Source organism: Mesocricetus auratus, unplaced genomic scaffold (assembly GCF_017639785.1).
Source record: "Mesocricetus auratus isolate SY011 unplaced genomic scaffold, BCM_Maur_2.0 Super-Scaffold_100694, whole genome shotgun sequence".
In the NCBI taxonomy this organism is placed as follows: domain Eukaryota; kingdom Metazoa; phylum Chordata; class Mammalia; order Rodentia; family Cricetidae; genus Mesocricetus; species Mesocricetus auratus.
The window spans coordinates 4991481-5063569 of NW_024429268.1; the positions used below are offsets into that span (position 1 = coordinate 4991481).

At 41.9% G+C, this 72089-nt stretch overlaps 1 protein-coding gene and 1 long non-coding RNA gene across 3 annotated transcripts; both read right to left on the reverse strand.

Annotated features, from left to right (window-relative positions):
* Window positions 1-23187: 23187 nt before the first annotated feature.
* Window positions 23188-29159, reverse strand: LOC101840956 (prolactin induced protein). 2 transcript variants are annotated; one of them, XM_005083101.2, is made up of 4 exons: window positions 29006-29159; window positions 26627-26738; window positions 23706-23817; window positions 23188-23414 (listed from the first exon to the last, which is right to left on the reverse strand). In XM_005083101.2, exons 1-4 carry the CDS (start codon window positions 29089-29091, stop codon window positions 23290-23292), a joined length of 435 nt encoding a protein of 144 aa, XP_005083158.1. In that variant the 5' UTR covers window positions 29092-29159; the 3' UTR covers window positions 23188-23289. The 2 variants fall into 2 exon arrangements, with proteins under 2 accessions (XP_005083158.1, XP_040596375.1); XM_040740441.1 differs by having other exon boundaries at window positions 26627-26735; window positions 29006-29154.
* Window positions 29160-33413: 4254 nt separating this feature from the next.
* LOC121137763 lies at window positions 33414-36125 on the reverse strand. The gene is made up of 3 exons (XR_005875067.1): window positions 36059-36125; window positions 34020-34122; window positions 33414-33675 (listed from the first exon to the last, which is right to left on the reverse strand). It is a non-coding gene; the product is annotated as an uncharacterized LOC121137763 (long non-coding RNA).
* Between the last annotated feature and the right edge of the window lie 35964 nt (window positions 36126-72089).

The window sequence follows — 72089 nt, forward strand, 5'->3', positions numbered from 1 at the left end:
GGAGCCATGGCCTTGCTGGTACTTTGTACGTTTAAGCTATGCCCAGTGTAACACACTGTGTCCTTCTGCTGCCTGCAGACCAAGACAAAGAACTCTTAGCTCCTCCCACATGTGCCTGAATGCTGCTGTGCTTCTCCCTAATAAAATGCTGTCCTTTGTAAGAGTTTCTGTGGTCCTGGTGTCTCCTCATAGCAACCCCAACTGAGACAGCCTCTAATCATATCAGTACAGGACAAGGGGGGGAATTGGGTAAAGACAGCTGAAAATTAGTGGCCGTTTTAAGGGTAGTAAAGAAATTTAATACAGCAGAAACTTCCTAAATTATATGCAAATATGAAGGCTATAGCACACACACCCAAAAAAATAAAAGACCCAGAGACAGACACTGGGGTTCAAGCTTCACGCTGAAAATCAAAAAGGGAAAGTAGCCAGCCACTAGCCTTTCTCTACCTCAGCTCAGACCAAAGGGGCGATCCTCAGACTGCTTGCGACTTCACTGCTCCTCAGATTCACTCAGACTGCTATGCTCGCCTCAGTGTGACTAGACACTTCAATGTCTTCCTGTCCTTAATGTCACTGGAGAATGAATGCCAGCACTGAGACCCTGTTCTTGTCTTAAATACCTCTCATGAATCCTGGGATTAAAGGCCTGTGATCCCAAGTGCTGATATCATCTTTGTGTGAGCTGTTTCTCTTTAGGACTGGATATATTTCTTGTAGCTCATTGTGGCCTTGAACAGAGACCCTTCTACCTCTGCTCCCCAAGTAGTGGGATTAAAGGTGTGTACCACCACCGCCTGGCTTCTATAGCTTGTAGCTGACTTTGCTTCTTGAATCCTCAGGCAAATTTTAATAAGTCATAAATAATATATCACCACAGAAGGCAGTACAAATGAAACCAATTAATGTGGGAGACAGACTCCCAAAAGCTGTCTCTTGTTACCAACTAAGTACCAGGATTAGGCTACAGCTAATTGAGTTTTTGGTCAAAGCGGTCCCAAGTGAATTCCCAAATACCCAGGGTGTTGATGAGACTATAAGTTGTTGTACACAAACTGACAGCAAAGCCCCATTGCTGAAGATAACACTTACACAACTCATTGAACATGGAGAATCAGAGCTGGTGCCTACACAGAAACTTCATCCCTACATTCTAGTGCCTTTGGTACAGAAAGTTACTCTGCAGGCTACCAAAGCAGAAAGTAAACACCCACTCAGACACAAACCGTTTGTTCCACAATGGAGTCCTCCATGCAAAATATGCTAGTTCAATAGGGATACAAAGCTTGTGGGAGTAACCAACCAATATCTGATTTGACTTAAGTCTTGTCTACCAGATGAAAATCATACCTGATACTGCTTAGGTGACCAAGAGCCTGAGTCCAAATAGCTCAGGGACATACGGTAAAACCAAGTACTACTGTTCTAAAAAAAACAAAACTAAAATAAAAACATTCAAAACAAAAATGTAACAATAAAATAACTCCCACGAAAATATGCTTCCTTCATAAATCAACACTTTATTAGAGAAACTCACTTTTTATAAGTTGATTTTATATCTTCCTACTTTGCTTAAATTATTTATTAATCCTAAGCTTCACATAGTAATAATCATTTATTTTTATGAATTCATATTTTGAGCCACCTCTCTTGTATGTGCCTATATGTATATGTGTGCGTATGTTTATATATGGCATATTGCATATGTTTTTAATTTCTTCAGCATGTTCGTATGAATACATGCTAAACTCTGTGAAATGCTCTTATTATTGTATAACCGATCGGTGTGCTCTTCCTTGGGGAAGGCTGTTTCTCCTATTCTCAGCATTCCTCATTTGCCTTTAGCTCTTTGCTTAGGACAGAGGCCTGATGTGCTTTCCCATTCCACATTAGCATGTTGCCTTAGCTTTGGTTTCTAATGCAGTGTACACACCGTGACCACAAAAACTCTGAAGAAGGAAAAAAAAACATTTAGCTGGGGTGGCTTACATTTTCAGAGGTTTACTTCATTATTATCATGGTAAGATAAAGTGGCATGCAGGCAGATATGGTGCTGGAGAAGGAGCTGAGAGTCCTACATCTTGACGCATAGGCAACAGGAAGTGGTGTGTACTAGACTTAGCTTGACACGCTTGCTCCGCCAAGGTCACACCTACTTCAGCAAGTGATGCACTTCCTTCAACAAGGCTGCATCTCCTAATAGTGACATTCCCTAAGTGCTTATGGGGGCCAATAACAAACTACCACATTCTATCCCTGTGTCCCGTAAGCGTGTAACCATATCATAATGCAAAACAAACAACAAAAAAACCAAACACAACAACAATAACAAAAAACACTTCAAAAGTTTCCAGAGTCTATCCCAGTTTCAATGGCGTTTTAAAAGCCAAAGTTCTATAAAAATCAAAATAAAAAGCAGATCACATAGTTCTAACACATAATGATATACATTACCATTTCAAAATGTACAGCAGGGATGATAGTGAGGAAAGAAAGAGAAAAAAAAGAGGGAAAAGCAATGCAGGCTTTACCTTCACAGCTTTATGCAATGGCTTCTCTGGGCCTCCATTCAGGATGTCCCCGACACATGCCTACCCTCAGTGACTTTCCCTGATTCTCAAGCCAGAACCACATGACCAGCATGCCAAGGTACACTGCTTGCTGTGGCGAGAACATGCACCCCCTTTGTTAAATTACATCTTCACCAGCTTTCTGTTTTCCATCCTTTCCTTCATTGCCTAATCTTTGCTGTCCTGGAACTGGCTCTGTTGACCAGGCTGGCCTTAAACTCAGACATCAGGCAGACTCTGCCTTCCTGGTGCTGGGATTATAGGTGTGCGCCTCTAAATTTTTCTTTAATTCATTTTCACAAGTTGGAAATTTAGCTGGGTGGGCCCTTGCCCTGTGTTAAGAGAAGCTTTTTCTTTTGCTAGCCGCTTTGGTTTATCCCCCCGCCAGTCGCCTGGGCTCTGCCGCGCCAGCCTGGTTCTAGATCCGCATGAGTCCCAAATAAACACACAGGAGGCTATATTAATTATGAAGCTGTTGGCCTTGTTTGTCTCTTACTGGCTAGCTCTGCCTTAAGTAATTACCCCATAATTGTTAATCTAAGTATGTTTCTTACCGGAGAATAGTTCCCGGCGTCCTACCCCCATGGCGTCACATGTTGACTCTCTTGTGTTTCCCCTTCCCAGAATCCTCCTCGACTCCTAGCCCCACCTATCTAGATTCCTATAGGCTCAACAGTACTTTATTGACAAATAACAGGCAAATAACAGGACTTCCCCAACAGCCCTGAGTTTCCCACTCCCCCCTTTTTCCGATTTCTTCATCTATTTATCTCTTTGAACATAATACTTAGCTCCATTCTAGTTCCTGGTGATCCCTTTCTCCACAACTTGTACATTTTTTTTTGTATTTTTCTTCTTTCAGGTTGCTCCTTTTCATTATAAATCTTCTTCAGAGTTAGCATGAGAGTTTATATTAGGCTGCTTGGAGATTTCCTCTGCCAAGAGAATTAATCCAAAAATCTTCACTTCAGCCTAAGAAAACTTTTCAGGAAAGGAAAAAAAAATCTACATTCTTTGCCAAAATATCACAAGAAGGATTTCTAAGCAATATACTTTTTCGTCCATCAAGAATTCAGGACAAGTTTCAGTTGATCATGCCAGCCATCAACAGAGGATGCAATACAGTAATTGAGGCCGGGGAACATAATCAAATAACATGATAATGGAAAAGCTTGGGTGCCTCATTCAAACTCAGAAACTATTCTTCACCACAGTCTGGAGAAAACTACAGAGACAGCTGAAGCAAGTTCACGGAAACTCATGTACTCTAGACGTACAACTGCAGAACTTCCAGGGGAAAAGAAGTAGACCCTTGGAATATGGGAAACAGTTGTGAAGTTTGGACTAGGTGGCCTGGCACATGAACTAGCTTGTTGGAGCCCACTCCCTATAGTGGGATTCCACGCTCAACCTTAATGCACGGGAGAGGGCCCTGGCCCTGCCCCAACCTACTGTGCCAGACTATGCTGACTCCTCATGGGAACCCTTACCTGTGAGGAGGAATGGACTGTCTCTGTCGATTTCTCCGTGATGGTCTTGACCTCCCTCGCTCATGTGTTCCCTCCTGTCTCTCTTTGATTGGATTCCTGGAGCCTGGCCTGATTCTTGGTTGTAGATCTCTGTGTCTGGTTCCATCAGTTACTGGATGAAGGCTTTGTGATGATAGTTGGGGTATTCACCAATATGATTACAAGGGTAGGCCAATTCAGGTGTCCTCTCCACTATTGCTAGGAATCTTAGCTGGCGTCCTCCTTGTGGATTCTTGGGAGTTACCCTAGCACCGGGTTTCTCTCTAAGCCCATAGGGGCTCGTCTGTCAAGGTATCTCTTTCATTGTTCTCCCTCTGCATCCCTCCCTGCCTTGACATCTCATTCCCTCCTGTTCTCATCCCTCTTTCCCTCCCCCATATCACACCCACCCTCAGTGCACCCTGTAGATCTCACTAATTTTTCCTCCCAAGGTGATCCGCGTGCCCCTCATAGGGTCCCCCTTGTTACCTAGCTTCTCTGGAGCTGCGGATTGTAGTTTGGTTATCCTTTTCTTTACATCTAATATCCACTGATGGGGGAAGTCCTTCTGTGTACATGTTGTCTTATTGGTTAATAAATAAAGCACTGTTCACCAATAGGGAAGCAAGATAGGCGGGACCAGGAGTCAAGGGGTATTATGGGAAACAGAGGCATAGTAAGAGTAAGTCATGATATAGGACACCAGAGGAATAAGAGGTCTGGACCCTTTCTCTGGTAAGAGAAGACCACGTGAAAAGACTCAGATTAGCAGTTATAGGTTAATAATTAAGTCAGAGCTAGCTGATAAGAAACCATAGCAAACGGCCAACAGCTTCATAATTAATATAGTGTCCTGTGTGTTCATTTGGGACTGATGCAGCTCTGGGACCAGGCTGGTGGGAGGAATGCACATTACAATCCACTTACATGTGAATACATACCATGTTTGTCTTTCTGAGTCTGGGTTACCTCACTCAGGATGATTTTTTTTCTAGTTCCATTCATTTGCCTGAAATTTTCATGAGCTCATCATTTTTTTATAGTTGAGTAGTACTCCATTGTGTAAATGTACCATATTTTCCTTATCTATTCTTCGGGTGAGGAACATATAGGTTGTTTCCAGGTTCTTGATATTACAAATAATACTGTTATGAGCATTGTTGACTTTAGTGTCCTTGTGATATGAATGAGCGTCTTTTGGCTATATGCCAAAGAGTGGTATTGCTGGGCCCTGAGGTAGACTGATTCCCAGTTTTCTTAGAAACTGCCATACTGATTTCCAAAGCGATTGTACAAGTTTGCACTCCCACCAGCAATACAAGTTGTTCTCAGTATTTTTGATCTTAGCCAGTCTAGCAGGTGTAAGATAGTATCTCAGAGTCATTTCTTATTGCCTTTCCCTGGTGATTAAGGATGTTGAGCACTTCCTTAAATGTCTTTTGGACATTTGAGATTCTTCTGGTGAGAATTCTCTGTTTAGCTCTGTACCCCATTTTTCAGTTTATTTTTGTATTTTGATGTCTAGTCTCTTGAGACATTTATTCTCATGATGCCATTAATGACAAAAGCTCCACTTTCAACATGTTATAGTATATAGGAATCCATCTCATTTGAGTAATGGAGTTGTTTATATATTTTGGAGATCAGCCCTTTGTCAGATGTGTGGTTGGTGAAGATGTTTTCCCATTCTATGTGCTGTTGTTTTGTCTTATTGATAGCATCCTTTGCCTTACAGAAGTGTCTCAGTTTCTGGGGATCCTGTTTATTAATTGTTGCTTTCTGTGTCTGTGCTACTAGTGTTATATTTAGGAAACAGTCTCCTGTGACAATGAATTCAAGTTTACTTCCCACTTTCTCTTCTATCAGGTTCAACGTTGCTGGATTTATGTTGAGGTCCTTGATCCACTTGGATTTGAGTTTTGTGCATGATGACAGCTACAGCTATTGATCTATTTGCAGTTTTCTACATGTTGACATCTAGTTATGCAAGCACCATTTGTTAAATATGTTTTCCCTTTTCCACTGTACCATTTTGGCTTTTTGTCAAAAGTCATGTGTTCATAGGTGTGTGGATTGATGTCAGGGTTTTTTGATTTGATTCCATTTGATTCTCCTGTCTGTTTTCATGCCAATACCAAGTTGTTTTTATTACTGTAGCTCTATAGTAGAATTTGAAGTCAGGGATGCCTTCAGTGGTTCCTTTATCGTACAGGTTTGTTTTAGATATTCTGGGTCTTTTGTTTTTCCATATGAAGTTGAATATTGTTCTTTAAAGCTCTGTGAGTAATTGTGCTGGGATTTTGATGGGGTTGCATTAAATCTGTGGATTGCTTTGGGAGGATTGTCATTTTTATTATGTTGATCCTACCTAAGAGCATGGGAGATCTTTCCATTGTCTGATATCCTCTTCAGCTTCTTCCATAGGGACTTAAAGTTCTTGTCATACAGACAAGAACCAACCCTGCATCTCTGAGATGAAGTCTACTTCGTCATGGTGGATGTTTTTTTTAAAAATGTGTTCTTTCTTGGATTCAGTTTGCCAGTATTTTATTGGATATTTTTGCATCCACATTCATGAGGGAGATTGTTCTGTAGATCCCATTCTTTGTTGTATCTTTGTGTGGTTTGGGTATCAGGGTTACTGTAGTCTCATAAAAGAAGTTCAGCAATGTTCCTTCTGTTTCTACCATATGGAACAATTTGAGGAGAATTGGAGCTAGCTTTTCTTTGAAAATCTGATAGAATTTGTGCTGAAGCCATCTGGTCCTAGGCTTTATAGATCTATGTAAATTGTTTATCTAGGCTTGATTTTTTTGGTATGTAGAACCTATCTAGAAAACTGTCCATTTCTTCTAAATTTTCCAATGTTTTAGAGTATAGATTTTTGAAGCATGATCTGAAGATTCTCTGGATTTCCTCAGTGTCTGTTATTATGTCCCTCTTTTTATTTCTCATTTTGTTAATTTGGGTATTATCTCTTTGTCTTTTGGTTAGTTTGGATAAGGGTTTGTCTATCTTGTTGATTTTCTGAAAGAACCAATTTCATGTTTCATTGATTCTTTCTATTGTTCTCTTTGTTTCTATTTTATTGATTTCAGCCCTCAATTTGATTATTTCCTGTCATCTATTCCTCCTGGGTGAGTTTCCTTCTTTTTTCTCTAGAGCTTTCAATTCGATAGTGTAAGGTTTCTCCAGCTTCTTTATGTAGGCGTTTAGTGCTGTGAACGCTCCTGTTAGCACTGCTTTCATAGTGTCCCAGAAGTTTGGGTATGCTGTGTCTTCACTTTCACTGAATTCTAGGAAGTCTTTAATTTCTTTATTTCTTCCTTGACACAGGTATGACTCAGTTGGGCATTATTCAGTTTCCATGAGTTTGTAGGCTTTCTAGAATTTGTGTTGTTGTTGAATTCTAACTTTAAGCCATGGCGATCCCATAGGATACAGGAGTTATTTAAATTTTTTTTGCATTTATGGAGATTCACTTTGTAACTGAGTATGTGGTTAATTTTAGAGAAGGTTCCTTGGGGATACTGAGAAGTTTGCATGGAATGTTCTATAGATGTCTGTTAAGCTCATTTGAGTCATAACATCTGTTAGCTTTTGGTGGTGGTGATGTGTGTTTCCTTTCTTTAGGATTTTCCTGTGCTTTCCTGGGTACCTCTAACCTCCTTAGGTTGGACTTTTCCTTCTAGTGTTTTCTGTAGGGCTGGGTTTGTGGGTAGGCATTGCTTAAATCTGGTTTTGTCATGGAATGTCTTGTTTCCTCCATCTGTGGTGATTGAAAGTTTTGTTGGGTTGGAGTTCATGGTCTTGTAGAGTCTACATAATACCTGTATGGGAACCTCTGACTTTCAGCATCTCCATTGAGAAATTGTTTGTTATTCTGATGGATCTGCCTTTATGGGTCACTTAGCCTTTTTCCTATGCAGCTCTTAATATTCTTTCTTTATTCTGTATATTTTGTATTTTGATTATCATATGGCAAGAGGACTTTTTTTTCCCGGTACAGACTATTTGGTGTTCTGTTATGGGAACCTGTCTTTGTGGGCCTTAAGTCAGAACCATCCAACTTGCCCAGTTTGTACCTGAGAGGGGGAGTATGGTTTGAGAAAACACAGGTAAAGATGCAAAGAAGAAGACTACAGGCTACAGAAAAGACATGTAGGCCTCTGACTCAGCACATGACACAAAGAAACTCCAGACCTGCCCTTCCTCCCCCACTCCAGCCTCCTAGATTCTTGGTTCCTGGGAACTGTTTGGCCACAAAAGAAACTCTAGGGGAGACCAAACTCACCTGTAATCTCCAGGATACAGTTCTGAAAACTATTGGTCTTTATGGACAATAGGCCACCTGCAAGTAACAAGACAAAGCCATAGAAACCACAGAATATTCCCTCTCAGCTCTGACCAATAAGAATAATTGGTACACAGGTATTTCATGCCAAAATATGACTTTAAAAATTCCCCCAATCTTCCGGTGCTCTGCTCGCAGCTGCCTGAGGCCTGAAGACTGCACACAGGGGTGTGGGGGTGGGGTGTGGGGTGCTCATGGCATATCAGACCATCCAGAGTCTTCTAACTTAGTGGTGCTAGCCCCTACTCCACCCCATAGGAGGAAGTGAGCATGGAACTATTTCTGGTCTGCTTTCCAGTGTCCTGCTCAGAGCCTCCTGAAGTCTGGGAAGTGCCCCCAGAGGATTCCCTCCCAGAGGATCAGGCCATCCAGAGTCTGCCAATGTCTCAGTGATAATCCCACCTTCCACCCACGGGAATAGGAGAGCCATCAGAGTATTGGACCTGCTTGCACCCACCAGAAGAGGACCTTGTACCCATACCCATCAGGAGAGGGAGAGAGGCTACTGGTACCCACTGGAAGAAGGGATGGGAAGATGACAGTGTAAGAACACATTCAACAACAGAAAGATCAATATGACTTCGTCAGAGCCCTCTGCCCTCTGCTTGAAGTAAGTGTGGGCTCTGCTCAGGGCCCCAACTCCCTACATCCTCCTCCTTGGATCATCCTGGACTTGCTCTGCACCCAGAGTGGATCTGCCCTGACAGAAAGTACCACTCCTCAGTCTTGCCCCCTTCCTCCTGTAGTCTTGGCCCCTCTCTGACAGACTTTAGAGATCCCCCCCAAGGAGGGCCTCACCCTCCTTGGAATGATGTGGGGATTGGGTGGGGGGCTGGGGGCTGGTGGAGGGACAAGGGAGGAGGGGTGGGAGAGGGAGCTGGGATTGACACATGAAGCATTCATGTTTAAATAAAAACATTACAAAAATGGGGTACAGAACTAAATATGGAATTCTCAATAGAGGAGTCTGAAATTGCTGACAGACACTTAAGAAAGTGCTTAACATCCTTTGCCATCAGGGAAATGCAAATCATAACAACTCAGAGATACTATCTTACTCCTGTCAGAATGGCTAAAATCAAGAACATCAAGGACAGTTTATGCTGGAGAGGATGTGGAGAAAGGGGAACACTCCTCCACTGCTTGTGGGAGTGTCAACTCATACAGCCACTTTGGAAATCAGTATGGAGATTCCTCAGGAAAATGGGACTCATTCTACCACAAGATCCAGCAACTCCACTCTTAGGCATATACCCAAAAGATGCCCATTCATACAACAAGGATGTCTGTTCCACTATGTTCATAGCAGCATTATTTGTAATAGCCAGAACCTGGAAGCAACCTAGATGTCCCTCAACTGAAGAGTGGATAGAGAAAATGTGATACATTTACACAATGGAGTACTATTCAGCAGAAAAAAACAATGGAATCTTGAAATTCGCAGGTAAATGGATAGCACTGGAAGAAACCATCCTGAGTGAGGTAACCCAGTCCCAAAAAATAAACATGGTATGTACTCTCTCATATATGGATTTTAGACATGGAACAAAGGATTGCCAGCCTATAATGTCACTGCAAGAGAGTTCAGGAAACAGGGAGGACCCTATGAGAGATATGCATGGTACTCCAGAGAAGGGAAATTGGACAGGGTCTCCTGAGCAGATTGTGAGCATGGGGAGAGGGGAGAGGGAGCTGAGAGAAAGAGAGGGGGAGAAGAAGAGGGGAAAGGAGGTCAGGAGAGAGCAGGAAAGTTGAGTTGGGGGAAGAATAGAGGAGAGCAGGTTGAGAGATACCATAATACAGGGAGTCATTATAGGTTTGAGGAGAGATCTGGCACGAGTGAGATTTCCAGAGATCTACAAGAACACAATGCAGGAAATGAAAACCCTACACTGTATCATAAGCCGCGTGTTGCGTGTTATAAATGCAAATCTCAACAACAGTATAAACTGCTGCCCCTCAATTCCAGATGCGTGAGATAAAGCCTGTGTCGATCCCAGAAGTACTGCTGAGTAAGAGACAAGACAAAGCTCTGTTTTCTGGTGCAGCTGAGCCACTGGCTTGAAAATAATATTTGATAGTTCTCTTTCTTTTTTTCCCCCATTTAGATCAGTGTGGAATTAGTTTTAGGTTTTCTTTTTTGTTGTTGTTGTTCTTTCTCCTGTGGGTGCTCTTGGGAGACTTTGGTGAGGCTTATATCCACAATTCAGACTATGCTCCTTGTTGGCATTCAGGCATTTATGCTGGTCTGATCCCAGGGTCCTAACAGATTACGTCATCATCTGCTGCCATCAAGATCACTCCCTGTGTGTTTGTGCTTGTTAGTATTCAGGCATTTACACTGGCCAGCTCCCAGGGACCTGACAGACTATGACATCAGCTACAGCTGCTAAGCGATGTAGAGCTCTCTCTAGGCACATGTGCTACATCCCCTCCTACCCCTTGCCCTCTCTCCCTCTGCTCTTGCCCTCAGAAGCCCCTTCCATGCCCCCTCGCCTCCCCAATAAACCTCCCACGTGGGTTCTGTTGTATGCCGCGACTTTCTTTCCCTCAACCGCTAAACAACAACGGTCCTACCTTATAAATTCATGAAAATGCAACAATGCTAGCACATATCGTTCGCTGTGCATTGAGCAGATCTGTTTAAAATCAATAACAGTGCCCGGTTTTCAGAAGTAAATGTGTTCTGGATACGTCATAAGATAGGTGCTATTTACCTTAGTGTTTCATTGGCTTTCATTTTCAGACTCTCAGACGGTGGCAGAGTGGTCAGCACCCTAGAAGCCAGCCTGGGGATGAGGATCGAGACTGAGGATGGGGTGTCAGCCACATCATGACAGATGTGCAGGGACAGTTGCGTGCAGTAGTGTATGAATGCAAAGCTCCAGAAAACGTGAGTCGGAAGGGTAACTTAACCTCTTCTGAATGCAGGTATGTAACTTGGTTTGTATTGATGCTCATGAACACACATTTTAATTTTATGTGAAGTAGATATTGAACTCGGGCGGCATTCTCTGAGGGTCGTTCTGAGTGCTTAGCTTACTCTATGCTCGATGGAGCAAAACACAGTAGATTATTGATTTTTCTCTTTTCATGGAGGTGACAGGTAGGGGGTGATCTTCCACTCAGTTCTGGCAATAGTTCTAAATGTCTTAATCCAGACACTCTCAGGGAATGCACAGACTTTAGTTGCTTTACATTTGGGAGAATGAGGTCAACTGAGTCAGTGTCCTGAAGGCTGGAGTGTTCACATTTAAAAACCCAAACTAAGTATTAGAGCTCATATAGATGTTGCATGGTGCAGACAAAAATAATCACAACTTTGGCCTGTGTGACCTTCTGTTTTTTCCTTTTATTTATTTATTTGTCTAAATATAGCAGCTTTGGCATCAATTTGTTAGGTTTCCCTGTAGTACTGCTTTTTAACATCTGCAGTAGAGGAGCTATTTATTGGTGTCCTTCTATAGGCTTTGCATAATGTGTCCTATGGAACTTGGCAGTTTGGAGTGAGTTGTGGAGCCCTTACCGAGTGGGAGAGAATGCCATCTTTACATCCCTCCATTTTACATCTTGTGAGAACTGAGCAGGAAAAATATACCTTGCATGTTAAGAATTTTATTTGCAGTTAAGAAGAAGTTCCTGTTTGCCCTAGTAACTTCCTGTTTGGTTTGATCCATTTTCACCAGATGCGCTTGATAACACATGGGCAAGAGTTTATGTGGGCAGGAAATATGTCAGGATGTATGCTTGCCTCTGGTTAGACCTGATGGGAAATACATTTCATTAGCTGAAATAGTTCTGCACTATGATAGGGAACCAGACCTGCTTTATGTAGAACAAGGAGGCACTATAATGCTTAAAGAGAAAATTATCGTTTCTATATAAACCATTCAGGAACCATTAGAGATAGTCTGGTTGTAGTAGAAACAAAATATTAAAAAGGGAACCTGAAATAAAATATTTCTCTCCATCTTATTTTTCAAACAAGACTTGACACTGAACCTAGAGCTCCCTATTTCATCTAGCTAGACTGGCTGCCATCAGGTACCTGGACTCAGTCTTGTTAGGCCCCAGCCCCCAAGGGGTCTCTGTGAGTCACTGGTTAGTCAACAAGTCCATCCTGTTTTCTAGTCCTGACATCCTGCCCTGGCCTTGACCCTCTGAAATCAACATCTAGCAGAAGGAAAACACCTCTCTTCCACCTTGGGTTTTTCCACTGTGCTGTAAGCCTGTATATAAGACTGCTCCCTCCTTCAAGGGAGCTGTCTCTCACTCTTTTAACACTTGCAACACACTCTCTCTCTCTTTCTCTCGGCAATAAAGGCAACACATGCATTCTCTTAGTACAAACAAGTGGACGTCTGGTCTTTCTTTTCCTGATACCTTGGAGTTGCTTGTGGCATGGGCACCACAAGTCTGTCTTGTCCTTGAAAACTTTCCCAGTGCTCAGACTACAGGTACATTCGGACCCCTTTCAGGGCTTCCCAAGAACAGTGAAGATTCAAATCCAAGCCCACAAGCCCATGCTCTAAGTGAATGGAAGAAAAAGGAATAAAAAGGAAGGGTATGAATGCTCTTAGGTGTGTATGGTGGAGGAGAAAGTGTACTGCAGATAAAAGGGAGAGCATAGCCAGAGTGGGGAGGTCTGGGTGAGTCCAGAATAAACATGCTTCTGAGCTGGGCCATGTGAAGAGAGGAGAGGGGAGGGACAAAAGGGGAGGGGGGATAAGGAAAGAGGCAGCAAAGTAAACGGTAGATGAGAGGACCAAGTAACCAAAATGGTGATTATCTACGGAAGGGCGACTTGGGGAAGAGCAGCCTAGCCCCTGGGCTGGAGAAGTTTAGGGTATAGGGTTGGGTGTGCCAGCCATACCCTGTAACCTGTGGGCACTGGGGGATTTCTAGGGAACACATCCACATTGATGTGTTAAAAAGGCACCCAGCCTGTGTTCTAGGTTTAAGACCTAACAGTATTCTTACCCACTGAGCCACCTCCCCGAACCTGACTTACTTTTGGCTTTTAGTATTTGACTTGCATGCAGCACAGTTTTGCTTTTGAATTTTCCATTAGTCAAAATATTCCATAAGCATGTTGATTTGATACAGTTTCACTCGGAGCAAAATATAATCTCTTAAGTCTTTAGCAGTTTTTTATTTTTCAGGATTTCTTATTTATATCCAAAATCATTTAAACATTCTTTATATTTATTAATTATCTATTTTGAAAGAGTACTTTACCCTCTGAACTTTTTAGTAGGATGTTAAGTCAGAAGAACTAATGACTCTGGAACAAAAGTTTTTCTACCTTGGTACTGTTATGAGCTCCTGGCTGTCAGCAAGCATTATTTTGACACAGCATCATCTTCCTTGGATACATCCCTGTTTCTTGAGTCACAAATTTAGCCTTTGTTCTTTAAAGACTACTTTGATGTTGCACATTAAGATGTATGCCACTGTTGCTATTCTGAGAGGGCATATCTATCACACAGTGGTGATTTCTATGAGCGTAAATAGAATCCAAACAGATGTAAGGGGATGTGCTGCTGTCATTTACGAATATGTGGAGTTTATTTTTCAATTTGGGGCATTTATTAGTGCTTTTATTTTTGATTCAGAGATGAACCTCATCGCACACCTTTCTTCAAAATTGTCCCAATATATCCACTTTTCACAAATTAATTAGAATTAAGCTACCCTCTCCTCTTACTTTGCAGGTGATACAGCTTGTCAGGTCCTAGAGATGGACAGTGTGGCCCATTGAGTCATAGGTTTTACCCTTTAGTGCATTCATCTTTACTTGTAAGTGTCCATTGCAATGAGTCATTGGTTTGGTTTGAGGTCTCTGGCTTCTGCTTCACCACCACCAATCATGGACCATCTCCAGGGCTCCTCTAGGTTCACTCCCTTCATGTGTTCCAACAGTCCATAGATTCGGTGGATGTTAGGATGAGTCAACTCATAGCTCTAGTTCTGAGTCTGGGTGGTGGCTGGGTTGGTCAGCTTGCCAGAATCCCCTCATCATCACTACTTGGTTGAGCTATCCACCACAGCCCCGCCTAGCTCACCCCGTGCTGCCTGCAGCAAGGGTGGGGTCAGTTCTTCTGTTCTTAGGTCCCCAAATCCAGTGTCCCATGTTAGTTATCTTCATCTTCACTGTAGTTCATCATTGCATTTTCTTAATAAACCTCCATTTTAACTAATTCTGTCTTCCATTTTGGTGGATGATGTTTTCATTATTAGATTTTTCTGCTTGATTCTTAACTTGAGGTGACTCTGACATAAAACCAAAGGAATGCATATTGACCGTTAACTTGGGAAGTAGAGGTCATCTAGGCTTGACTTCTTTCACCCAGTAGAATAGTAAAATAGATATTTATGAATGTTTCCAGATTTCCCACATGGCTTTTGATTGGTCCTTGAATACTCACTGCAGAAGGAAAGTGATGACTAATAATTTCGGCTTAGGAAACTCACGTTGCCATGTCAATAGTTTCTGATTTATTCAGCATTCCTTACTCAACTCCCATCATTTTTATCTCTTGGAAATATGAAAATTCATTTTCTCTCTTAGTCGACATCACAGTTCATTTTTAAGCTTATTTTCTTTTTCCTATATTCTGATGATAGCTTGTTTATTCTAAACCCACACCTGATTTCTTTAAACATGTTATAGTCAAGTCTTATTTCTCATTGGCTCTTACCCTGAGCATAAGAATTTCTTTTGGTCATAGGACTTATTTTTAAAAATGTGATTTCTGTCTGCCTGCATCCCTTCCCTCAACCTTATCTCCTGGTCCTGTCCCCACCTGCCCCCAGTCCACCCATATAATCTGTTCTATTAGGGACATTTGAGAGGTGATATGGAAACCTAGAACAGTGGAAACATTATAAAATATGTGAACATGATCCTAATAAGGTTTCCTAATAATGGAAGATATGAAGTCCCAACGGGTCATCTCTTTCATGAAAGGAGGCTTCTAACGAAGACCTCGGGGTTCCAGCCTCAGTTTCTCCTCAGAGTCTAGGCTAGAGGCTTACAGCAGGTGGGTAGGGCTTGGTTGAAGGGCTCAGGCGTTATGCTGGCCTGCCCCTCTTACCTGGCAGAATGCACGCAGGCAGTCCTCTGGCCAGCCTAGGGTTCCATGAGAACTAGGCTCCTTGCAGGTGCAAAGGACCCCTGTAAGAGACAGACCCCCGCCCACTTACACCCTCTTCTTGCTTCACCTCTTGCTCTCTGCTCTCCTTTCATGCTTCCTCTCTTGCCCCTTGAGCCCACCCCCCACTCATTCCCTTTGTCCCTCTCTCTTCTCCCCCACTTGCTCTCCTGCCACTGTAATAAACTATGGTTAATGTACTCTCTATGGTTTGTGCTCTATCGGACCTTTTTCTAATTTTTAAACTTTTAGAAAAGAGCAACATTCAGCATTGTCTCTAAAGGTCTGAGGGTGAAGGGAAACAAACCAGATCACAACACATTTCCTCTCATGGCTCTTTATTCTTCAAAAAAAGGGGTTTGTCCCATACCACAAGGCTTCCAGTTTACATACCCAATACAGACACAACTAGCAATTCTCTGACAAAACAAAGATACTGGATGTACGTATCTTTCAGAACCAGGAAGGCAGATAAAATCTGGAGAGGAAGTGGGTGCCTCATGTCTCAGATGTGACTTGTGAAGCTGGTAAAACTCAAGAGGCATGGGAAGGGTTAAATGGAGTACTGGGCTTGTGATTGCTAAGAAGGGAGAAGGGTGTTAGTACATAAAACTACATTTATGTGATTAGTTAAACTAGAAGTCTGTGATTGATAAATGTAAAACAAGGAAGAAGCTCTAGATGTTTACAGTTAATAGATGTTGGGGAAAAAAGGAAGACACACTGTATGCATTGGGTTTTCCTTTTGCTTTCGAGGTAGCTGGAAACATAGTGTCAAGGTAGCCATGGCAACTTGCATAAGCTGTGGAAGGAAAACAGATCCTTAATCTGTATTAGCATTTTCACCAAATGCTATTGAATATTTCCAGCTCTAGATCAAAGGGAGAGGCTGCTTGAGATCTGGAGGATGCAGCTTCCAGCTGAGTCAAGGGAGTTGGTACCAATGCTTCTTCCTGAATATTAGGAGTAAAGGCACAAATAGTTTCCTAGATTAAGGTCTTCTGTTAGTAGAATTGAGGGGGAGGTGAGTACAGAATATTGATATCTTGTTGAGGTAGACCAGTAGGCTGCACTCTCTTGAGTCTACTGTTAGAGGAATTGGTGTGCCCAGTCCTGCTTGTCAGTGGGGCAGACTTGGCAGTGTCTCCTACTCAGTGCCTGCCTTTTGAGGCTCTGAATGTGGTCCATTTGCAAGGCTCCTCTCCTTGTTGGATGTCCTGCCACAAGAGATCATTGTAGGGGGCTAGCTGGTAAGTTATGTACTTTGACTATGAGAACAAAGGTTTCTGTGACTGTGTGAATACTATCACACCAGGTCCCCACAGTGTGGGGGGAAGGTTATCCAGTTTACCAGTTGCCCAATAATTGATTAATACACTGCTGAAATTTTTTGCAGACAATCACACTATGGAAAAGGTGGAGAGCTATGGTTTCACAAAGGTTTTACAGGGATGACAGCTGACTCTTCAAAAGGCAGTTATCCCCTAGCTTTGCAGGATGGAGTTTTTCTCCAGTGCAGTTTGTTGGTGATTATTTCGATGGGCCAGCCTGGTGAGTTTACCGACTGAAATCTCCTTGTGTGATCTTGTGAACTGCAGCGGGTTTCCAGTACTAGTACTGGGTTACACTCAACTAAGTTGTTGGCCAAGGGGATCCATTGGAAATCTCCAAAGCCACCCAGACTGTTGCTAAAATACTGGGTTGCTCTCGGCCAACTGAGAGTGTTTCCCCATTGCTGTGGACAATGCCCCTATAACTCACTGAACCTGGAGATATCAAGCCGGTGCCTACATAGTCTTCACTCCTACATTATAGTGTCTTTGGTGAAGGAAGGTACACTCTAGGCTACCAAAAGGGAAACGAAATCATCAACCCAGTCAGAAAACATTTACTTGCAAGACATGTTAGGGCAACAGTAGCATAGGACTTGTGGAAGTAGCCAACCAATGTCTGATTCATCGTGGGCCCAGTCCGTGAGATGGAACCATATCCGACAATGCTTGAGTGACTGAGAACCAGAGGTTAGATAGTCCATAGACCCAGGGTAAAGCCAAACACTACTGGTCTGGAAAAAAAAAGTATCAATAAAATCACTTCTGAGGATAGTCTGCAATACTCACAGATTAGAATCTTATTCAGCCATCATCTGAGAAGTTTCCTCCTGCAGCTGATATGGGCACAGATGCAGAATGCCACAAGCCAGACATTACGCAGATGGAGTGAGTCTTTGGAACACTCAGCTCTTACTTGAATATCTCCACCAAACAACTCCTATCGGAGCTCAGGGCACCCAGAGGAAGATGAGGCAGAAAGAGCTAGATGGGGTGGGCAGGGGGTAGCACACTGGGAGAACAGGGCCCTCTGAATCAGCCAATCAAGGCTCATGTGAACTCATAGGAACTGAAGCAGTAAGCACAGGGCCTACATGGGTGTGTGTGAGTGTGTGAATGACTCAGTCTCATTTTCTTGTGCCTGTTCTTGGGGCTCTTTTCCTTCTGTTGGGTTGCCTTGTCCAACTTTGATATGATAGTCTTTGATTTATCTTATATTTTATTTTGCCACGTTTTTGTTGTTATCTCTTAGAAGCCTCTTCTCTTCCTAATGAAAGACAGGAAGGGATCTGGATGGGGGAAGACGGGTAGGAACCAGGAACTGGGATGAGTAGAGGGAGAGTAAACGACATTCAGATTATATTGCATGAGAAGAGAATCCCAGTTCAATAAAAGGGAGAAAGGTTCAAAGGAAAAAAGTAAAATCTTACAGAGTTTCTCTGTGATAGTGAAGCCACTTGATCCTGCACTGAAAATGTGTGGTTGGGGAGCGTAGGAAGCACAGGTTGAGACTAGCTCTGCAGATAAACTTCCCTCCCTACAAAAAACATCTATCAGTGTTGTTTATTTTAAACTTTATTTTTGTCCTCATGATTAGCCAGAGCATTAAGTGAGCCCCTGTTATGTTCCAAGTAACTTCTGTTTTGAACAACTAAAAGAAAACTCATTCTCCTCCTTGGGCTTCGTTTTAGGAACCCAGACGTAGTTTCTCATTTGGAACAAGTGTCCAAATGGAAAAGCTGCTTGGATGTACACACACCCAAGTGTCAGGAAGTGCTAGAAGTTAGATAAGTCTTACAAAGCAACTTGGCAATTGTCCAGGTAAATAAAATCTATACCATAAAAAGCTCATTTGTAGGATTGACAAGATGACACTAAGCCTGGTGACTTGAGTTTGATTTCTAGATCCCATAAATGTAAGCAAAGAACTGACTCCAGAAAATTGTCCTCCATCTTCCACAGATGTGTCTTGACACACACACACAAGGAGTAGTTAAATGAGTAAAATATTTAAAAAATCCACTTGTAGATTTTCGTCAGTGTCATTAGCAAATGTCATAAGAAAATTGTCTGGCAACTGGAACAAAAGTGTAGTCACATGTCCAACAGAAAAGACCCAAGGCAAACAGAGGTTGTGGCAGTTCATGCAAACATGCAAATAACTCTGCCTTAGATTGAGAAACAAGATGTCTTCCAGAGTTATTTGCTTCCCTCAAAAAGGAAAGACATTGGTAGCTATGAGTGCTCATCAGAATGATCTCAAATAACATATACAGTGGCACACCTCAGGGTCTTAAAAAACAAAAAAACAAACAAAAAACCAGAAGCTAAACTCCAAAGGTGGCAAAAGAAATAACAAAATTAAGACAGACATTAATAGAACATAGACTTAAAGAACAATAAAAAAACACAACAAAGTATTTTCTTTGGAAAACACTAAGTTGATAAACAACCAGATGAACTAACTGTAAGAGATGAGATCTAGATCACCAAAATTAGAGGTGAAATGCAGTGTTTTAACAAATGACTCCAGTCAAATTCAGAGACTCATTAGGGATTATTTTTTTAATATTTCTGGAAAGCTACAAGAAAGAACCAGATGTTAATTTTATTTGAGGAAGGAATCTCATATTCTCCTAGAGAATACCTTAGCATAGTTGGAGTACAAAATGGAAATGTCAAACCCATTCTGGCACATTTTAATACCAGTAATTTAAGGCAAAGGGCTTAAACTGATAGACTTATGGGAAACCTCAGCTACCTCCTAGATTACAGCTACCTCCTAGATTTTTTGTATTTTATATCTTATCATATAGTAGAAGGGTCCCTGATAGCATTTTCACATAAACTCTGTTTTGGTTAATCCTCCTCCCTGCGATTTTTGGTCCTTTCAGGTATGCGTATTTTATTAATAGTTTAAATGATGGCTACAGGTTATTTTTCCAAAATACTGTCTGCTTGCTCTTCTTATCTTACAACAATTCTTAACAGAAGCTTAACATTCCAATGAAACTTATTTTGGTTTTATTAAGTCTCATAAAAGCATGGCCTTAGCTAAAGTGTCCACACCCAAAAGATGTATATAGAACTGTTCTGTAATAATTTTATGCTCTGGTTTCTGATAAGATGGAACACTCCCCTTCCCCACCTACTTTTAGGAGGCGATAGCACCCCGCAGCTTATCCTCTGTATTTATTGAACATTCTGGATACTTAATGTAGTGTGCTCCAAGAGAGGCAATCAAGACTAAGATTTAAACGTGAATTCCCCTTCTGAAAATGTGGAGAACACCAGCTACAAAGTGTGATGTTGACCCCGTATAAGGCAATGAGTTGAGTTAGGGGTAAAGTAGGAGAGTCACCCACCACAGTGAAACTGCAGCACCATCCTGAGGGAAATATTTGGTAAACATTACCAAAGACAGTGCTACCCACTGCTCACTCCAGAGAAACAAGACTTTCTACGCTGAACAAGTGCAGAAGACTTGCAAGGGTTTTTAAGTGTTACTTTTCCCATTGACCAATTTCAGGCTGTGCTTCTGACGACTCTGTACTCTGGGCTAGAAATGATTTGGATAGTGGCAGGTGAGAATTGTTGGGCATAGCAGTGTAGACACTGGGGGATGTGCAAAGACAATGACAGGACCTCAAAGACTGATTTTTCCAGACATCTGCAGTTGTCAAACATGAAAAAAAATCTTCATTTCTATGACTTTGACTGTTCCAACATGTGGAGAAACATACAGGATTTATTTATTTTTTTGGGTTGACTTTTGTTATCTAGTCTAGTGCCTTCCAGGATTAAAAAAATCTTTTAGTTTTAAAAATTATAATATAATTACATCATTCCCCCATTCCATTTCATCCCTTTAAACCTTCCTATATATCCTTGAATTCATAGCTTTTTTTTCATTGTTGTTATGTGCATATATGTGTATTCATATATATTCTTTAATAAAGCTTGCTTAGTCTGTATAATGTTATTTGTATATATCTCTTCAGGACGACCATTTGGTATTGGGTAATCAGTTGGTGTGTGCTTGGAAACCCATGCTTCAGGATACAATATTAATTCATAGGTTGGTAAATTATCATGTGTTAGTAGTTTATCTGGCATAGGAAACAACAGGATAGACACCATAGATAGCTCTCCTGATACATGTAACAGAGTGGATTTTAGGTGTTTAATGGACTGGGGCATTACATTTTGTGAAACCTAAATCTAATAAAAGCATGGGAGTGCTAAGCAGACCCTGAATTTTGGAAGCAGTATTTATTGTTCTCAGGAACTTTGTATTTAACCATACTTATTTTATAGGTAGAAAAGTGCTCAAGATTGAGTGATGTTTAAAGAAGAAAAAAAAACATGGAGTAGGAGGTTCTTCAGAAGGCTCAAACTTTTACATAATCAGACCTGTATTTTTTTCAACATCATCTGGGAGATCTTTTGGATGAATAGGCATATATTCAATCACATCACAGATTAGTGATACTAGCTATAGTTTAGTAAAACCAGGAGAAGGTTGCAGATTTGACCAACAGGTTTCTGAAATGATGTCATCCCGTTTACATTAGAGAACTATTTTACACAAAGTAAGTTTGTTGCATGCTTGTGGACTCTATACATTTCCAATACCGAACACCGCAAGAAAACAAGGGGTCGTGTGCACACACCGCTTATCAAGAGCTTCAAAGGCAGGGCCACAAACTATAAATGTGATGGGAGGCACACTAATTTATCATCTAGCCGGGCGGTGGTGGCGCACGCCTTTAATCCCAGCACTCGGGAGGCAGAGGCAGGCGGATCTCTGTGAGTTCGAGGCCGGGCTGGACCGATAGCCTCCGAAACAATACAGAGAAACCCTGTCTCGTAAAAACCAAAAAAAAAATTATCATCTAGTGGAAATGGTGCAGTAGAGACTGGACTCAACCCGGGCTGTGTGTTTTAAGCTACAGAAAATTAAAGAAAACAAAGCTTGTCCACTCTGCAAAGAGAAATCGCTATAAAAGACAGTGCGCTACCTTCAGAAGGAAGTACGGGCTTTGGCACCCATATTTGACACACGGGATTCCGGATAGCATTTTAAAGAATCTCTTTTGAATAGCGTTCCTTCCCTCTCCTGGATATGGATCCCCATTTAGGATCACTGGCTGAGAGGATGCGATTTGATTCTCTTGTCTAGGTGTGCTTGATAGGTCTGGTTCTGGTTCTTCTTGTAGCAACCTCTCCATCCCTCCCACTTGTTCGTACCCAGCACCACAGAGCTTACCTGCAGAGCGTGTGCTGCCTTTTCATGCTGTGGGTCCTTGAGACCGGCCTTTCCAAAGTCTGCCGGCATTCGCTCCACTTACTTTGTGACACTTGTGTCCAGCAAAAGCAACAGTGGGCGGAGCCTCTCTCTTACAGAGGGAGCATCTCAGGGCTCTTTGCCTTCGTCCATAACCAGCCACATTTGCTATGCCTGAATTCCCCAGTCCAGAAGTCTATACAGTCATTCCTTCTCGTTTGTAACTGGCCGAGAAGAAGCAGCAGAATGGCACTCAGTGCGACCATCCCTAGTAAGGAAGGCAGACTGTCCCAGCTCCCAGGTGTCAAGTCACTCCCACCTCTTGGGATCTGAAGGTGGAGCTCCCGGAGGGCAATTGGAAGGGAGAAAAGCCAAGCAATAACACAGAGCTCGGTTCACTGCCCTGGCTCTCCCTCTTATTTGTTGAGCATTTGGACCACCATCGCAGTGACCTTTCTATTCTTTTGAGAGAGGCTCTCCTCGTTTCTTTTTTCCTTTAAAGGTTTGCTGTTGCTGTTGTGCATTTGCGTTTCTGTGCATGGGTGAGTGTGCTTGCTACTGTGCCACGGAATACTTATGAAGATAAAAGGACAATATCAAGTGTTGGTCCTTACCATCTACCCAGTTTAAGAATGCATCTGCAACTGTTCAACCCTGCATACTCCAAAAGCAGCTTGTCCAAGCGCTTCTGGGGAGAATGCCTCCTGTGTCACCATAGAGGCAGCGGGATCTCAAATGTGTGCCGCCACTTCTGGCTTTATATGGGTTCTTGGAATCCAAAGTAAGGTCCTCACACCTGCGTGGCAAGCACGGAAGACACTGAGGTAATACTCCAGCCCTTCCTTCCTTCTTTGTGTCAATGCATTGTAAGAACTCATAAAAATATCAGTAACGGCTGTTTGAAAGACTAATGTAAGGAATTTGGAGGTATTTTGCCGACATTGAGGATGGATTTTGGAGACAAGACACAATAGTACACGGAGAAGCTTCTAAGAATTTTATTTAACAGACTGTCGTGGATATTCCAGTCAATTTTACTTAGAGAAAAATTACATTGGTTTTGAAAGACACACAAGAGGCTTCCATTAGGTCACAACCACAGTACGGTAAGTATAATACAGGTCTCCTTTGATGGGCACCACTGCCTCATCGTTAGGGCAGATATTTTTGTCATCAGTAAGATGAACCAATACTTTAAAAGTGATAGTTTCTGGAAGAGATAAAAACAAAGGTCATCTCTCAGACACTTTGGGGTGCTCCTTTTTTTTTCCTGCTAGGACCAGGTAACTGCCTCCTAAGACTTGCTTTCCCCAAATCATTTGCAAATCAATAGCCTATCTAGTCTTTCTCAGGCAATGTTTTCTATAACTTTAGAACTCAGGAATTGTCCTCCTGGGCTTCCTTTCCACCCACCACCTTGCCCTTCTAGTCTTCCACCTGTAAGTTCTGTGGTCATATTTCTAAATGTTCCCTCTTTGGCAGGTAGTTTCCTCCTACTTACTGTTGACTGGGAAGTCCCAGTAGAGGTTTACTTGATCATTACAGACGCAGCGGGTTTGTTTAAAGTTGAAGCTACCTTCCATTTTTTCAGAACTTTCAAGGAAAGCTTTGGCCTGGTGGAGAGAGACGGCTCACAGTTAGTCCAGAAATGGGGAAGAAGAGGGCAATGCAAGAGAGGAAATAACATAGACTTTGCTTTCATCATTGTGTGATCATCCCACAGGTTAAGCTTTGCCAGACTTTTCCTCTTCACGTCCCCAGACTCATGCATGAAACGTCTGAGCATGGTATTCAGGAGGACGTAAGTGAATCCATCAGGAAAGGAGATTCATCCTACCGTGGTTATCTCCTGGGGTGGGGTGGAGATTCATCCTACTGTGGTTATCTCCTGGGGTAGGGTAGGGTGGGGTGGGGTGGGGTGGGGTGGGGTGAAGGCTTGCTTTTGGTACCAGCCAGAGTTCTAGGAAATGGCTTGTATGAATTTTTTACTCTGTGACCCGGTGAGATGGCAGCCCATCTGTTTAAATGTACACGCCAGGGCAAGGCTTTGTGAGAATGATGGCCAAACCCTAGCTGCAGCTACTTCTAACTCTATGGCAATTGAATTAATCTCTTGCTCCCACTTATTCCAACTGCAAATCCAAAAGTTACCCCTTCTGTCCGTGTCTGGCCACTGTTAGGTAAGCAAATAATTCTTGAGGCCAATTTCTTTGCTTTTAAAACCTGAGAGTGCTTGTCAATTTAAGACCTCAGACAACTGTATATATCAGCTCCTGGTTCTGGTGTCTAACCTAGGACTTTTGTCTTAGGGTTATGTCTACCCAGATGAACCTGTGACTATAATTCAGTCAGTGTGAAAAAAAAATGATGGGAAAAATGCCTTTAAATGAGATTTAACATTCTTCCTGTTATTAAAGTCATCAATGCAACACAATAAATTAGGAGTATGTATGATTTTTGCTACCACCAGAAAGCAGGCAATTCATATCAATTTTCAGATTCAGTTATCTTGAAATACTGCCGGCACTCATCTTTATCTTGAATTTATGGTCATTATCAGGGTGGTGGGATGCATAGCGGTGAAGACACCTGCCATATGCTCATCTCTGATGTTTGCTCAGACATCTGGCAGCTCCATACTGAATAATGATAATCCCCTAAACAATAATAGCACTGGAGTGCTACTCAGTATGGAATGTCTTAGAGAGTCCTGTTCTGGTATTGAGAGAAGACCTTGTTTCCTTTTTACTATATTTGCCATAAGATCTCTTCATGAGTTAGAATTTTTAAGAATTAAGTGATTGAAACAATAAATCAGAGTCCAGTGAATGTGCTACACATTACCTGTGGTATGATGTCAAAGGCCATTGTAGTACTTTCTTCCTCAAGCAGAACCAGCCACAACTATCACAGACAGTGTCTTCATAAATGACTTTAAATTTGCTTGCATTTCATGTGTGTTAGATTTGGGGGATCTCCCATTAGTAAACCCATAGACTACTGTAATTTTATCATCATTATTAAAAATGGTAGTTTCTCACATAGTGAAGTATACATTGATGCAGAAAAACATTGAGCTACCTTGAGCTCATAATGAGTTTGAGGCCAGCCAGAGCAAAATAATGAGGCTGCTCAAAACAAATCAACAAAGCTTTCTTTTACGCAAATCTTGATGGAAAAAAATTACTGTGTAAGGAGTTTTCACCCCTTATGCTTCTCCTTGGGTGGATTTTCTTTATATGATCGTCCTTTTATAGTAGAAGCATGATTCTTAAAATCAGACATTTATTTACTATAATATCACATGCCATTTTGTTGAGCTCAACACAATTATTACATTGACCCTTTAAGGGTGCAGGTAGCCTTCGATTGTTTGTCATCACAAGAAACTGTCTTTATCACAGAGATCTTTTCGTATTCCTTGTGTAAACATTTTGCTCAGCCTTATCTGTGGTTATGACTAACACAACACAAATTACAAAACTATGAATCTATCTCCATCCTACACCCACATTAGCAAGCAGAATTCATGTTATTGTCTTGCAAACAGACAAAAAAAGATAAATTAGTAGGATGTGTTTTCACTATGTCCAAGAATCTTTCTTTTTATCAGGATGAGGCTATTTCTAGGTTACATCTTAATGAATGGTCTTCTCTGGTACTATTTCGTTCCTTATTTGATCATTGTACTTGAGATCTCACTTGAATTAAGTTAGTCACACTCTAGGGAAGTGTAACACAATGTTGTGTTCCATCTTCGGGTTGTCCAGGGTATAGAGCTGGGAACCCCCTTCCGTATTAGCCTAGGATTTGATCAATATGGAATATGTGGCATCCACCTAAACAGCTGAGCAAAATTATGCCTTGTGATGAGTACTGTAATAGTTATGGACTCTTATTACTCTCTGAGAGCCAACACACTGGGAAAAGCTGAAGCATCTCAGCCTCTTGTCAGGTCAGGAGGCAGAGTAAGGGCAAGAGGGAAGCAGGCTGAGCTCTTGGGCTTTCTGAAGAACCAGATCCCCTGCGTTCTCGTCCTCCCTCTTCTCCAACTTATGGCTGTGGTTGCAGGAAGTTCGTATGAAAACCCTGCTCCCCAAACCCTTATCGAAATCGACTCATGCTTAGGACCCTGGAAGAAACACTACCCGTTTGTCACCTCTTTCTCACTCTTTTTCTTCCTGGACCCCTCTGGACCAGGGCACCATCAGCTGTAAAAATTGGGAAACATCATCTGCTGCAAGTTCTCAACATTATTCTGAGATTCTGGTAACAAAACATGTAGGAGTTTTTTGGTTTGTTTGTCTGTTTGTTTTTTATCAAGTTTATCATGCAGTATTGACACAAGAGATGAATTCAATCCCATTCACAACACAGGAGTCAGGTTTTGATTCGGAGTCACTGTCTAAAGTATCTACTTACCACAAAACATTCTCTATATTCTGTTTTTATTCCAAGTTTCACAGTAATCTCTTCATTTTTACTTGCATATCGTGGAACATCTAAATAAAATATAAGTTCCTTTCGACCACTTCTGGGGAGAGAAAAACAGAGTGCAGAGATCAGAAACCTGCACATGGGAAAAGCGCCAAGCTGTAAGGAGGCCCGGGGACAGAGCAGAGGAGGGAGAGGGATAGCTTGCAGTGCTCAACATCAGAATCCCCAGGAACCTGTGTGCATCGGCCCGTTTGCATGATTTCCTTTGTCTAACAGGGCAGCAGACATGCTGCTTAAAACGCAGTACCTTTTTCCCCTCCAGTTTCAAGTATCACAAAGTGGAAAGCCATCTTCTGTCTCATGCCATTTCCTAACAGCCTACAGCAGTAGCTCTCAACCTGTGGGCCACGATCCCTTTGGGGGGCGGTCACACAAGACCATCAGAAGCTCTAGTTATTTACACTGCAATTCATTACAACGGCAAAATGATGGTTATGAAGTATCAAAGGAAATAACTTAACGGTGGAGGGGTCACCACCACATGAGGGCGTCACCACCACATGAGGGACTATACAAAAGGGCTGCGGCTTTAGGATGGTTGAGAAGCGCCAGCCTACAGTTTGCCAGCTCCTTGTCTGCAGAATGAAATGGAAGAGTCCAGTCATCCTTAAAGGGAGAGACCTTTATATCCACATGTAAGCAACTCCACGCTGGAGGAGTTCATAGATCTGCAGTGAGGACCCTCCCTTAAGGTTCCTGGATACGGCCTAGGGATGCGAATATATTTAGGTCTACAGCAAATCTGTACAGATTGTAATTGTGAACACACCATGGCTGAGAAAAAGAGCCCAAGATGAAGGCAAGAGCCACGTCTTTCTCTTTAGTCAAGAAAGGCTGCCGTGGGCCAAGGGGGATTGTGTCTTCTTCACTAAGAAACCTGGCTGAGGTCTTTGGTGCCATGGGGGTAGGAAGGGATTCTTAGACAGTATGATTCATAGTTCCACTGCCCTACGGCAAAACATGTTACATTTTTATTCTTGTTACCGACTGTCTAGGACTCATTTCCTAGGAAAGATACATGAAGACCAAGTGTCTTCAAAATTTCCATTTTGTGCCTGAGCTTAAGGGTCAGTAGCCTGACCAGGTTAGCTATAGCAATTAACTATGCCAGTTTATTTTCAGAGGATAGGGATTCCATACAAGGTGGGCCTTCTATAATAAACATAGGAGAGTTGTTGGCTGGTTGTGATGGCCTAGTCACTTTAACTGTAAGGCTTATTTCAACACGAGTTTCCCTCTGGTCTGGGAAGAATGCCGTCCAAACTGCTCAGGGTGCTTGTATCAGATCCTTAAAACCTTGACATTTCCGCTAGGCTAAGACATTTGGCCGAGATTCCCAGAGCACCTGAAGGGTCATAATCCAGAAAGCGGCAGGCACCCTAGGCTGCTGCAAATGTTAAGATCTCTGGCTTGACTGGGTAACTCTGCTTCTCCACCCACCATAGCCTCTGGCTTCATTTCTTACTCCATTCCGCTCTTTCAGGTTTTTTGCTTTCTTGTAGTAGATCAGTATTTATCCCGGGTATACAAATTGACTTAGGACTCCCATCCAGCAATGTGAGATGCACTCTCACCCTGAGCTCTTGGGGGAGGGTTTAGGCCCTGCCCTGGACGAAATGACAGACTATGGACACCCCCATGGAGGGCCTCACCCTCCCTGGAGAAATGAGGGGATAACAGGGGGGGGTGAGGGCACGGGAGGAGGGGAGGGAAACGGAGAGGGACCTGGGATTGACATGTGAAGCAACCTTGTTTCTAATTTAAATTTAAAAATAAAATATATATCATGGACTTTCAGCATGATGGCTTCCAGGTCCCAGTGTGATTGTTACTAAAGGTCCTAGTGTTTGTCTTTTGGTTTTATGATAGGAATAACATCTATTTTGCCTGTTGGGCTAGCTCAACCTGAGACTATGGGGCAGTGATGAAAGCTCTCATTCTCAGTGACTCCTGCCAAAGACATCTGAAACTGTTGCTAGAACTGACAGACTTTTTTTTACCTTTTTAAGGTAAACAGAAAAAGTCTGAATAGTGGATCAGCGAGAGTAAGACTAATTGTTTATGGCAAACTCATGTACAGTGGGGATTTTATTTCTTAGGCAAGCCTACACATCCAGAGGAAAGGTGAAGGGAATGAATGAAGCCTACTAAGAGAATGGAACCTGCCATGAAGTCCAGGAGAGCTTCCAAAGTTACAGATCTTTGCAGTCTAAAACTCTACAGAAAAGGGCGTGCAGGTTTCCAGGACAGGAGGGAAACCCTCTCTATGGCTTTACTGCAGAAAAAAGGAAGGGTTTGACTCACGTGCTATCTTGAGCCTTGTTGATCCCTAGCTGCAGGCACAGGACCAAGAGGGTGGCAGCACCGAACATAAGTGAGAGACGGTGCATGGTGGAGAAATCAGGACACCAGAGCAGTAGGGTTGCTGGTGCTCAGCACAGGTTTTATATACTGACGGAGGAAGCAGAAAGGCTGGCAGGGAGGTCCATGAGGTGAATCACCTACCTAATCGGGATCCTTCCTTGTTGAAGAGAAGTTTGTTTTTTCTATGGAATAAATATCACCATTCAATTAAATTGTTAGAATATATGTAATTGAACTTCCTTGTTTTCTCAGTGTCAGAGATCTTTAAAGGTCATTTCTTGGCTTATGGACGTGTTTTTCTTCTTTCTCATTTAATTCTCTGTCCTGTTTCTTACCTTAAGACGCTGCTGGTTTGATCTTGGCAGGCAGTGGACATTCTGGGTAGCAGGTCCCAAGCCATAGATATAGAACACATTCACTCGATAATTTTGCACTTAATTAAAAGGAGCTGCCACTAAAAAGATTTCTTAGAGTTCTAATATGATCAGGCATAGTTATCCAGAAGCCATTACCAACGATATAGCTGTGAGAACCAAGGAAGGACTGAGCTCTCTGGATTATGGAGAAGTGTGACCACAGTACCTGGTGACATGATGATGTTTGCATCAGGAGTAATAGTAAGTTTTCCAGGTGCTCAAGGTGTCTAGGATAAGATAATGCCTTCATTGCACAGAAGTCATATACATAGTTACATCCCCAAATCCAGCCTTTCAGCATTAAAATGTCCGGTCATTTCCCACACTCGTTTCATGGTAGAACACGTGTAGGAAGACAATGGTAAGGACTCTGTTCCTTAAACCAGAGTCCAAAACTATATCACAGAGACATCCTGGCACATGATTTTCTCCCATGGAATGGAAGGAGACTTATTGCCAATTTTGCTATTGAGAAACCCTTCCTGGCAGGTAGTTTTAGTGGGCAAGTGTGAACTAAACTTGTCATGCTATAATCCACAAACAGCCCAATAGGTTTAAGAGACTAAGCAGATCTAACAAATAGATAAAACCCAGACTATAAATGACCCAGGAGGCTTCTATGTGAGATGTTCACTGACACAAAGGGATGGATGAAGGACTAAGAGGAAGTCTGTCTCAGGCTAAATTTACCCCCCCCAAAAAAACAAAACAAAACAAAAAAACCATTAAATCCAATAGGGCCATGATGGAACAGATAAAGAGTGACCCCCAAAAGGGAATTACAGAAGGCAGCACATATAAGAATAGGCACATGTATGACAATGGTCTAAACATCCTCTATGAAAACCCTCACTGCATCCTAGTAGCAATATGATGTAGTAGGTTCCCATGAGTCAACTGAAGCACAAGGAATGACACATTTCCAGAATAACTTTACCAGACCACAGCCAAGGAGCCAAGTTTGGGGTCAGGTTCTGTGCAGCTTGAAAGTTTTGACCTACAGAGGCAGGATGCATACTGACAAATGTAGAATAAAGAGGACATCGTTGAAGGAGGCACCAGCAAGTGAGTAGCCTTGAAGTTTCACATTAACCCAGAGTAAACACACATTGAGAAAGGTGTCAGATGGTGAACCCAGGAAGTCTGACTCTGCAGCTGGAGTGTTGACTCAGTACATTCATTGCCTGTCCATGAGAATGTGCTCCAGTGTTTGTTACTGGAAAAACTGGGCTTCTAAATCAACTCGTCTCGTGCCAGAGTCCATGTGCTTATAGTATTTGCCTATCCTGTTCTTGATGAATATATGTATATGTATATATTATGTAATTTGTTTATTTTCTCTCCTCCTCCCCTTCCTCTCTCCTTCCCTCCTTCCTTCCCTCCCTCTCCCCACCCTTCTCCCTCCCCTCCTCTCTCTGTCTATCCTGTGCACATGTGCCGTAATGTATATACGGCAGTTAGATGTCAATTTGTGAGTGGGAGTCTGTCCTTTCCTTCCATCATGAAGGTCCTGGGGATTGAGCTCAGGACCTCATGTTTGATAGCAAGACATTTTGAGCTGTCTCACCAGCCTTTGCAATAATATATAAGTTGAGAAAAAGGTAATTGTGTTTTCTGATGCTTGCTTATAGCCCCAGGATTTGAGAGGTGGAGGCAGATGAATAAAGATTTCAAGGTTATCTTTAGCTACGTAGTGACTTTAGGGCCATACTATGCTCCATGAGACCCTGTCTCAAAAACAAACAAACACACACACACAGAAATCCACACACACACACACACACACACACACACACACACACACACACAGAAATCCACACAAGGTCTTAATAACTTGTTCATATCATCCAGCCAAAAGTAGCAAAAGCTCTGTTGAAACCTGTGAGCCTGTGTAGAAGTAAACCCAGACAGACAAACTCATGACTATATTTCCCCTTAACTAGTGAGAATGTGAAGGTTACAAGACTTACTCTTAATTCACACTGAGGACGAAGCAAGATGAATATCACAGGAGGTTACTTTTGAAGTGTTGCAATGTGAATCAGAAGCAGTCTGAGAAACATGAATATGACTCTCTGTCTCTGTCTCTGTCTCTCTCTCTCTCTCTGTGCGTGTGTGTGTGTGTGTGTGTGTGTGTGTGTGTGTGTGCATGTGTGTGGTGTGTTCATGTGCGTACACAATGCGCTAGCTGGCTTCATGCATTAATCCTAAAATAGCAGTGACTTAACACAGTAGAAGTTCCATAAAAATCTCTTAAAAAGCACCCCGGCTTTAGAAACACTCACTGTAAGTCCTGTTTCTAAGGTCACTCAGGACATTAGAATCCTATTAAAAGGAGGAAGTGAGAACGGAGGAAAACAGAGGGTGTGTTATTTACTTTTACTTCTGTCCTCCTGGCAAAATCCTTGGTAAAATTAACTTGAGGAAGGCAAGGTTTATTCTGGCTCACAGTTTGGGCACACAGCGGTAAGGCATGGTGTCGGGCAGCTCTCACATGACATCTGCATTGGAGAGCCGAGATGAAGTCTGCTGCTCAGCTCACATGCTCATTTTTACTCAGCCTTGGGCCCCAGACCATGACATAGTACAACCTAGTTTCAGGGTGCTCACACTCCCCTCCACCAACCCAATATAGAAACTCCCTCTTAAACATTCGGAGAGGTCTGCCTCCTTAGTGATTCTTGATCCTGCCAAATCGATAGGGCAACATGAATCATTTCAGAGGGCAATTTTATGGTCAAGACTCCAAAGTGACATGCTGTTTACCCTTGTTTGTCCAGTGGACCTTGTGGGGTCCATGGTTACCTTGAACTGTGAGGCCGTGCTCTCAGGGTAAGGAAAAGAGCTTCAGAGGCGCTTCTATCGCACTACGCAAGTATAATACACACATCTTCATTTTCCGGAGACAACACCACAATGCCTCATCAATATGTTGTATTGTCAGCCCTTTTAGATGTGGTGTTTAATTTGTTCTCCTCACTCCATGTGTGTATGTATGTATGTACGTATGTATATGTGTATGCATGTATGTATATGTTTGTAGGCATGTAGAGAACAGAGGTAGACAGACACCCAATGTCTTCTTTAGTTGCCTCCTGATTTGTTTTTTGAGGCTGTGTCTCTCACTAAACGTTGAGCTCACTGACGTGGCTAGGCCGGCTGGCCAGAAAGTTCAAGAGATACATCTGTCTCTGAATTGCAAGCACAAGCACCACATTCAGCTTTTAGGTGGCTGCTATGGAGACGGATCAGGCCTTGGTGACAACATGGCAAACACTTCCCCTGCTGAGTCATCACCCAGCCCCTCTCAGTCTTCTCAGTCAAGCGTTTTTCCCTTAATTTATAGTGAGTTTGTCATGGTTTTATTTTTAGTTTTTGTGATTACTGATGGAACTTACTTGTTTCTTATCTCTATATTGTATATTCTCCTTTGTGAATAATCTTTGTTCGTCTTTTGCCATTAATACTAGGCTTCCTCTACCCATTCTTGGCACAAGTCATTCTGCACATTACTAATTCCGCCGCCTTCTTTTCTTCTGATGCTGACTCTTTGTGAACACAGTTCTTAGTTTTAATGTTCACATTCCTTTACCCTTTCCTTTATCATCTGTTTTCTACACTGACATCCACCATGTAAATTATACTCTTTTTAACAACTACAGTTTTGTAGTAATTATGACATCTGATACAAGATGCAGTAACCATTTCATGTTTTCTTTCTTTAAGATTCTCTCATGTTGATTTTTGTGTATCCCATGTATCTTTAAAAATAAGCTTATAAAATTTTGCAAAGAAAATGCTGATATTTTATCAGGACCACATCGACTTTGTAGAATGTTTATTGCTTTTTCTTTTATTTTTATTTTTTCTTCCTTTTTTTTTTGGTTTTTCTGGAGACAGTGTTTCTCTGTAGCTTTTGTAGACTGTCGTGGAACTCGTTCTGTAGACCAGGCTGGCCTTGAACTCATAGAGATCTGCCTGCCTCTGCCTCCCGAGTGCTGGGGTTAAAGGCTTGTGGTCCTACCGCCCAGCTGGTTCACTGCTTTTCTGAATGAGGCTACCAAGCCCTTCAAATTCCCCCTCTTCTGTACTTGACAATACAGCAACAAAGAGCGACGTCGGAAGTTGAGAGCAAACTGCCATCAGAGACTGAACCTGCTGACGCCTTGGCCTCAGACTTGTAAAGCTCTAAAGCTGGAAGAAAGCGGTGTGGAAGTTAGAGGACAACTTTTAGAAGCTGGTTGTCTTCTATCATGTTGGTCCCAAGGATTGAACTCTAGTTGCCAGGCTTAATGTGTGTGTGGAGTATTGGGATAGGTGACTGTGATCACAACCAATTGTATGCATGATGGAATGAATGGTCAAAGACAAAAGCAATGACAAAATGGAGGAAACGCCCACACATCTTATGAAGAAAATGGATTAAAGGCACAGTCCTGATTTTTTTTTCAGTTGCAACTAAACTAAAAATAATAGGAGGATGCTGTCTATTTCGGGTGGTTACAAACCTACGTACTGAAACTGATGTGATACTATACCTTGTGAACTACATGAGATTTGCTTGAGGAAGTAAACATCAGAGGGTACAGCTTGGGATTTGGTATGAAGTGGTTGAAGTTTCTGGAACCGGAAAGCTGAAACCTTAAAAGTGGAGAGGTGTGACACATTTTCTTAGTCTGGCTACTGATTGTTGCTTTAAACCCTTAAAGACTTGGGCAAACTTTTGCTTTTCTTTGTTCAATTTTTAAAAATTTCTTGGGGTTGTTTCTTTTTTATTTTTAAATGGATTTTTATTTAAATATAAAATGATCTTATTTTGCATACCAATCCCAGTTCCCTCTCCCTTCTGTCCTCCCATATCCCCCATCAACCCCCCCCATCTCACCTCCCATCTACTCCCCAGGGTGAATGAGGCTTCCCATGGGGGATAATCAAAGTCTGAAACTACATCCTTCCCTGAGTATCTAGGCTGAGAGAGTGGGAGTCCACTCCACATGCACTAGGGATAAATACTGGTTCCACTGCCAGAAGCCCCATAGACTGCCCAGGCCTCCCAACTGGCACCCACATTCAGGGGTTCTGGCTCAGTCCTATGCTGGTTCCCCAGCTGTCAGAATGGGGTCTGTGAACTTCGACTTGCTCAGGTCAGCTGTTTCTGTAGGTTTCCCCAGTGTGGTCTTGATCCTCTGTTCCTTACTCCTCCCTCTCTACTACTGGATTCCAGAAGCTTGGCTCAGGGCTTAGCTGTGGATCTCTGCTTCCATCAGCTACTGGATGAAGGCTCTAACGCCATCCTGGAGTCTTCAATTTTTTTGATGTGGGTTTTTTCCAAGTTTATAATGGAAGCTGATTTATCAAAACAATGGCATTTTTCTTAATCAAATATGTAGCTTTTTTCAATTAACATATTACTGCTAGGAATTCTTTGTGGCTCTCTAATCTAAGCTATGATTTTTATCTGAAAATCTCAAATCTTGGAAATTGCAGTGATATTTGAAACCACTGAGCTAGTAACGATAAAAGGAGCGCGTTGGCAGATTTCATTTAAGACCTTCACATGAAACTACTGCGGCCTTCTTCTTTGACTCCTGCCTAATATCTTTAATTAGGACTCAATGTGTTTGAGATGTTGAATGAGTATTTGTTTACACACACACACACACACACAGACACACTCACACATGCACGCGTGCTAGTGTGTGTGTGTGCCTGTGTGTGTGTGTGTGTGTGTGTGTGTGATTACATAACATAAAAACATAAAAATAATTCTTGTAGGGCAGTCCAGCCAGTAAACTGACAAATCTGATAGACGCTTGACGTACATAATTGCTTTGCATGTTTCTATGTAAATTTGGTCACCTTGTCTTTCTGATGAAACTGCCTGTAAAGAAATGTGACATACATACAAGTAACATTGTACAGACTGAGCAGGCTGTACTTATGTATTTAGTAATATACTCATACAAATTAATTGGAAAAGAGGCCGTTAATTTTAAAGTGAGCAAGAAGGTGTATATAGGAGAACAAAGGAAATTTTTTTGAAAAGAGATGTAAGATATGCATTTTGTCAAAATTTCTGCTAGTAAGCCAACTGTGTTGAAACAACTTTGAGTTTTCAGAGCAAGTGCTGGAATAGAGTTGAACGTATCTTGGAAGGGAATTACCTGACCACTACATAGCCAATATTGGAACAGCTACTCAGATTTTAGCTATATTGGCAGCAAAATCTCCAATTTTCACCCAACAAGTCTGGCATTTGAAGTTCAGCTAAGCCACATCTTCACCAACTCTTTACTGTGATAGTTTGTTTTCTTTGACATTTTTATTTTTCTTTTATTGAAAATAGATATTTTATCAAATAATATATCTTGATCATGGTTTCCCCTCCTACTCCTCCTAACCCTTCCCCACCTCTCTTCACATCTGGATCTATCCCCTTTCTGTCTCTCATTAGGAAACAATAAGCTTCTAAGGTATAATAGAATAAGATAAAATAAAAGATTGCATGTCAGAATTAGACAAAATAAACAAAAAGAAGGAAAAGGCACAAGGAAAACCATAAGAAACAGAGACCCACTTGTTTGTGTATTCAGGAAATCTGTAAACACACTAAACTTGAAGCCATAATGTATACACACAGGACCTGTAGGGTGAAAAGAAGAAGAAGAAGAAAAAATACATAAAATGAAATAAAACAAAAATAACACAGTATTTTTTTAAAAGGAAATATCCTGACACAACATTATGAGACAAGGAACTCCCAAAGATGCTGCTGAGTTCATCTTCTAGTGGTTTTATGTTGCTAGGCATGCAGCCTACTCTTACCGGTTTCTTTCACCAGTACAACTCCCTTGGAAGAAACTAAATTTTCCTATTCAAGTGGTTATCAATTGGAGATTGCTCCTGAGTTAGGGATCGGGGCATGTGTCTACTTCTTTCAGCTCTAGGACCAAATGCATTTGAATCTCATTTGTAGTTTTCCTTTGTATTTACTCAAAGATTGTTGATAGTAAGGCCATTTGTTAGTATTACTGCCCATTTGCATGTGCTTCATTATGGATTCAAGAATTTTTTAAATGCTACTGTATATTCTCCTTCATCCAAAACACATCCTGAGGAGATATCACTAGAAAGATGATTTCAGCCTCCATCCCAGCGATGCATCTAACAGTAGACAAGAGGGTCCTTGTGCATATCTCAAGACTCTGGAGTTGAGTATGGAACACCTCATGGACCAACGTGAAAGTGGCTGGTGGTGCTGTATTCTGAATGATGGAGGTGCACCACTGAGAAATTTGGGAGCAGAATGGTTTCACATGAACGGAGCCTGTCAACCTGCCAGGCTCAAGTTCCTGACCTGTTCCCCTACAAACTCCTGGCTTTCTGTTGAAGTGTTCTTTAAGAGCATAGCTAAAGAAGGTGGTCCAGAGGCAGTGTATCACTGGGGACGGGGTATTGAGAGTTATAGTCTTGCCCCACTTCTAACCTGGAGTGTCTCTGCTTCCTGGTCAGTACACATGACAAGAGCCCTTGTTGCAAGCTCCTGTCGCTTTCATATCTTTTATCACCATGATGGACTATATCCTGTGAACTGTACTCCAAAGTAAAGTTATGTTGCTCTGTCAGATATCTGTTCACAGTGATGAGAAAAATACATTGAGTTGGGGAGGCCAATATCTGTAAATGAGAACGTATGACATCAACCAGCCCCTGTGGTGCAGTAGCAGTTCTGCTAATTCGCAGGCCTCTGCTTGAGTGTTTCTAAGGCTGGAATGCCAGAGCAGGTATTTCTGACTCACTCCAATCCTGGCAGCTGAACATCATCCTTATAGACCTTATAAAACCTGGGACATTGCTTTGAGAACTTTCCCACTACAATTTCCAAACAGCACTACTGTTTAGTCGGCAGAGAGAGCCTTACATCTGTTTTTTTTTGTATTTCCATTTTTTATAATGTTAATTTTAAATAGCTTGTTTTACATGTCAATCCCAGTTCCCTCTCCCTCCCCTCCTCCCACACCCCTCCATCCCCCGATCCTCCTACCATATTGCCAATTCCTTCCACATAGGGGATATCTAGAGTCTGTCATTTGACTCAGGGTAGGGTCCAGGCACTCCCCCTAAGAGTCCAGGCTGAGAGAGCATCCCTCTTTGTGCTATGGACACACGATGTCTGTTAGTATTTGAGGGATAAACACTGATCCACTGCTCAGGACCCCATAGGTTGCCCAGGTCTCCTCCCTGACTCTCACATTCAGGGGGTCTGGATCAGTCCCATGCTGGCCTCCCAGTTGTCGGTCTGGAGTCCACGAGCTCTCCCCTGTTCAGATCAGCTGTTTCTGCTGGTTTTGCCAGCCCATTCTTTGCCAATTTGCTCATCGCTCTTCTCTGTCACTGGGTTCCTTGGGTTCTGTTCAGTATTTAACTGTGGGTGTTTGCCTCTGCTTACATCAGTCACTGGATGAAGGCTCCAGGATGGTTATAGACATCAAGTTCACTATCAGGAATGGGCATTCGAGATGGTCTCTACACTATTGCTTAGCTTGCCAATTGGTGTCATCCCTTTAGATCATTAGAGGTCACACTGGTGCCTGATCTGTCTTCTAACCTATGATTCCCTCTTCCCCCTATTCTACCCCCCCAGTCAACCTTCCTGTTCCCCCCTGACCTACTCTCTCTTCCTCTTCTCCCCCTCTCTATTTCCCAGCTCCCCCCACACCCCTCGGCGTGTTCCCCATCTGTTCAGAGGATCTTGCCTCATTTCTCTTCTCTTGGGTACCATGCATATCTTTTATGTTCTTTCCTGTTTCCCAGACTCTCTGACATTGGAAGTGCAGACTGGCACTCTCCTGATCCATGTCTAACATCCATATATGAGTGAGTACATACCATGTTTGTCTTTTTGTGACTGGGTTACCTCACTCAGGATGGTTTCTTCCAGTGCTATCCATTTACCTGCGAATTTCAAGATTCCATTGTTACCACATTTTCTCTATCCACTGTTCAGTTGAGGGGTATCTAGGTTGCTTCCAGGTTCTGGCTATTACAAATAATGCTGCTATGAACATAGTGGAGCAGATGCCCTTGTTGTATCAATTTGCCTCTTTTGGATATATGCCTAAGAGTGGAATTGTTGGGTCTTGTGGTAGATTGATTCCCATTTTCCTGAGGAATCTCCATACTGATTTCCAAAGTGGCTGTACGAATTGGCACTCCCACCAGCAGTGGAGGAGTGTCCCCCCCCCCCTCCACATCCTCTCCAGCATAAATTGCCTTCGGTGTTTTTGATTTTAGCCATTCTGACAAGAGTATCTCAAAGTTGTTTTGATTTGCATTTCCCTGATGGCTAAGGATGTTGAACACCTTCTTAAGTATCTCTTGGCCATTTTAGCCTCCTCTATTGAGAATTCTCTGTTTAGTTCTGTACCCCACCTTTTAATTGGATCCTTCAGCCTTACATCTTGTTTGATGAGAGGATGGGGCAGTATCTATCTTATCTGAAGAGAGCACTGACTGACTACATTCTGGTCAGTGTCCTCATATGACTCTGCATCATCTCAGGGCACAGGAAGTAACCTCACAACACTGGAGAATCTTACAGCACTGTTTCCACGTTGGAATTGCTCTCAGCGGGTCCATCCAGTATCCTTAGCTAGACTAGTCAGGAGAGTGGAATTTCCAATAAGGAATACCTGTGAAAGCCAGAATGGGAAGCTTCCATAAAATGCACAGTCACCCACGTGGGTAAACTAAGACCTTGCGTTCAGAGCAACCCTGAACAGAATGCAGAGAGTTGCAAGAAAATACAGACAGAAAATTAAACAAAGTCTGGAAAATGAAACTTTGTGACCAGAGCAAAAATTTTTTGACAAAGAGAAGCCAATAATACAAGCCCACGAGATAAAGAACACAGTGGCTGAGGCAAGCAGTTCAACTAGAAGCTTCAGTATTAGATTATGGTATGTAAAAATACCACTGAGCTCAAACACAAGTCACTTGAGTTATTATTGAAAGGACAGGAGTAAAAAATAAGAAAGCTTTTGAGAATTATCAAGATACCACCAAGATACCAAAGGGGAGGGGAAATTTCATTAAAAAATAGAGAACAGGAAAAGAAAAAAAATAAGGATGGGATGGTTGAAGTTTTCCTAAATTTAGTGAAAGGTAATAATAGATAGAGGAAGTTGTGAAGCCTTCATCCAAATTCAGTCCAAAGAGGAATTCACTAACCACGATCAACTGTAACAAATCAAAAATAAAGAATTCTGAAAGCAGCAAGAGATAAGAAACACCAAGTTTAAGGGAGGTCATATGCGAAGTAGCTCTTAGAAGACTTCATGCAGTTCAAGAGAGGTGAATTGAGTTCTGGAGGAAAAGAAATGGAAAAATCTTCAGACTAAGAGTCTTGGACAAATAGTTCTCCCGAACTCAGAGAGACATTGGTCATTTCCACCCACACCAGTACTCAAGAGGCCCAGGCAGGACGGTCGCCAAGAGTTGGAGACCAACTTAAGCTACAAAGTAAGAACTGTCTCAAAACAAACAAGTGAGATAAATGAGGGGGACATAACGGTTTCCCCAAGTGAAAACCAAAGAACTTCACTTGATTTTTTTGGTCTTACAGACATTTCTAAATGTGTTCTCTAAGCTGAAACCCAAAGCTGGTAGTGGATGAAATAAAAGAGGAAAGTTCCAAGGCCAGTGGTATCAATAATATATAACATATTGTAACACCCTGAGTGTGGTACAGAAGAGAGAATGTGATCTTCAGCATGAAGATTAATAAAAAAACACTATAAACAAATTACATAAAGATGTAAAAAGTTAAAAATAGCCATAAAATGGAGTGACCCTGCAGTTTCTCTACAAGTTGCAATAAACTTCAAATAGCTTGTTCTAATTATTAGTTGTTGGGGCTGAGAGAGGATGAGTGGTTAAGAGCATGTTTTGTTCTTGCATCAGACTGTGGTTTGGCTCCCAGAATCTATAAGGTGGTTCATAACTATGTGTTACTGTAGTCCTGGCGGATCTACCACCTTCTTCTGACCTCTGTGGGAACCAGGCATTCATGGGGTACACAGAGATAGATATAAAACACTGACATGCATAAAATAAAATAAATCTAGAAACAAGAGTATTAGTTGTTTTTATTAAAGCCTTTGAGGAATCAAAAAGCAAAAGACTGTACTACTTGCACAAAACAATAACAACAAAAAATTCAAACTGTTCCATCACAGAAAGCTGTCAGACAAGGGAAGAGGCGATCATATAATTATATTGTAAACTCAATTCGAAGAAATTTCAAAACGAAAGAAAAAATCCTAGGGTATCTATAAAGCAACCAGAAAACATGTCATAAAACGGTGGTAGATGTACTTACCTATCTGTAATTGCCATAAGTGGATTGTTATCCAGTCAAGAGATATAAAGTGATTGAATGGATTAGAAAAATTTAATACATGACTTTACACTGCTGTAAAAGTCTTAATAGTAGAAACCTAAAAGTAGAGAGATGGAAGACAGTCTACATAAAGGAAAACAAAAGAGAAGGGATAGTGAGACAACATGTAGAAAAAAAGACCTTGAAATTTAAAAATTGTAAAAGAAACGAGAGAAGTCCATTGCATGAGATAAAGGGATAAATTCATCTAGAAGCAACAGCAATTATAAATATATGTATTCAACATTGGTGCGCGCATGCACACACACACACACACACACACACACACACACACACACACACACACACATAATAAAAGCTACTTACTGATCTGAACGGTGAGAAAGAGTGAAACACAGTAACAGCCGAGAAGCATAATGCCCCACTTTGAGAGACAGACAGATCAACTGGTCAGAATCAATCAGAAAACATTAGGTTTGAGTTACGTGTCAGACCAACACAAAACACATTCTTTTCAAAAACACCATGTTCTCTAGGTGAGATCATTTGTTAGGACAGAAAATAGTTCTTAAAATAGTAACCATCATGGTTAAAGTCAATTGTCAATTCACTCTAGAATAACTTGGGAGATAAGTCTGTGGGCATGCTTTTGGGGGGATTATTTTGGTTGCCTTGACTGAGATGGGCTTCTGAGCTTTATAAAAGGGGAAAGTGAGTTGAGTGCAACCATTCAGTACTCTGCTTTCTAACTGTTTGTGTGATGTGACCAGTGGACTACAGCCTCTGCCATCTTGACTTCTCTGGCAGGATAGACTGCAATCTGGAACTGGGAGTCCAAAATAAACCCCTTCTCCCTCAAATTTCGTTCATTGGGGTATTTTATCACAATCACATAGAAAAATTAAGACAGACACCCGAGGTTGGGATTGTATCAAGGTTCTTCTTCAGTCACTGGAGCACAAGACTAAGACAGGAACAGCAGGAACAAAAATGGAAAAATTCTCAAATGCATGAAAATTAAACAGTTTTCTCCTAAACAACCAATAGGTCATGCAAACTGTATGGGAGGGACTAAAAAATATAAAACTTAAGACAGAACATATAAAAGCACCAAAAACAGTCCTCAGAGGAAAATTCATACCCGTAAACACACACCAAATAAATAAATAAATAAATTTATATATATAAATAAACCTCTAGTTAAACAATCTAACACTTGGCTTTAAAAAGCTAGGAATAAATATTAAGGTCAAGCTCAGCAGAAAGAAAGAATGAAGACCAGAGAGTAAACAAATACAACAAAAATGAGATAAAAAATAAGCAATAAAGATTTAGAAAGATAATCAAAATGAACAAACCCTTAGACTGGCAAGGAAAAGGAATACAACTAGGATTAGAAGAAGAAACACTTCAAAAGGAGAGACATCCAAAAGAGCCTAAGAAACTGATATCAATGATTGTGTATCACTGAACTGGATGCTCCTAAAGAAATAGGTTAACTCCTAGGTACATGGAATCTGCCAAGACTGAAGCACCTCACACCAACAATAACTGATGAAACTGAGTCAGTGACAAAATGCAGAGTGAAAGAAAGACCAGGGACTTAGCTTCAAATCAGAGTCCTGGTAGCAAAGACTCACTGTTTCCCCAAACTCTAAAAATTGGAGTGGAGAGAATGCATCAAGCTGGTCATTCTATCAAGTTAGAATTTCCCAAATGTAAAAGCCAGACAAGGACAATGAGAAAAGAGAATCTCTTTGATGAAAGCAGAAGCAAATATTTTTTAGCAAATTACCAGCAGGCTAATTTCAAGGATACAGCAAGTAGGTTATTGCAGGGTGAAGGTGCACTTATATCCTAATCTATAAAACATTGAAGCTCATCATAGTTTACCTTGAATGTATCATTAACATTAAGCTAAAGTTAGGTGGTACCATCATCCAACACAAAGCCCAGTAAGCGCTGAATATAGCAAGTAATCTATTGAGTGCCTGAATCCAAAAATACTGACAGCACAATCTACTAGAGATTATCTGTTGCTACATTTATGATCACTGCCTGGCATTTGGACAAAGAAGCATGTGAAGATCAAAATTCAAAATCTGGAGCATGGTTTCTGATGCACGCATATATATATATCTCATATTCTCATACAGTGACATACAGTAAATCACCAAAAGCGCTGGCCCATCTTGTCCTCATAATAGCCAGGTTGTGGAATCAAAGAAAGTTTCTGTTACATGGGAATGAGAACAGAACTGGGATATGTATGCACAATATACTCTCCGGCTTCTAAAATGACTGAATTGTCCTTCATGTCAGTGTGGATAAGCGCAAAGAATGCCGTGGAGAGCTAAGTTACTTACATAGGCACACAAGGGTAAACCCCACAGGATATGTCTGTGGAAAGAGGAATGACAGCTACCAGAGGCTGGAGTTGAGGCAGAGGGAGTTGCTTGTCGGATGGCACAATGTTTCGGTTATGCAGAAGGAATGAACTTTGGATTCTGTTGCACGGCAGAAGTGACTGTAGTTAACAATGAATGACAGCACATTTCATTTCGAAATAACCAAAAGGGTGGATTTCAAGTGTTTTTTTCCCACCTAGAACAATAAGCAGGGTGGTAATTATGCCAATTTGTATGACTAAATTATTTAAAATCATGTACGTACATCAAGACATAATAAATAAATGTTACTTTTCCCATGAACACATAAAATTAAGAAGAGCGCAGGTCTTGAAATCAGATAGATTTTCATTGAAAGCCTGGATTGTTCTCTGGTGGATAATATTGCACTCCTTTTATACCTCTTGAGATGGTGTCTCTTGGAGCTAAAGCTGTCCTTGACGCCTACCCTTCTGCCTTCATACCCCAAGTGGTGGGGCATGGTCATGTACTGCCCTGGATTTCTCTATGTTCATTTCCTTTCACACCAAGCATTCAAAAGTATTGCTCAGTCTTAGTACTATTTTTTTTAAAGCAGCATGACAATTCCTCCTATTGATGAACTATAATTTTCCCAAAAGAAGTATAGTTAAGGGAACTTTTTCTAATTGGGGACAGAAGAGTTATTATGTTGAATTAACTTTTAGAGTCTTTGTTAGCTTTGGGTATTTTGTCAAATATTTGACAGTGACTCAGCTGGGGAGGAATTTTTAAACCTGAATAATGTGGAGCTGTTACAAGGTAATAAAATTGGGAGTGCATGCTTACTTGTCAGAAAAGTTTTGTGTTTCCATGAACAGTTAGGACTTTTTTGTGTGTGGATTTCCTGGTGGTGGGAGATTAGGCCACCACTATTCACAGTGTGATTCATACAGGTTACTAAATTCCTATGCTGGCTGATTTTTGTCAACATAGACATATAAAGGTAGACATATCTTTTTATAAACCTAGACACATCTTCAAAGAGGTATGTCTTAATTGAAAAATAAAAGCCTCCATAAGATTGCCCTGTGGGGGTATTGTCTTGATTAATGATTGATGTGGGAGGGCTCATCCCAAAGAAGTCAGCTCCACCCCTGGGAAGGTAGTCTTGAGTTGTATAAGCAAATGCGGGTTCTCCATGGCTTCTGCATCACTTTCTGCCTCCAGGTTCCTGCCCTGGTTGAGTTCCTTCTCCAGTTTCCCTCAGTGACAGACAGCCTGGAAGTGCAAGATGAAATAAACCTTTCCTCCTCAAGCTGCTTTTGGACATAGTGTTTATCACAGCAATAGAAACCTAACTAAGACAGTTCACCAGAGAAGTTGGTTAAATCCAGGCACTGTTTGACTTTGACATTGTAGGACAGTCCACGTCCAGATCTATGTTAGAAATTCGTTCTGTCCAAGCCCACAGGTTTAGAATGTCACCATCCCTCATTGAACACTGAATATTTTGAACGGTCAAATGTCACACTTTGACTCAGGATGATTTTAAGTCTCTGTGACCTGTTATTAAAATAGTTAATGATTTCTTCTCTAATAATGTTTCTATTGCATTGATGATGCAGGAGCTAGTTAGAATTGGTACAGCCTAAGTGTCACAACTTTGCAAACATACAGTGTCTGTGACCAACGCGTTTGTCCCTCCTTTTGAATCACTATGTTTAGACATGTCATTTTGCAACATTCAAGTGTCTTTTAAGCTTCATCACTTCCAAAGACAGAGTGCTCAAAGTTGAAGTCACTATAGATATTTTCTATAGGTATATTTTATATCAGTCAATCTTCAGAAAGTTTAGAATTTTGGGCTGCTTGAGAAGACACAGCTCTTCACACCAAGTTGTACTAAGGTGGCTTCTTCACGGAAGAACCACACTTTACAGGTACATTATCTGTGAGAATAGGAATCAGGTGACAGGACCCCCAAGCAACAACAACAAGACTGTACAGCCAAGGAGAAAGAAGTTCCACTGGCTTGGGACCAGAAGAAATAAAGTTTGACCAACTCTGAAGCCAGAGTAGAAGAAGCTTGTAAATGTGGTATTGGGCTTGTATCCAAATCCAAATCAAAGAATGCTGGATGCTGTCCTTGCAGGCGTAGACTCGAGAGTTTAATGAAATGAAGTAGAAGCTTAATGTTTTTAAAAAAGCTTCACAGTAGATTCTAATGGATCAATCATCTAATGATTATAATGGTCGTTCTAAGGGGTTTAGAGAGTGTTACTGAACGTTGAAATTCTTATTTGTAAGTTTCCTTTCTTTCTCCTTTTTTAAAATACTTTTTTCTTTCTCTCTTTATTGCTTCAGTTTCTTACCTTTGTATTTGAGGACCATATACAAGGCAGCTGTACTTTTGGTACTGCTACAGACACAAGGTTCTTTTGTCTTTTGTCCCCAGTAAAGCTCTTATATTCTGAGTCATTTGCTCTTAGCACTGACACCTGTTTCCTGGCCACCACCACTACCAGGGCTCCCTCTGGGCTCCCCCACCAGAGCTTGCATTATTTATTCCATTTCCCAGAGTTATGTGGCATATATTTTAATTTCTTTTAATCCATTACCTCTGCAGAGATGAACCAAGAAATGTGGACGTTCAATATCTCCTGGGATATTTTCATGACTGCCCTTACATATATGATGCTTTTTGGTAGCCACCACTTTGAAACCAAAGCAAAAACAAACTAACTAACTAACTAATTAGCTACCTTGTGGGTTGTACAATAGAAGCTCATTCAAAGTACTCAGTAACTTCTTTATAGAAGTGAGTGTTAAAATAATTGGACTATAGCTCAGCATTTCTAATAATAGAAGAGAAATGTTCACATAGCTCAGCAACATTGTAGTGATTTGGGTTTTACCTCTTTTCCTGCCATTTACTCTATTGAGCCTCCTTTCTTCCCTTTGCCTCTTCCTCCTTCTTCCTTTTTTTCCCCTTCTCTTTTTCTGTCTCCCTCTTCCTTTTCTGAAAGGGTCTTGTGTACCCCAATTCAGTTTCAAAGTCGTCACGTAGCCAAGGATGACCTTGAGCTCACGGTCCTCTTGTCCCCACCTTGAAGTTCTCGGATTATAAGCACGTACTAGCATTTATTATTTATTTGTTTGCTGTGCCTATCCCTCCAACAGGATGTAAGTTTAGTGGGAGGGGAATTTCATCTCCTGCTCATCAGGAAGGCACACAACATTAACTGTAAGATAGCAGTCAATCAACAAACATTTACTGACAGTAATAAAATGAGTAACCATCTTCCAGAATCAAAATATCTCAAGGGGTTGGCGAGATGGCCCAGCAATGAAGCCCTCCCACGGTTCTTGCAGAGGACCTGGGTTTGGTTCTCAGCACCCGCACGGTGGCTCACCACCATCTGTTCCCATCGCTTCAGCTCCAGTAGGGTTTCTTTAGGCTGTAATTTAAAAAAAAACGTGCTTCTCTTCTCTTGTGGAAGCTTTCATAGAAACGCTGATATTCCTGGTGGGTTCATGATGTACAAAATGAGAAAGGTGACCACAGGGAAACAGAGCTGTGAGGGTTGGAGGGACAGAATCTTTGGCTTGTTTCCATCAAGGGGCCTGAGTACTCAGTGTTGCAATGATAAAAAAAGCATCTTGAGAGAGAAAGATACCATGCAACAGAGTTCAAGCAGAGGTTAGAGGCTGTCCTCCTGGGACAGGAGCAGCAGGACAGAGGCAGAAAGGAGAGAGAGAGAGAGAGAGAGAGAGAGAGAGAGAGAGAGAGACAGAGAGAGACAGAGAGAGACAGACAGACAGACAGACAGACAGACAGACAGACAGACACAGACAGACAGATACAGACACAGACAGACAGACAGACAGACAGACAGACAGACTGAGGGTGTATCCTGTCAGAACTCCAAAGGGAGGCCAGTACAAATGCTTAAATATTAACATTCAGGACTTGAGGAAGTTTGCTTTCCAAACCTCTCGAAGAAAAACCTTTGAAGCAGAATATCTCCAAGGCAGAGCTTGACTCCATGTTCCCCTGCTACAGGAAAACATGTTCCAGCCCACTTTTACAATACACTAGGGGCTGCATTGCCAGGCCTTCATGCATGGGGAGTTACTTAGTCTTACTTCACCTTGATATGCTATGCTTTGTTGATACCTATGAGAGGTTTGCCCCTTTCTGAGCAGAAAGAGCGGAGGAGTGGATTGGGTGTGGGTGGGGACAGGGACAGGAGTGGGGGTGAGGAGGGAGGGGAGACAGCAGCCACTATGCAAAATAATTGAATAAATACATTTTAAAAATACTTTTAGAACATGAAAGTCTATGAGGTAGACCAAGAAATACACTCCCTCACCAAACCAACACACCACATCACATGCCCAGCCGTATACAGGAATGGACAATGTGGAGAAGGAAATGCCATCTTATGTATATTGTACTTATTTCACATGGGTATGCCTATGTCACACCTAAGCCCTACGAAATGCATATTGCTGTGAGAAAATTAAGGAGTATAGAAGTTAATTCACCCAGGATGACACAAATATTAGATGACCACATAAAATTAATGTCTAGATCTTTTCAGTTACAAAGCAACTCCTCTTATGCCATACTGCCTCATGCTGTTGAAATTCCAACTTAATTTTCACAGCAGACCTCTGAGCATGGAGGTTAGGATTAGCATCCCTTGGCTGCAAACTCATTTTGTCTGTGGAGCTGGATCAGTGTGCTTTAGTTGCTGGGGTTTCTGGAGAGAGCAGGAGGTAAGGAAAGATCAGGAGTGCCTTCAGGCGAATTGGCACACCACCACGCCCTCTCATCCTTACACTGTGTGCTTTTTGGCACATCCTGCCTCTACAGGAAACGTCTCCAGCATCTCCACAATGTCATGAGGCTGCCCAGAGGGCAGGGGACAGGGTGTTCTTCCTAGTTTTATTAATGAAACCATGTCTTTGTGTTAGGGATCAATTTGATCTACCTGCCTCCACCTGCTTACCATTTCCTTTCTACACTTTCCAGGCTTCAGACTTATTGTGGTGGCCTGAAATCCACCAGTGTCCACCCTGAACTTCATCCTTGAGCTTGAAACACTCCCTGCAATACCCTGCTGCTTCTGTCATCACCTCAACATTCAACTCAGTGAATTCAAAACGTGTTTTCAAGGAGCTGTCCCCATCCAGCCTCTATGATTTCTTCAGTCTGCCACGTGTGAAATCAGGAGTCCTCAAGTCATGTGGGTTTCCTGTCCATCTCCACTTTTCTTCCACTTCCTTCTTACATATCTCCCTTGTACAACTCTCCACTGTGTGTGCTGCTGCAGGGTTTGTTGCTGTTTTTTTTTTTGCCTACTGCCCTTGCCTTTTATTTCCTTTAACTCAAGAAATCTTAAAGGATACTATTACATCATCATCCTTTCTAAAGTGATGCCCTCATCAGGACACTTCCCTTAATGACATCTAGATGTGTCTCTGCCTATCAAGGTGGCAGAAATTATGGGGCAGTATTCAAGACCTTCTACCACACAGTCAACTTGTGTCTATGAATACTCTGCCTACTTTATTTCCTATGTATAATTTCTACCTCCTAGACATTATCATTGAAGATTCCCCAAAGAGCTTTACTTATATTGTCAACTTTCATAGTTCAGCTATGAAAGAAAGATACATGCATTCCTTGAGACATGCTTCATGTGATCCCTCTGTAGATAGTGTCTTCTTTTCTTTTTTATTAATTTGTCTAATTGTTTTTGGTTTTTCAAGACAGGGTTTCTCTGTATTGCTTTGGAGGCTGTCCTGGATCTCACTCTGTAGACCAGGCTGGTCTGAAACTCACAGAGATCTTCCTGCTTCTGCCTCCAGAGTGCTGGGATTAGAGGCGTGCATCCCCAACACCCGGCTAGATAGTGTTTTCTAACCCTTCTATGTCACAATGTATTACCATGGAGTTTTGGTATTTTGGATATACATTGCAGAAATAACCATTTCTTTCTGTATCATAGTCACTTACCTACTTGTGTTCACAGTCTACTAAAACATCAAGTCCTTAGAGAATTAGCTACTTCAAGACTAGCAGCATCTTTGCAGATCCCAAACTTGCAACAAGACGTTGACCTGCTGATTGCTGAGATACAGGTAACAATAAGAAGGGTGGAAAGTAGAGAGAGAAGGTATGAATGGGAACATGGTTAAGTGTGTGACCAAGAGTGATTGGGACAGAGAAAAAAAATTGTTGGATGGCCAATGTGGCTAAAACAAAGGACTTCTGAATGAAAATACTGAGAGAAATGTGTTGGAAAGGTAGATTGCAGCTACCAGTGAAAGGCTAATTTGGGTTGAAGTGATTCAGTGTGCGGCAGACTGCCATGATGGGTCATTAAACATTCCATCTGTACACAATGGCAATTTCCTGCTGAACATCAGAGCAAATTGTGTTCCTTGGGCCAATATACTTTGTGAGGAACAGACTGTCTTTGGGTATGGTTACTCAATTATGAATAATTGGTTCATATTGTATCCCTTAAAGATGGAAAATATAATAATTACCTGATATGTTTGCATTTGGATTTGGTGGTCAGCAACTAATGAATGACTAAAAGGCTTAAGGTCAATGTCCTTAATGGAAGGATGTTCACAGAGTGGTAATTATATCTTCAAAAAAACCCCTAAAAGTTACACTTATTTTTATTTATTTGAGTGTGTGTGTGTGTGTGTGTATGTGTGTGTTTGAGTGTGTGTAGATTAGAGGATAACTTTGGGGAGACTTTAGATCTCTTTTCCACCGTGTGTGTTCTAAGGATAAAATACAGGTTGCCAGGCTTATCAGCATGCTGTTTTACTTGGTGATCCAGTTACTGGCCTGATTCTATTATACTTTACCATACCATTCAGAATAGAGCATAGTATACTAGTTTCCAGAAGGGTTACTAAACTGTATAAAGAACGACACAGGAAGCAAAAATCAAGAAACAGCGTGAAATCAAGTAAAACATACATGCTTGGGAAGATCAAAGAGCTCAAAGGATGGTACTCCTTGTCTCCCTCCCTTACATCTAACTCTCTTCTAGAAGAGTGGATTCTACTTTATCTTCTCTGGTAATGTTCTCTGTTCCGTGTGTGTGTGTGTGTGTGTGTGTGTGTGTGTGTGTGTGTGTGTGTGTGTGTGAGTTCCCCTTATTCCAGGCAGGAGAGCAACTCCTTTCCCACTTGGCAGAGAGAAGAGCCTTGGATTTGGTAAGTTCATCTACTAAAAGAAACACAGTTGTTTCTTGATGGGCTTCAGAGAAGCCTACCACACCCTTGCTGTCATTGCCCATAGGGTGATAACTTGAGGGAGTGAGAGAAGAAGAGAGATGGGTATCTGTAGTTGTTCATCATGGAAGTTAAGATAGCACAACGGTATGGGAATTCGTTCTCCCCTTTAACATGAAAATATGTGAGCATCAATAGTGAGACATGGGGCAGGGTTTAAAGGCACAATGTGTACGAGAGTTTGAGCATCCTCCTATGAACTGAACTCTGGTGACCATGGTCTGGCACGTTTGAGCACACATATGTACCTTAGTGGTCCTGATGTATGCCAGTGTTAATGCATGGAATTGTGAATTGTAACATGTGAGTGCTGAGCGTGAGCACTCCCTGAGTTAGTTATCTTCTGCGTTTGCCTTATTTACATATGTTGTCTTTTTGAAGTCTTTAGTCCAGGACAAATATCTGGCTGCAGGCCCATGGAAGGAACTGCTTGACTTCATCACTTGGGACATTGGTATTGTTTGTCATGGTTCCGGAAACACGAATCTTTAGGACAGAAATTAACTTGTGACTTCTTGTCCTGGACTGCCTGTGCAGCTTTTGGTCATTCTGGTCCACTAAAGAGCTGTTTCTCTACACTATTAAATGGGCATTTCAAGAAACAAAGCCTTCCTCTGGTAAATTTAACAAGAAAATGATCCTGGCAAAGAGGAGACTACTGGTGTCTCTTGTCTGACCACACTAGAGGCTAGAGCACAATGTTATGAAAAAGATGTCTCTAATTGATCTTTGAAGGGATTGCTTCTGAACCAAAAAGGGAGAAATCCAAGGAGGGTGAGTGAGGAGGAGGACACTCTCAGAGTTAACTGTCTCAACATTGCTGTGCATGGCATAAAGGTAATGACATCACTTGCTAATGAAAACCAGGAGTTACCATAAAAAATATAGCTTGGTTTATGTCATCTTTTGCCATTGTTCGTTTCTGATGCTATAATTTGAAATGCCAGTGTTTCTTGAGAGGAAGGCTATTGATATCTAAACAAACACATAACTTCCTTTAAAGTCCTCTAGTTTGGTTTTGGGAATGTGTGCCTATGGAATAGGAGGACCAGCTAAGTGTTACAGGAAGCTGTTTTTTTCAGGGCTACAGTCAGAATCCCGCTGACTTGCCCACGGTTCATACCTGAGAGGAGGAGTGTGGATTGAGAAAGGCTAGCTAAAGGCGTTAAGAGAAACACAGAGACACAGGATAAAATCAAGAGGGCAGATTCACTCCATACTCAATGCCACAAGTTTATTTTCAATATTCCTAAATACCTTTCCCGAAAAGGGGATCATGGTATCATGTATATGGAACAAATTGACTTTTCTTCCTTAATTCTCCAAGGATTCAGTAACCACACCTTATATTTAATTTCTCGTTATTTGGTCTTGAGGGTCAGGAGTAACCACACCTCATACCAAGTCTGTTGTTATTTAGATAGCATACCCAAGGCCAAGATCAAACATCCTACTGTAACCATGCCTTAGGGAGCATCAACTCAGACAAATAAATAAAGTCAGAATTTCCTAGCATCCTTAGGATGTTAGGATGTGCTTAGGAACATGGCAAAACTTGTACTATGTAATGAAGGTTGCAAAACACTGAAATTGTGGAAACCTATAGCCTGGAGTCTAAATCTAGCATAGTTAACTACCTACCTAGACACTGAAAGAGGAGCGATCACCCTTTCTTATCAAAGTTTTGTACTGTTGCGTAGACAAGTCTTTTTGGGGGGGGCACAGCTGATCTGATGAATACGGGACTGTCTTGCTGGGATGGCCACACTCTATAACACACATCCAGAGATGAGTATCACTAATCCCTCCAGTGGTTCTCAGTCCTGTCGGGGTGATAAGGAAGACCAGCCATTATACCTGTTTAGCTTTTTTAATTTTAATTTTAAATAGCTTGTTTTACATGTCAATCCCAGTTCCCTCTCTCTCCCCTCCTCCCGAACCCTTCCACCTCCCCGCCCCAGCCTCCCACCCTATTGCCAATTCCTTCCACATAGGGGATATCTAGAGTCTGTCATTTCACTCAGGGTATGGTCCAGGCACTCCTCTAAGAGTCCAGGCTGAGAGAGCATCCCTCTTTGTGTTATGAACACACAATATCTGTTTGTATTCCAGGAATAAACACTGATCCACTGCCCAGGGTCCCATAGGTTTCCCAGGCCTCCTCACTGACTCTCACATTCTGGAGAGTCTGGATCATTCCCCTGCTGGCCTCCCAGCTGTCGGTCTGGGGTCCAAGAGCTCTCCCCTGTTCAGATCAGCTGTCTCTGCTGGTTTTGCCAGCCCATTCTTTGCCAATTTGCTCATCACTCCTCTCTCTCTGTCACTGGGTTCCTTGGGTTTAGTTCAGTGTTTAACTGTGTGTGTTTGCCTCTGCTTCCATCAGTCACTGGATGAAGGCACCAGGATGGTTATAGACATCAAGTTCACTATCAGGAATGGGCATTCGGGGTGGTCTCTCCACTATTGCTTAGCTTGCCAATTGGTGTCATCCCTTTAGATCACTAGAGGTCACACTGGTGCCTGATCTGTCATCTAACCTATGATTCCCTCTTCCCCCTATTCTACCCCCTACTCAACCTTCCTGTTCCCCCATGACCAACTCTCTCTTCCTCTTCTCCCCCTCTCTTTTTCCCAGCTCCCACTCCCCCCCCCCCACCCCGTGCCGTGTTCCCCATCTGTTCAGAGGATCTTGCCTTATTTCTCTTCTCTGGGGTACCATGCATATCTCTTAGGTTCTTTCCTGTTTCCCAGACTCTCTGTCAGTGGACGTGCAGATTGGCACTATCCTGATCCATATCTAGAATCCATATATGAGTGAGTACATACCATGTTTGTCTTTTTGTGACTGGGTTACCTCACTCAGGATGGTTTCTTCCAGTGCTATCCATTTACCTGCAAATTTCGAGATTCCATTGTTTTTTTTTTCTGCTGAGTAATACTCCATTGTGTAAATGTACCACATTTTCTCTATCCACTGTTCAGTTGCGTAGACAAGTCTTAATGAGTGCTATGAGCTGGATCCTGTAAGACCGTCTTAAGAATTTGAAGCAAATTCCGGAGACAATGATGGCTGTTTGACCTGAAAGGCAAGTTAGGATAAGGCTGTCCTTATGGATCTGCTGACATACAGCTTTGTCAGGTAGAACGAACTCAGAGAAAGTTGGTCAAGAGAGGAAACAGGATGAGACAACAGCCAGAGGCAGAAGAGGAACACAGTACAGTCAGCATACAGGGAAGCAAACAGAAGGAGACAGTTCTCAGAGATGGCTGGACTGCCAACCTTGCTGAAGTGTTTCCGGATCACACTGGGACCGGGAAAACCCTAAGCAGGAACACCAAAGCTCTCAGACAATCTGTTTCTCTCATATACTTATGTCTGATCTCTACATTTCTCTCTGCCTTAAATGTATTTCATATTCATCCCTGTCAAGGAAATGTCTACTCCTTCTAAAAGAGGATAGAGGTGGAGTTTTCCTTAGATGTTTAAGACAATGAAGACTCAGAGTTCTAGTGAGGAAGAGTTCCCCAATATGTACCTTGTCAGAACCTTCTTGATTCAGGCCCTGAAGGAAGTGGGGTGGAATATTTTGAAAGGGTAGAAATCAACAGGCCTTTTCTGTGCATCAGACATTAGAAAATTTGGGTCTGATCTCACTTTTCTTATTGGATAAGTTCTACTTCTAGTGTCTGAACATAAATTTCTCAAGGCAAAGGCTGCTCTTGCCTTAAGCTCTTGAATTTTTCATTTATTTCTGAGTGTGTTTCCTAAATAATGTTCAATTATTTGCTAGGAGGCGATCGTCAGACAAACATAATTTCACTGTAATAAGTGTTTAGCACTCTTCTGGGAAAGCATAGCTCCTCCAAAGCCATTTCATTGTCAGAATGTGTAATACACAAATGATAATGATGTGTCTTTCTTATAGAAATAGGACCACAGACTGATAACTAAAAGCTGCGAAGGGACCTGTAAAGTTCTGCCTCGGCAGGAGATACTGGGGCTTGTTTGAGATGAAGTAGCCCCTTAGTGAGTACTTAATTCTCATTTATGGGCAATTTAATATTCTGGATGTCTAGGATGACGGTATGCTAACTCTTTCATTAATCCTCATCAATTTATAATTTCCTGACAATTGCTTTTTCATCTTTCTTCCAAGCCTCAATCAGAAGTTAAAATGCTTGCAGCACTTGGGTAACCTAAGCCCTTAAGTGCTAAATAGAAGAGAAAAACAAATGACATTAGCTGTTAGGGGCTTTATGATCATGAAAAACAATAATGCACAGTAAAAAAGAGACTGATGCGGTGTTTCCAGGAAGCAGAAGTGACTAAGATGTAGTTCCAGGAAGAAATACGTGGTCGTAGAAAGAGAGTAAGCTAACTTTCCCAACACAGGCAGAATATGTTGGGAGTTTGGAATTGGGGAAAGGTTGAGTGAGGAGTGGTATTGGTCAGCAGGTTTGGAGGAAGCTGCTTTAATAGAGATCTTTCAGATGGGAGTTTGTGAGTTTAATTAAGAAGGAGCCTAATGTTTTGACTGTTGAAGATGCTGTGTTCTTTAGGTTGTCAGGACTGTGGAGGAGAGACACTGGATGCCTCAGACTTGGCGACAAACCAACCACAGTGGACAAAACATCCAGGCTCCCTAAGAGGAATATGGAATCAAGTGTATTTATGTGCATATGTGTGCAAGCATGTATGTAAACAGGTATAGAAGGAGGCTTGGTTCTTGGGTGATTATTATTTTGCAAGGAGGGAATGTGTAAAGGTGTGTTTGCCACTGTCCTTTTATTTCTAAGTCCATAATGAGGCAGAATAATCAGCCTCATGGGATACAGCATGTGGGAAATACGCACTCATAGGTCCGTTGACAAAGTTTGCAAACTCTCAAAATCTCCATTGCCAGGACGTTTACTGACCTGCATTCAGGTCTAAGCAGTCTGTGGCTGATGAAATGACTCCCAAACAGCCCCAATCCAAGATTCTCCTCCCATTATCTTTCACTTCATTGGCTTTGGGGCATTTTATTGCCTGCACAATAAAAGAAGACTGATTTTCTTTCTTATAGCTATATACTGCAATTCCTAACTTTTCCCACTTTTAAATTTGTTTATAGTTTAACCAGAGGTCACTGAGAAATGAAACAGTCTCAGAAATCTACTGGTAAGTAGACTACCATTTGGAAATGTAGGAGGAGGACGTGCCGTGGAGACCAACTTAGATGTGTTGTCTTCATTAGATGCAAGCTTAGATCCAGGCAACAGCTACTGGCTGATTCCCTGATTTCGGTTTCCCTTTAGCATGGGTTGGTGGTTGCTACTTTTCCCATGAACATGTAGAGTTAATTTAATAATTCATATCACCGCTCTCTTTAGTGTTAACCACTCCTCAAACTTTGTGTCACCTAAACTAGGGGAATTCTCCTGCCAAAATTGTAAATCCAAAAGCTTTGCCTTTAACCCTGATGAATGGCATCCTAAGCACCCCAAGCTCCCAGAACACCTGCTTGTTCTTTTAATCAAGCATCTTTCCTTTGAAAACCCACACAGAAGTCTTTCCAGCAGCTTTCTTCTGTTCTTTCCCATCCTCCTTAGAGTGTTCCTCTCTGCTGATGACCGCAGGACTTCGTTAAGTTTGGATAATGTTTTTGACTGCTTTCTAATCCCATCTTCTTAAGACTTTCCAAGCCTTTTTTTGTTCACCCAACTCCCCAACCTACTGACATTTATTATTCCCACCGGGTCACCCATAGCCTCTAAATACACATAAAATATGCTGCAAATGGCTTTAAACCACTTAGGGGTTCAGATCTCTCTCCATGTTTTACTAAACCTTGCTTTTGAATATTGAAGGGAATAATGACTGTACTCACTACCAAATTTAATGGGAACTTGTCAAGTCAATTATATAGTCCTGTAACATTCTGGGAGGAGATGAATAGTCTAGGAAAAGAGGCTGGCATGTATCACAGAGCGGCAGAACTGCCTATCCATGCTTTCTTTCAGAGCCTGGCACTCTACCTAAAACTTAATCTTCAGGGCAGATTTCCAGTGTTTGTATTTTTTAAAAAGGTATTTAAATTTGTTTATTTACTTATTTTTTATATATTTGGGGGTGTTCATGTGTGGATGTCAGAGGACCACTTGAAGGATGTGACTCTTTCCTCCTATCACATGGGGTCCATGGATGAACTTAGATTGGTAGGGCGGGCAGTTAGTGCCTTTACCTGCTCAGCTGTCTCACCGGACTTTTTTGTGCAAGAATTATACACATATATTCCCAAAGCTCATCTAACTTTATATTTTTCAATCAGAATACTTCAATAGGTACTGACATTTTTAGAATGAACACAAAGGAAGTTAAGCTTATCCACACTTTCTGTGGTACTGTTGATAGTAAAGTTACAGGATTAGCTTTTGGTCTATGGCCATTAACACATGGATGGATGAAGAAAAGGTTGTATATTCCCAAGAAAGTTGTAAAACACGAGTGTGTGCATATAGGGTGTGTGTGTGTGTGTGTGTGTGTGTGTGTGTGTGTGTGTGTATTCATGTGTGATGGTGTATGTGTTGAGGTCATAGGTCATCTTTGAGGGGTTGTCTCTCTCCTTCCAATATGCAGATCCTGGTGGATGGAATACAGGTCATCAGGCTTTATGGGAAACATCTTTACTAGTTATTTTGCTACCTCCACCATAAACAAGAATAAAATGCTTTTTTTTCAGAAAAGTTGACTTGGATATCATCATATTAAACAAATCCAAAAGACAGCAAGTAGAACCTAAGATATATACATAGATATGAGTGAGTGTGTGTGTGTGTGTGTTCATGCTGTTTCCTTTCTCAGTTCTGCTTTTTTTATTCACATGAAAATCACAATCTGCAAAACCCAGTAATTTTCTAGATTAAGAAACTTTGTTGAGGAATCAAGTAATTGATAATTTAGCCAGCAGTAGACAGATGATTTGCGTACATAGAAGGAAAAGTGAGGAACAAGGAGGAATGATACCGTGTATTTCAAGTCTCTATGGCATTGTGTGCACATGGAAGAGCTGTCTGCTCTAGGAGACATTACCAGACTTTTGAACTGCAAAGCATGTAGGATAAAAGATTTGGAGAGAGATAAATAATACCTCTTATCAGTTTCAATTATTAGCATGGGTAAGTCCTTAAGATTTAATCTGTAGCATGGCAGCTACAGTAAATGACACTATAATGCATGCTTGAAATTAACTGTGATTACATCTTAAATTTACTCACCTATACACTGTGTGAATCCCTGGCTGTATTAGTTAGCTTGACTGTAAAATGACGTCACAGTATCTGTGTGTCAAAACATCATGCTATACAATTGAAATACATGCATTTAAATATATTCTTTTTAAAAATGCTCCAAACCTACACCAAGAGGTGCTATTGACAGTATTTTTTTGGGCAAGGGAAAAATGATGGTGATTTTCCACTAAGATTTCCTGACTTCTCACAAATGAGTGGCATCAAGAGTCATGAGTAGTCATTGTCAGGGAATTTGTGCTCCTAGGATGTTTTTGTATCCACAGTTTTTAAGACTTCGTGTTTGTTTTTATCCCAATGACACATGGATGGTGCTGGGGGAACCTGGCTGCTTCCACCCTTGCTTTCGCTGACTCCACTAATCTAGTACTTCTTCCTTTGCAATGTCTCCTTTGTGGGGACATTTCTCACCTTCGTAGTTAGGATGCTGACAGACCCACTGTCCGCACACAAGACCATATCACTAGTTCAATAGTTCAGTGCCTAACCCAGCTTTTTTTTTAACTTCCCTTCCACTTATTCTTACCCTCACACCTCCTGACGTTTCCACCCGTTACCGTCTGTGCCCCGCCTAACGACCTAACGATTACGAGGGGTCTTAGTTTGTGCAATGCCAGGGGTAGCTTGCTGAGTCATCGGGTTCCTTTTCATGTCTTTCCTACACTGTGGAAACTCTACCTCAGTTTCTATGGTCCTAAGATCATTGACCATTGCATCTGTGACTCTGCCCATGGTTCAGGATTACCTTCTCTGACACTCACTGCCTTGAGTGTACGGATGTCTTTCCATCACGATGTTGCTCGCTGGGCTGCTTGACAGCCTCCTCCAGTCTCATCATGGCTGCCGTACTGTGTATCCCTTCTTCCTCTGGGGGTCAGAAGTTTTTTTCCCATCTATGCCTACCATCCCATGGTGTTTGGCGTTGGTCTGAGCTTGGGGAGGATGTTTTTATCTACGTGGGGATTAGATAAAAGTTCATCCTTACAGTCTCCACATCTCATCATCCCCATTGATAATTCTTCCCTCATGCGTTGGAAAGCTAGTGGCAGGCATCATCTTTCAAATATCTCAAAGTCAGGTGTCTATGAGCCTGAGGTAGATGGTAAAGGAACAGATATCGCCAAGGGTACCATGTAGAGAAAACAGTGTAACGGTGCAAATTAAATGAGTTCATGTAAATAAATCTATTAGAATAAGATTGAGCACTGCAGGGAGAAGTTAAAATGTAACTACCATTAGTCAAATCTGCTACTAAGTTTTTCTTTTCCTCATCTTGGCTCAGTATTTATGATTTATTTTTGTTTTATATCTGTTGGTGTTTTGCCTGCATATGTGCCTTTGCGAGGGTGTCAGAAGCCCCAGAACTGGAGTTACAGGCAGTTGTGAGTTGCCATGTGAGTGTTGGGAATTGATTTCTGCAAGAGAAGACGGTGATTTCAACTGCTAAGCATCTTTCCAGCCCCCAAAATGTGTAGCCCAGCGTGGCCTAGGACTCATGATCCTCTTGCCTCAGCCTTCTCCAGCAAATCCCACTGGTGTTTGCCACCAAAATCGGACAATGGTTTTTGTTATGTTTTGCTTTTTGGTTTTTTTTTTTTGCAGTCTTTTATTTTTCTCTATAAGAGACTTCAGTTTAGGTGTGTTTCTTTGTCAAAACCCGGGTTCAGCGTCTAGAACGGAGTTCTGAAGCAGCGCTGAGAGCACAGATAGCCCTGCCCCAGAGGAAAAGTGCCCTCTTCAGTTAGACCTTTCTCCCAGGCTCCAGACTACCAGTTCCCCTTGTGCCCAAGCTGTCCACCTCTGCTGTCTGCCCCACAAAGATTCTTGTCTTCTGGAAGGAGCGGTCCTTTGAGCGGCTGTCTCCCTATTCCTGTAAAGAGAGCCCCGGGTGCCTTGTCTCCTTCATGTGCCCGCAAGGAAAAGGCAAAGTGTGTCACCACTCTGAGACTTGCTGGTCCCCCGTTCACCCAGCCTGCTCCTCCTCTTCTCCCACAGAACCAGCTCCGTGTCCCAGAGATAGGGTCATTTGCTTAATGCCCCAGAGGGTGCTTTTTTTTTTTTTAATGCAGCCTGACCAGGGCTCCAGGGCCCCTGGTTGGTAGAGCAACACTGGTAGAAAACAGACAAGGAGAAGAACTGGTCATGATGTTGTGGGCTAACGGGGCAGGAGGGGACAGGCATTCCTCAGAAATCTGCAGGCAGCAGAGGAAGTCGTGGGTCCTTGGTGGTGGGACAGCTCTGGTGTCCAGTTTTTTATACTGAATTGAGTCTGGACTGAGCTGTAATGAGCAGAGTAGGATGAAAAGTAGCTGTAACTTTCCTTTCACTCCCAAAACAAGCTGTGCCCGTGGGAAAGTTTGAGAAGAAACCCAAGAAGCAGTGTTTAATGTGGATAGTCACAGCGTGGGATCAGCAAGAATCCAGGAAAATGAAGAAAAGGCTGCTCGGGTGTACAGTCAGGATCCCAGGCTGCACAGCCTGGAGACTCTGATCTCTTACTGTATTCAAATAAGATATTTTACTTTTTTTTATCAATTACCATAGGATTTGTTTTTTTCATCTGTGGGACTTGCCAACTTCAGATTCTGGAAAAAGTATATCTGTGAAAACACTTTTTCAGCCTGAGAACTTTCTCTCCTCCACCTCTCAAGGGATCAATTATTTTCTGTCCTCACAAACTTTGTACAAAGCTGAAGAACCAAGTGGGGAACAATTATTCTCGGCTCACAGACTCTCTGTATCTTGTCCTAGTAAACTAATCAGTTCTTAATCCTCCTGGAGCTGCCTCGGAAAGTCACCCTCCTGTTGGCTTTCATCTCTGCGCCCTACTGCCTTTAAATATTAAAAGAGAGAGCAAGGGCTTTGTCCCACAGTGTTGCTAAGCGTTCACGGTGCTTTATCAGCTGTAGGATCCCTGGTCAATTTGGGGAAGCTGCCTAAGGGCTCCGCGGCCATCACTCATCATGCTCAGCATCCCTCAGTACACACGGCATTCTCAGGAAAACTCACCTGTGGTCCTCAGATGCTCCTGCATCAGCATCTCTCGGGAGCTTGTTAGAATCTCAGGGCCTAGCCAAGCCCTGAATTAGAATCTGTTTCTTTTTAAAAGATAGGGCTCCCGGGTGATTCCTAGACACATTAATATTTGAGCTGCACTGATCTGCATGATTTACAGGTGGAATTTTCAAGTAGGAAATTGTATATGAGTTTTGTTTGTTGTTTGTGGCATGGGGAATATAAGAGGGTAGTTGAATGTCGCCTAGCATGCACAAGGCCCTGGGACAGATCCTCAGCCAGCAGTACACACACACACACACACACACACAGAGAGAGAGAGAGAGAGAGAGAGAGAGACAGAGAGAGAGAGAGACAGAGAGAGAGAGAGAGAGTCCTAATTACAGTGTGAAGGGCACTAGAAAAAGGAGTTCAATATCACATCCCCATTTGTTTTTGCAAGAGCCAACCTCCCTTAGTAACATTTTCCTTAGGTCTTATTTCTGGCATCAGTAACCAGGACAAAAGCTCCTCAGAGTCCCATCCCACTTTGATATTACACTCATTGAGTAACTTAGGCCAAATGGCCCGACCCTTGAGTTGCTTTTATAGTACAGTGTAGAGAGATATGGAGATGATTTGCTTTCACATATCTGTCTTTCTGAGACAACGGTCCATGATGTCTACAATGTCAAATGAGGGACCTGGATGGATAGGAAACAATTGCTACATCTTTCCAGTTTGCTGGAAAGAAGAGTGAGATTCCAATTCTAAGCCACAGTAGTTGTTAGGAAGCTTCTGCTGGTTTGAATCATGTTACTAAATTTCATTGTCTTGGAGTTGCAAGGGATCTCGTAACTCCCTGAGGCTCACCTCACCCACTGTGTGCAAGCATTTTTAGGGTAACTCATTTATCCTCTTGACTTATAAATGCTACTAAAAGCAAGCCCAGAAATGGAGTACTCCAAAATGAACAAAAACAACAAACCCCTGTTTAACTGTAGAATGTTTGAATTTTAAGTTTCAGTCATTATGCCAAATGTGACTCCCTTTAACATGTACTTACTGTCTAGTGGGCTTCTCTTCGTGTTACAAAAGCTAATTAGTGAAAAAGTGAGCTATTACATACTCCCCTTACAGCGTATTTATGAATGAGATGAGGCCTCACTCTCTACACTGATGCTTCTGGTCCTTGTTCAGGTGGATGTTGGAGCTGTTTACTGTACTGTTAATTATGCACAAAACTAAATGTGGTAATGTGCCCTGGACAATCCATTGTCTTGCTTTGTTGACTGATTTCCTGTCGCCATCAACTAAGATGGCTCTTCATGGCTCAGGTTACAGGGTTAACTCATGTTCCAAGTTCAGCTCAATTTTAAAGACAGCTGGGACTTACTGGGTAGATACAGGGTATCCTCCAAGGCAAACTATGTTCATCTTTAGAAATTTGACAGGGTATGCTGGTAAATGATCATCATAACTCAGCTTATTGGCGGTCGCCATTCCCTCACAAAGGGAGAAGACAGGGAGGGTTACAACACCTTCACCAGAGTACCCAACTACCAGTCCAGATCAGCTGACTACTATGCTATTTTACCCTGATTCCACAGGGGCCTTGGGTCTCAGGGAGGGGAAAGCTCTTGGTGGAGGGGGCTCCACCATCCATAGGGAATTCATCTTCCATTCTGTGTGCAGACTTTTCAATGCCACTCACAATCCTGGCCAAATTCCATCTCCATTGCTTTGTAAATAATCCTGAAAAAAGTATTGTTTTTCTAGGATGGACCTTGGTGGAATCATACTTAGGTTTGTTTTGAGGATCTTAGGAGGAAGGGTAGATGTTTATGTCTACCCCACAGAAGGAGTTTCAGCAACACGTACCAATTATATTTTGGAAGCCCAAGATGCAAAGACATACAAGGCATGTTGCCTGATTAAAGGAGCTCAGAATTTTCCATGGGAGATAAAACTGCATAAGTTATCACATGCAAAGCATTCTGGGAGTGCAGTGGAGGAGAGCCTCATTATTTTTGCTTAATTTGAAAGTTAATTTGAATGAAACTTTGCTGCCTAAGTTGAACTTGGAGGTATAAAGAACAGTTTCTCAGACTGAGGGGAAAAAAGGTGAATTCCTGAGAGGCATTTGCTGAATATGTAAACAACATAGACAAATAGGGTGCGTAGCAAAAGCGACCAAGTCTGAGAGATGGAACTAATAAGTGATTTTTCTAGAGAGTGGCCATGTGTATTAACTAATCAGTTCCTTGGGGGGAATATGTGAGTGTTCTCTGCAAGATGCCCTGCTTCCTGAAATAGGCTGCACCTTGTTACAATAAATTTCAAATGTACACTTTGGACATCTGTGTAGACATCTTTGCATTCCAGGACAATGATGTGTTCACAAAAGACACTATTTACCTGCAGTGGTAGGATTTTTATCGCTCACAACATTTCAAATAACAGAAGGCAGTTGAGAGAGAGCTTGGCTCCCTTGACACACTTGATCTACCCATCACCCAGCAGTTCAACTGGTCCAACACTGTTTTGTTCAGATCTTCCAATGCGTGGAGGTACGTTCATAGTGGCCAGAGGACTGGGCGTATTATCTCTCTGTCTCCTGGGTCTGTGGAGTGATAGAAGGAACAACACCTGTGGCATTACATTTCCTTTCATCATATCTAGCACGCACCATGCCAAGGACGAGAGCCACAAGTGAGTACTTTGAACAGAACTTCAAGGACAGGAGACCCGATAACTTCTGGGAAAGTTTTCCTCGGCTGGGAGAGGTAAAGGGAACCTGGGTGAGAATTGAGATCTATCCATCTGCTGGTGGAGAAGGCAGGTCTTCTCACACTTGGGGTCTTTTCAATGTGCATGAGAAATAGGAACTCAGAAAGGTTGCACGGTGAAGCTCGCTCGCACAGAACTGAAGGGAGCATTGGGGCTGAAAGAGAAAACCCAAAGGCAGAAGGCTACTTACGTCCTGGAGACAAATCACTCCCCACCCAGAACCCGACGCTACTATTCCAAGAGTTAAACACAACCACTGTTGCCAAGTAACAAAGGGACGGTCAAGAGAATGATGCCGAAACAAAGCCGTGTCTTACTCTTAACCGTGCTTACGGAGATTTTTATGTCATATGGTCACTTGTGTCATCTCAAGGTGGGTGTCTTTGCTCAGTACCTCATTCAGTGATGGGTAGTCTGACAGTGGACAGGATGAGGATACTCACACCATGGAAGTAGAAAACTCTACGGCACTGCGTGCAGAGCTGGTCGTTAAATATTTATCACCGTTTCACGGTGTCTGTCAGGCATTATGATAAGACAAGTACTTGCAGTGGGAAACTGAATAATTATTGACGCTAACATGGCCAGTGTAGGAAATCTCAAACTTGTTTTCAGTTTTATGAAGCTTCTGTTGTTCCAGAATTTCGTAAACATGTATAATGCATTTTGATTAAATTGGCTTCCCCTTCCCTCCACCCCAATCCTTCCCTATCCCCTCCAGAATAGTTCCCTCCCAACTTCATGTGCTGTCTCATGAAAAATGTTAAGGTTATCATGTTTTAATTTTTATGTGTGTGGGTGTTTGGTCTGTCTGTCTGTCTGCTCTCTGTCTGTGCACTACCCGTGTCTTCAGTGCCTGCGAAGGCCAGAAGACGATGTTGGATCCCCTGGAACTGGAATTGTACATAGTTATGAGCTGCCATGTGGGTGCTGGGAATTGAACCCAGGTCCTCTGGAAGAGCAGCTCATCTTTCCTGCCACTGCTTTAAAAAAATAAAAACTCCACTGACTGTTAAGAGAAGCTTTTCTTTGAGAGGAGCCTTCCCGCCCGCCTGGTTCCAGATCCGCATCAGTCCCAAATACACACACAGGAGGCTATATTAATTATGAAGCTGTTGGCCTTGCTTGTCTCTTACTGGCTAGCTCTGCTTTAAGTAATTACCCCATAATTCTTAATCTAAGTATGTTTCTTACCGGAGAATAGTTCCAGGCTTCCTACCCCCATGGCGTTACATGTTGACTCTCTTGTGTTTCTCCTTCCCAGAATCCTCCTGGACTCCTAGCCCCACCTATCTAGATTCCTATTGGCCAGCAGTAATTTATTAACATATACACAGGACTTCCCCAACATCTCCTCTTTTCTGTTTAAACAAAAAGAAAGGTCTTAACTTTAACATAGTCAAATTGTATATGACAGAACAGTTATCAAGTAAGAACACAGTTACAACATTTTGTCTATTAACATTTAGCAAGATCTAAAGAAAATATCATCCATCCCATCCTTGTGAGTCCAAAGTCCTATATGTAGCTTATCTTTTATCATCACTAAGGAAAACTATAATTATAACTATCTGTCTTCAACCCCATCAAAGACCACAGAAGGATAATATATAAACACTAGGATTGACAGAGGTGTCTTACTGCCTGGACAGTCACCCAAAGTTCCTCTGTAACGTTGGGGCATCCATCTTCAGCCCATAGGCCACAATGTGTCTGGAACACTTCTCAGCAAAGCAGGAAATTTCAAACTGTCCATCTGCGCTGGCAATCTGTCAGTCATTTTTCTGTGTCCTGCAGAAAGTCTGGTAGACTCTTCCATGAAGCAGGATCCCTGTAAGACTGAGTTAAGTAGTCACTTTTCTGTGGGTCCTGCATGTCCAGTTTATACAACAACAGTCAAACAGTCTAGGCAAGAGCAGTTTCTTGCCCAAATGGCTAATCTTGCCATGTTGAAAGCAAACTCCATAACAAGTTTCTTCGATGCCCATCTTCCTCTCAGACGTAATTAGTGCTGCCAGGAGCAGACATTTCTCATTGTCAAGAAAAACCCTAAACCATTTTAAATGCCATTTTCTGAAGGTCTTTGAGAGGTTTGAAGACTGTCTATCTATCTTAAATATATTTCTATATATCTAGAAAACCTAACTTACCTAATTATAAATTCTATTATAAGTAACTATCTATAGTCTGTATTCAATTATGCATTACGTTTTAAAAGATCAGTATAAACACAATACTTAAACAAGAGGAGAAATATACACATCACAAAATTGACCTTGAATTTGTATCAATAAATGAAAAACAATACCCATACCATAATTCTCCTTTTTACCATTAAAAAAAGATTGGCTGTGATCACTAGCCTATTATAAACAACCCCATTTAAATGAAAACAAAGATTTATAAACAAGATGGGAATTAGGACGTCGCTCATTCCAAACTGCTTCGTGCTGGAAGGGGGCGCTGTTCATACCATGGGGATCATGACAAAACTCAGAAACCTGTATTAGTCCGTATTTTCGGGGCCTGTAAAACTGCATCATCTTAGCTGTTTCGATTGTTGGAACACCTGGTCCACTGCTTCCAGGGGTCTTGGTTCCTCGAACCACAGAAGCCTGGAAGAAATCCTCAGCTTTTTATGTTCTGTGGAAACATAAATTAAAACTCCTTTTCCGAGTAACATATCCTTATACTTAAATTTTGAGGTCAAGGCATTTTCAAAAGATATAAGTTGAATTAATTCAGCAGTATTTATAATCAAGTGTACTTCAGAGCTGTTCCTTCCTTAGCAATGAAAAAACTGAAAAACATAATAGCGTACAGTATCCAGACTCTGTGTATTTTCCATCTTTACGTGGCTTATTTATTAATCTATTATTACTTTATTTATTTTACTTTAATTTTTTCTGAGACAGGGTTTCTCTTTGGAAATCTGCTTGCCTCTGCCTCTGGAGGAAATCCTACCGGCGTGCGCCACCACAACGTCGGCTTTTTATTTATTTACCACTTTGTCGTTTCATTTTCTCTCTCAATCTCACGTATATTTTTAAACACACTGTAAACCTTTAGAGGTTTTGTTCATCCAAGTCTGACTTTACTGTAAATCTTTATGTTTTTCTGGCCACGTGTCTTATCTGTTAAAACCGCGGCTGTTTTAAACTGCCGTTTCAAGATGGCGGGCGTAAGCGTGATTTCAGCTTACCGCCTCAGTCCATGCTGACATCCAGCAAATGCTGCCACTTCCAGTTGTACGTACACACCTTTCAATCAGTTAGCAGAGTCTCTTAAAACAACCTTGTTGTTTTTTTTTTTTTTATGCCGAGTCAGGAAGACTTCATGACTGCTGCCCGTAAAGGGCCCATTCCCGAGTCTGAACGGTTAGTTTAGTTTACACTTTCTCATTAAAGTATCCACACTCTCATGTCATTCTCTCTGTTTTTCTCAGTTGAAAGCCAGTCTAATTTTGGTTTTTCTACTGGGGATTACATGTGTGACAATGCACTCTTGCATTAGCCATTGAGAACTCCAGCTGTTCTAGATAACAGGGTAAGAATGCCTGAAAACCAGAGGTGAGCCTGAAGAGAATCTGAACTAGGGAAAACATCTCACAACCATGAAATCTTTTTTTTCCAGATTGTTTCAAGCTTCTTTTTAATAAGCAAAATTATGCTTCCCCAATCAATTTTCTTTTTATTTTATTTTTTCTATTTTAATTTAAATTAGAAGCAAGCTTGTTTTACACGTCAATCCCAGTTCCCTCTCCCTCCCCTCCTTCCCTGTGCCCCACGAACCCCCTATCCTATCCCCTTTCTGCTCCTCAGGGAGGGTGAGGCCTTCCATGGGGGATCCTCAAAGTCTGTCATATCATTTGGAGTAGGGCCTAGGATCTCCCCGTGTGTCTAGGCTGAGAGAGCATCCCTCTATGTGGAATGGGCTCCTAAAGTCCATTCATATGCTAGGGATAAATACGGATCCACTACCAGAAGGCCCTATAGATTGCCGAGGCCTCCTCACTGACACCCACCTTTAGGGGGTCTGGATCAGTCCTATGCTGTTTTCCCAGCTATCACTCTGGGGTCCATGAACTCCCCCTTGTTCAGGTCAGATATTTCTGTGGGTTTCACTAGCCTCCTTTGCTCCTCATTCCTCTCTTTCTGAAACTTGATTCCAGGAGTTCAATTCATGTTTAGCTGTGGGTGTCTTCCTCTGCTTCCATCAGCTACTGGATGAAGGCTCTAGGATGGCATATAAGGTAGTCATCAATCTCATTATTGGAGAAGGGCATGTAAGGTAACCTCTCCACTATTGCTTAGATTGTTAGTTGGGGTCATCCTTGTAGATCTCTGGACATTTCCCTAGTGCCAGATTTCTCTTTAAACCCACAATGACTCCTTCTATTAAGGTATCTTTTATTCTTGCTCTTCTCTATTCTTGACCCAACTCAACCTTCCTGGTCCCTCAAGTCGTCTTCTCCCCTCCTATTCTCCCCCTTTTTTTCTCCCGGCTCCCTCTCCCCTCCCCCCATTCTTCCAATGTGCTCAGGAGATCTTGTCCCTTTCCCCTCCTCCGGGAGACCATGTATAAGACCATGAAATCTCAAATGAGTTCTGACCACGTGCGATAACCTCGCCCTTCCACCATCCTGAGATGGCTCTCCAGCGTAAGCTATTTCGGTGAAGTGGAACGGAATGTATAGCTCTGACGGATGCACTGAGGTACTGAGAGATAGCTGTTGTTCTTGTTTCCTTGGGAAAGGGGTTATTATCTCAAAGAACTGTAAAACCACCATGCAAACAACCTTGAACATGAGCTGAATAAAAATATTCACTGAAAATACAAACATCCTGCATAAACCTTTGAAGTATTTACAGATGCTATTGCAATAAATCAAACATTAACCTTTAAAAGTGACATTGGTAATTTGAATGGCTTCCTTAAATTATCTGTGTGATGTTTTCGCTCGTGAGTTAACTAGAATAAAGTGATTTTATTTAAAAATGAAGTAAATAAAGTGATACTGAGTCTATAGTTGCCTTCTACCAACAGGGGTCCCTTTCAAGTGATGGCAACTAGCCACACAATCACTGATAGTAAAGGCTATTAAAATTATTCACAATGTTGGACTAAGAACGAGACAGAAATTAGATAAATTCATACTGGACTTATAGGAAGGAAAACAATGCCGCTCCAGACCCCAGAGACTCCTACTTTTAGTTAATTCTACATTTGATCCAGGTGGAAGAAGAAATCCCAAGGCTAAGAAGATAAAAAAATCAAATTCTCTTGTTAGTTCTGCTATCTCTTTCACTAACTTGTCCTCTCTGTCAGTCACCAGACCCATCCATTAGTGTCAGAAACAGGACTTAACTGTAGCCACACAGTTAGTATCTTTGTCTCAGGCGGTCACACAATTCTGTTATAAGTAGGAAAAAAACCTCCTTATTGAGATAAATGGGAACCCATCCCATCTCCTCCTTCGGTCTGTAGTGAAGCTCGTGAAGTTCAACTCTTCATTTCTTTCCTACTCAACAGCGCATGCTGAGCAGTGTCACGGATCTGATGGATAGAGTGGATCTGCGTGTCCCTGAACTACTGTGAATGCAAACTGAAAGGGAAGCACGTGGAAATGGTCTATAAAGTCTGCGGGGAAATGCAAAAGCAAAGCATTATTAGAACCATTCTCACCCATCATCTTCTTGCTTATAATATGAACAATTCACCCAGTCATAAGCAGAATTTAATTTCATCTATAATGTATCAATTGGTTCAACAGCCTCAGCCACAGTCATTGCTCTGATACATAATCAAAGGACCCACAGAGTTTTGGGTCAGAAACTGAAGCCAGGAACCTAAAGAGGGTCTGTAGTGATACATTATTTATGATTTATTAATGCTTGCCTGAGGGTTGAGAAAGCAAAGTCAGTCACAAGCCATATAAGCCAGGCACACACCTTTAATTCCAGCAGCCAGAAGCTAGGAAGTGGTGGTACACGCCTTTAATGCTGGGACTCAGGATTAAGAGGTAGACATATCTCTCTGAGTCCAAGGTCACCCAGGGATACATGATATTTAACCAGTCTAAAAGAGTAACAGATCACAGGTCTTTAATCCCAGCACTAGAGGGGTATGAATGATAGCAGCAAAGTCTTCGGTAGTCAGTAGAAGCCACTCATTCTCCAGCCACACTGAATACAGGAGAGCTTAGTCTCCAGCCATGCTGAGGAAAGCATGAGGCAGAGGGATGAATTAGTGGCCAGTGGCTTTGAGTTCCTGAACTTAAGCTTGAAGCTTGAACCCCAATATCCATCTCTGGGTCTTTTGTTAACTCGTGTTACAAGAGTCTGGTTTAGGTGAAAGATGTTACATGAAGAAGTCCCTTCCGGAAACCCAGAAAAGGCTGAGCCTTCTTGACAACTCATTCTGGGACGGCACAAGAAGGGCCGCTGGGCTCCTGGCTAAGCTGCCTTTCCTGGGCTGTACTCTGCACTAACTGCCTCAAGGTGACCTAGCCTGCTTGGCTTTTTAAAAATTATTACTTACGTGTTTTTAGTTTTCTAAGTAAAAATGAGTTACACCATTTCCCACTTCTCTTCCTCCAGTCGTCCCCTCAAATAGACATTGGTTTTTTTTCTTGTTGTTTTTTTTTTTGTAGACATTGTTTTAAAGTTTCACATTTTCAACAAATAGCTTTGGTGTCTGAAAATATGCTCTTGCTTATAATTTATAGTACCCAAATTGGGGGTATTGATTGATAAGTTAAGAGATATTTAACTGAAAGCTTTTGTTGGAATGAATCAAATTAAGGTTATTGTAGAAAATCTCAGATTAAGTAAAAATGAAGCTGATATTATTTTTTCTCTTAGCCATCATTCCTTGATAGAGGCCTTGGTAACCAAATTATTTTTTTTAAATTTCATGCTATAGTTGAGGCAAGGGAAATAGAGCTGGTATTTCACTCTGTAGGTAACATGAGACAGAATGCTATACACACATTCACATACGAACATTTATATGTCTATACATTTTTATAGTTTTTTATTTAAACTAGAAACAATCTTATTTTATATATCAATCCCAGTTCCCTCTCCCTCCCATCCTCCCATGACCCCCAACCAACTCCTATCCCATCCCCCTTCTGCTCCATAGAAAGGGTGAGGCCTTCCCTAGAGGATCATCAAAGTCTGTCACATCATTTGGATCAGGACCTAGGCCATCTCCCGTGTGTCTAGGCTGACAGAATATCCCTCTATGGGGAATGTGTTCCCAATGTCCATTCTTACACTAGGGGTAAATACTGATCCACTACCAGAGGCCCCATAGACTACCCAGGCCTCCTAACTGACGTCCATGTTCAGGGGGCCTGGTTCTGTCTTATGCTAGTTTCAGAGCTGTTGGTCTGGGGACCATGAACTCCCCCCTGTTCAGTTCAGCTGTTTCTGTGGGTTTCTCCAACCTGGTCTTGACTCCTCCCTCTCTACAGCTGGATTCCATGAATTCGGCTCAGTGTTTAGCTGTGGGTATCTGTTTCTGCTTCCATTGGCTACTGGATGAAGGCTCTAGGATGGCATATAAGGTAGTCATCAATCTCATTATCGGGGAAGGACAGTTAAGGTTGCCTCTCCACTATTTCTTAGAATCTCAGTTGGGGTCATCCTTGTATATCACTGGACATTTCCCTAGTGTCAGGAGACATCACCATCCCCGACTTCAAGCTCTATTATACAGCTATAGTCCTGAAAGCAACTTGGTATTGGCACAAAAATAGACAGGTAGACCAATGGAATCAAATTGAACACCCTGATATTAACCCACACACCTGATTTTTGACAAAGAAGCTAAAATTATACAATGGAAAACAGAAACTATCTCCAATAAATGGTGCTGGCATAACTGGATGCTGGCATGTACAACATTGCAGATAGATCCTTATCTATTGTCAAGCACAAAACTGAAGTCCAAATGGATCAAAGACCTCAACATAAATCTAGCCACACTGAGCCTCTTAGAAGAGAAAGTATGTGGTACCCTAGAACGAATTGGTACAGGAGACAGCTTCCTGAACATAGCAGCAGTAGCACAGATACTGACATCGACAATTAATAAATGGGACCTCCTGAAACTGAGAAGCCTCTGCAAGGCAAAGGACATAGTCAACAAGACAAAAAGGCAGCCCACAGAATGTGAAAAGATAATTCACCAACCCCACATTGGACAGAGGGCTGATTTCCAAAATATACAAAAAACTCAAGAAGCTAGTCATCAAAACACCAAACAATCCAATTAAAAACTGGGTTACAGAACTAAATAGAGAATTCTCAATAGAGGGACCTAAAATGGTTGAAAGACACATAAGAGAGTTTCCAATATCCTTAGCAATCAGAGAAATGCAAGTCAAAACAATTCTGAGATATCATCTTGCACCTGTCAGAATGGCTAAA

Coding starts and splice junctions, on each gene's coding strand:
- LOC101840956 (XM_005083101.2), bottom strand. CDS start 29,091: ATGCACCGTCTCTCACTTATGTTCGGTGCTGCCACCCTCTTGGTCCTG. Junction 26,739..29,005: donor AACAAGGCTCAAGATAGCAC/GTGAGTCAAACC, acceptor TTCTCTCCCCAG/AAGTGGTCGAAAGGAACTTA. Junction 23,818..26,626: donor AATATAGAGAATGTTTTGTG/GTAAGTAGATAC, acceptor TCTCTCCACCAG/GCCAAAGCTTTCCTTGAAAG.